General features: G+C 37.4%; 1 long non-coding RNA gene across 1 annotated transcript; it reads left to right on the top strand.

Annotated features, from left to right (window-relative positions):
• Positions 1 to 19,031: 19,031 nt before the first annotated feature.
• Positions 19,032 to 42,150, top strand: LOC119252702 (uncharacterized). Its single transcript, XR_005126893.2, has 3 exons — positions 19,032 to 19,123; positions 37,080 to 37,168; positions 41,149 to 42,150. It is a non-coding gene; the product is annotated as an uncharacterized LOC119252702 (long non-coding RNA).
• The last annotated feature ends 29,939 nt before the right edge of the window (positions 42,151 to 72,089 follow it).

The following is a 72,089-nucleotide window of genomic DNA, read 5'->3' as shown; positions in this document are numbered from 1 at the left end:
AAGTAACTCAAAATCTCAATAAATATATTTTCAAGGTCAACAAAGCTGTGATGAAAGCTTTATTTTTATTTGCCTTTACTATTATTCACTGCTTCATGCAAACCATAAAATCATTCCTATAACTAATGACTAAATCTATAAAAATGATCTTACCCTTGGAATTATATAAATACAACTTGCAAGTTGTTTTTCTATCAAATCAACTCCAGTTTGAAATGGTTCCTCCAGTTACTAAAAAGGCATGCTATGTTCACATAAAAGGATTGATAGCCCACAAACGTGCTGCCGTATGTTTTTTTCCTGGAAAAATCAGAATAGGATCTGTCAGGTATATCCGCTAGCGTAACAAACATGTCACCCAGATTTGCATTGGGAATTAAAACATTCTGTAGCCTGACAAAAGGCTGTGTGTTTTTAGCAACCGTGACGAGAGGAAGGCATTGCAATACCTAGACACTGTGAGTTAAAAGTCCATCATCAGACAGCTTGAAAAAGCACTATAATCCCATGATGGAGCTTCCCTGAGTGGCAAGCCAGACTACAGAGAACCGCAGCGGCATCCCCACCCCAGCCATCCAGGCAAGTCTAATTCTGTCTCCTACAAACACGATATGTCTTTTTTTGCCTTGCATTTAAATACTACTTATGTTAGAACCATGAATGCACGAAAATGCATGTTTCAAAAGTGAGAAATGTCATTGATATTAAAAATCCAACCCACATTTTGTGAAATATCAAACGTGAAACAATAATAGTTGTAAAATGAGACAATGATCACCGTACAATAAGCAAACAACGTTATCAGGTTTGCAAGACAACACAGTAAAACATGCCCCCATTATTTTCAGTAAAATGAATGTATTACTAGTTAAGTGAAGAGCAGATTAAAAATTTCTCCATTTATGAAAAACATTCTTCACAATCTGCCTTGGAGAATTTCACCAGACTAGTCCATTTCTTAGTTTCAAATGAGTTCCCTGTAAAGTATTTCTAACAATACTTTGTGCACTTTAAAATGGATCTACACATATTTTCCTCTTAGATATGTGATAACCGAAAGGAATTCTCTTCTGCATAAAAGATATACTGAAATCAACACAGTTTTGTTTGAAATGCCACAGGCTTTGCTTGTTTTTCAGGTATTAATGGAAAACAGGCATCAACTTATTAGCAGTTTCAAAAAGGCAGCTTTTTAGAAATGTTTCCTATCACTTAACTCTGAATGTAATTCAATCGTTTCATTAGCTCCACAAGTAAGGCTTTTCTGTAAGAAAGATGTGACAGACGCCAAATAAAGTGCTCATCACAAATGGAAAGAATTTAACTTGTACAAATAAAAAACAGATTGCCCAGCCAATGTTGTAATAACTTTACATTTAAAACACAATGCCCATTAAAGTTATTTATTAAAAGGGTCACTTTCATTGAGTAAGCATAACTGGCAAGCTAGCTTCAACTCTGATACATAAAATACAGTTTCCACCTAAATCTCTCTACTCCAAACATGATGAAGGGCAGTGAACCACATTCATCATAAAGAAATATTAGTACTCACATTCTTCAGTTTCTATGACAAAAAAAAAATAATACAAATCATGAAGTGACACAAGCTACCACTCTCAAACTGCAATTTAGCACTTTTTTAGTCATATTATGATAGAGCACTACTATTTTCATTTATTTATTCCTCAGTAGTGCTTAATAGTATGTTTAATTGTGCTTATTGATATGCTAAGAACATAAGCACATCCTCAAAAATCAGAAGCTGGATATATTTACATTCTATACCAACGAACAAAAACAGAATGCATTCTCCTCACCCAAAACTGATCTTTGTGAATTTAAGGATTTAAAATTTGCTTGTAATCCTGGTAACTGAACTTTATTCTCTTATTTCCATGGGCAAAATGAGACCAGAGAAGTTAAGTAGCATAGCCAAGTCACACATTTATAGCGTTAGAGACAGGATTGACCACAGACCTGTTTGATGTCAAAGTATATTGCTAATGCTTTTTAACAGTACTGTAAGTACTGTTAAATTATATTTATTATCTTTCTCTAAAATATAACATTAAAGGTGCTTTACAACTTAATATGACTATATTTCCTTCTGTATTTTTCTTATTTAATATGCAAAAGCTAACAGTGTACTCACAGACACCAAAGCCCTGGGAATGCCACCAAGGCATAAGAGAGTCAGGACAGCCCACTCTGTGGGGCCAGGGGTGTGGTTGACACACACCAGGGTTCCACCTTGCCGGAGGAAGCCCCACTTTGTAATTAGCCTGGATAGAGGAGGCACATTTTGGCAATCCACACTAAGTCTCCATTTGCATAAGCCAGGAACCCAAAATGCCATCAATGCATTTTGATTATTTCCTAAAACTGCATTTAGGAATTATCAAATATTTTCTTTCTGATTTCCAGTTTTCCTCCAGGCAGAACAGATAGACATCGATGGAGGAGATGGTGAAGTCAGTTGCTAGACTAGGGTCTGGAGCGATGTGATTCAGTTCAGTCAATTTAATGCAACACTCATTTTTTGATGGGAGTTACCAAGCTGATGGGTCTTTGAAGGAGAAGGAATTCTCAGGGTCTTTATAGAAAAACGTAGATGATGAGATAGGTGAATAGTGAATTTTCCTTCCAATGGAGAGAAAGAACTGAGAGGCTGTTAAGGGCTCTTAAACCTCGTCTTGGGATGTGATTCTTTTTCTCACAGGGAGACACCCTATTTAAGAGGTTTGTGCCACTGAAGAAGACAGAAGTGAAATTTTTAGTGGCATACACACTACTCTTTCTTGCCTTTTGTTTCCTTGTTTGTTAATTACTAAAATGCTGGTGTTCAAAAATATATATTTAATATTTAATGATACAAGTAGAAATTAATTACAAAAACACTTTCTTCCCTTTTAAAATTTCACCTTATAATCCTTTCATTCATAAATAACCAAGAGTTGTACCAGTATAATACCACCTCAATCTGAAGTTCATTTTTGTTTTTACTGTCTAAAAAGCTGTGTGAACTTGGTCCAGTAATTTACCTTCTGGGAATTTTGATATATGTTTTAATCTCTCATATAAAATGTACACCTATAATGGGTTTCCTGTTAGGATTTAACAGGGTAATATATGTAAAACTCTTAGCGCATTTTTGAGTCATTAATAACTAGTGGACTTGACTTTTTGTCGACTGTTTTGCTTACAGAACATAGTATGCCCAAAACGCCTGCAAGATATATGACTATATATTGCTTTAAATCAGCAATTTAGTTTGATTTCTAGTTTGTTTTCCTTAAATGAGCTTCCTTTCATTAAACAACAATCTTCTATTTAATAAATGCAATAGGAAGCTGCCATCCAAAAGCACCAATGACTGATGAATAAGACTAAAATGTACATTTTCCTAATGTTTGTACATAGTTGCACCTACTTAAAATCGATCTTTTCCATTTCAAATTTTATTTCAGAAGCACCAAAGGCTACGTGTACGGCCAGGTTTATGTACTAATCATATTGCCCATTTTTGAAAAAGCCCTACTATGAAAGAAACATCACTAGTACTTTTACAAAATGATCACAACATACTTCTTTCTGCCTTCTTCCTTCCCCAGTGGAAATGAGAAAACAATTATCATTACATAAAATAAAAGAAGCAGGATTTGCAGATAGAGGGTCTCTGAAGAACAAAAGACAGCTAACAGTTAAAGATAATTCAAATAGTGGGCTTTGATGCTCTTTTTCAGTTATCCTATTAAATACTTTTCCTTTTCTCATATTCCATTGTACCAAATATGAAAAGCCCATATACAAAAGAAACAATGAAATGCTTGTTAATCTAATAACAGAATGCCAAGAACAGAAAACCCAACCCACCACAAAGTGTAACTGAGATTGCCTACACCACAGACAGTTTATGATCAGAAACCTTGGGGAAAAAAGCCATCAATAGAAATGATGTTTCTACTGTGAGCTCATGGTCACAGCAAGGCTACAAGACCAGGGACATAAAGCCCTATTAATTGTACTTCCCAGGGGTCACCAAACATCTCTGTTTGCCTGTGAGTGTCCCGATTTATGCCTTTTATCCGGTATAATTATTAATAGAGTACCTTTAACTCCAAAAGTGTCCCAGTTTGGACAATAAATTACATAGTTGCCCTAGGCTTACCCCTACTCCCTTTCACTTCCTTTTCTCTCTCCTAATAAAATTAAAAAAACTAAGGGCTAACTATTTTAACTCTGCAGGGTATGTTGAGAGGGAAAAAAAAAAAAGTGATCTGTTTCTTAAGCTCAGTTATTCACTTGACTGTCTTTGATTTTCTTAAAACAGGGAAGATTTCTAGACTGAATTGACTTTAATGTGGCCCCTATTCACCCATGATATATTTGGGGCAGAATCACGCCTGTCTTTCTCCCACCACCCTCTGTCCCTTGTGAATTTCTGCCTAACACTATGGTACAATGTTGAGTCTGCTTATTGAATTCTATCTAAAATTTTCAGGGAATAATTCCTCACATGAGGACTTCTTAATATAATTGCTGTTTCTTTAAAAAAAAAATAAGATGTTCAACTTAGGTTATACCGCCAAAAATAGCAGTTCATATCAGCTGCAAGAAAGGCTGAGCACCTTACAGCAAGAGCCCCTTAATCAAAAAGCAATCTTTTGGGATGAGTTAGTAGTACTTTGCCTCCGGCACTAACCAGATCCCCTACTTTCATTGTATATTTCCACAGGAGTCTAATGATGAAATACATTAGCTCTTCTCACAGGTGAAGTAGAAACACACTTAAAGCACTGCCTTCTTAGGGTCACATGGTGATTCTAAAGACAAGGAGAGGAGGTCAGCAGCAACAACAGCATCCAAACTAACAATGTATTCTGCAAGTAAAAGCCTTGCCGAGGAAAGGGAGAAATTCCCCCCTTCATAGGTATAGTGACAGGAAATTTGCTATGTGCAATTTTGCAAAGAAATTTTATCATGGGTGGGTCTGGGGGTGCAAATCATCATTTAAAAATGAAGAGCTTACCTTTTAGTCCTGACAGTGTCCTTGACCTTTATCCAGAGATACTTCTAGCTTCAAGGGGGAAAAAAAAATTCTTTTGAGGAAAAAATATTCTAGTATTGGAGAATAAAGATTTACATTTATCCAGTGGGCTTTAACTGCTCTAAATCTATAAAGACTATACCTCATATTGTGAATAAGAATACAGGAGAATGTAGGTCTTCATCGCTTGTGTACAAAAGGCATGGACTGCATTTAAATGAGTTGGTTTATTTATTTGTGTTTTACTCATTTTCACATATGCATACAAACTTACATATAATGCACACACATATATGGACACAAGTTAGATATGTTTGTTTTCTTTTAATATACACGCTTATATACACACAAACACACAGAAGCACCCTCACACACACGATGTTTGTAGCAGATGAAGCAGGCACAGTATCTCTCCTCCCCAAATAATGGTCTCATGACCCCCCAAGTTGGTAGGGCCCCAAGAACAGGACAGGAAGTAATATATCAGATTTTCCATGTCTTCCAAACAGCTGTGGCTTCCTTTGTGTTCTGCAAGTAGCCTAGAGTCAAACAGGTAAAAACAAATCATGAATCAGGGTGAAAGGCTATAAATATGCCATATTTGTCTTTTTCTGTTGGTTCTGCTTTTTTGTTTTGTTTTGCTTTTAACCTTCACTGATTTGGGGGAAGTAATTAAGTGTTTTGGCATAAAAGATCTCCTGCTGGGTGATAGGCTACATGGGGAAGGGAAATTAGACAAAAGGTACTGAGTAATAACCACAAATGACTTTATAGCCCATTCTGTTTGAATGTCAATAGAACTCGAAAGCAAGATTTGCAGAAGATAATCAGCAATGACTCCCCCAAGTATAATCAGGAATTGTCTATAATTAGCCATTTGCAAACTCTTACCTGCCACTATTGATTTCTTATCACAGTGGGGAAAAAAAACAGCATAGTGACCTAAAAGCTCAAAATTAAGAATGACGGAAATTCCCAAATATAAAAGGCATTTACTATCTTTCCAAGATTTGTCAGCATTGAATTAATTTGGCAGCTTCTTAATGACTTTGCCAAGTGATGAAGTATGCATCCCACAGCATTGTATGTATTATTGTAAGTCCCTCAAAGATTTTGAGGAATGAGAGATGAGCGAAAAAAAATAAATAAGTACAACTATACATTGTTTAAATAATGGTTGTGTAAAGAAAAGTTATATTGAAAATAAATGAAGAATAAAAAATAACTTGACATACAAAAATATATAATTTGTCAAGCTGTATGCTGAACAAGAAGATGAAAACTGTTTGGAATTGTGTCTTGAATAGTGAAATATTCACTTAGGAGAATACATTAAAAGAGAAGCTGATAAGAAACAATCGTTGTTTTATACGATATTAATTCACTTACAATGCCTTTCGACCATATACCCAGGCTAACGAGCTTAATGAAACAAGACACTGCTGAAAATGGACTAATGGGTTTGAAATGACAAAACTCTCCCTTCCAAATTTAAATATGGATTTCTTTTAAGGGACTTAACTGTTTTTACTCCAAACTGTAATGCATAAGGAATTTTTTCTGTCTATCAGATATCAAATTTCCCAAAGGAGAGTGTGTCTATGTATTATCAGTGTGTTTAAGGAACAGGTAAAAAGTTATGTGATGGATTTTTTTAAAATGCACTTTGCCCACATATTTAGCACATTACAATTCCTGGGCACGCTGAGCATCAGGAAGCCCTGAGTAAGCCATCTATGTGGTTATTAAGATACTATGCTAAAGAAAACTATTTCCCAACAGGAGGTACTAATAAGATAGCCAGTCGCATAAGAAAAGCACCAAAATGAGAAATAATAAAAAGACAACAACTGTGTCCAGGCTGGATGCTCCCATTTAGGAGCTAAAACATTGCTGAGCCATAATGATCTGTTCCTCAAAGTCCAGGGTTTAAGCTAGTAACAGATATAATTCCAAATTCTACTCAACGTAATTTGACAAACACCTATTGTGCATCTAAAATATGCCTCATTATATTCAGAGGAATTTAAAAGACCACAATTCTAAAATGAGCAGAGTCACCCAAGCCAGGGCTTCTAGATATTCTAAAATAAAACACCATCAGGATACAAATGTATGTAAGTAAATATTTTATAGAAAAGCAACCACTGGTATTTAATTACAAGCCGCCTTTAGCACCAAATTAAGAGCTATTTATAAGTATCAGGATTTTGTAAAGGCCATACTGTGTTGAAGTTTTACCAGTGACTATACTCATGCTAGGAAAAAAAAAATTAAGCCTCCTAAGGTTCAATCCCCTTACTTAGCCCTCTCCTTCTTTCTTCTCACCCTGCAGGGTGTATGATTGACCAGATCCCACACACCCTTCCTTTTGTTCCTAAGATTAAAGGCAGCCTCACATCAGTTTTCACAGTGACCCAACGAGGAGGGGCAGCTGGGAGACCCAAAGCCAAAAGATTCCCTCCAGGTATTTCACCAAGTGTCTATTCCTGCTAGGCAAAAAAAAAAAAAAAAAAAAATGCTGAACTATGGAAACTGGAATGTTGGGGTGTGAAAGCTAAGTTAGGTAGGAATAATAAGTCCTCTCTGCAATCCCGGCCAGTTTTATGCCCTGTACCCTGTCCTTCTGCTCCTATGTGTTTTTCTTATATCTCCTTGATTTGAAACTGGTTTCTTGGTAGGATTCTTATGTCCCTGTGCAGATTTGCCCTGACTGGCTCACAAAGCCAAGCTGGCAGTTTGATTTGCATGAGAGACTTAAGATATTGTTGTGAGAATGACTTTCTTTTGGGGAAGGGAGCATCACACAAGTTATGTCCAAACACAACACTTCAGAATCAGAAGTAAACTTTTATTTCCTGATTTTACCAGACACTATGTCTCAAAGAAAGCAAACAGCTAACTGGAAAACTAACTGCAGTGGGAGCAGAAGTTAAAAGTCATCCCTCAGAATCAATGTTGCAGCAGGCTCAAGCATTTTTTCAGTAGGAGTCATAATCTGGGGTCTTTTCAGCAGCCTTTATTCAGGGGTGAGGACAGTACTAAGTCAATAGGAAGAAGACTTCAGACCAGAAATGGTGGCTTCAATCAGTCCAGGAGGCTGCAGTGCTTGCCCAAAAGTCAAGGTCATACTTAAGCCCCTTCTACAGATTTACAACGTGACAGCTCAGGGACCTGCTTCTCTGTGCTTAGGAGTGAGAGCTGACACACAGACCACAGACAGTGAGGGTGGAGCAAGAGAAAGAAAGACAGCACATATAAGCCACTCTGTGGAAAGCCCCAGGATGATGGAGACCGGCAGCCAGACTCCCTATCAAGAGTGTATGACTTTCCTGCCTCTAAGGAGGTATTCGACTCCCCTTTGTCTGCATTAGATTTCCCTCCCATATGGTTTAATAAAGCCAGACACCTCCCTCATCACCCTTTATCTTATTGTTTAACATGTGTATTGGTCTGTCGCCACTCTGCGTTCCGATTTGCTTGTTCAGTTTAGGGCCAGAAGGCAGAGGTAGACACACCTTCCACGTTCAGCACAACCACTACTATCAAATAATGTGGCAAGTGTTTGTTGAGTGAATAAGTGACTTAACAAGTCAAACCTCAACTTGCCTCAGAAAATATCAACAGTTACACAGGAAGGTAGTTGAACCAATTTCACTTCTTTAACAGCCTGATCTCTTGGGTTTCTTGGTGGGAAAAAGTGGGGTTCCATATGAAGAAACAGGGAAGGCTGGGGGGAAAACCCTAAATAGCATCCTCTAGGGACTTGACTTACCACATTTTCATTTTAATTAAAATTTTTATCTTGTTTGTCTAAGTTCACAAAGGGGAGGGAAGACAGTCTGGAGTTGGAGGGCACCGTTGTGGACAGTGTGAATAGATAGGAAAAGATGCAGGAAAGGGACCGCTCTCAAGAGTCAGGCCTCTGACAACCACCCCAACAGCCGTGGTTGTTCATGGTCTGATGTGCTTCTCTGGCTTATAATACAGCTGCCTTGAAGTTGGAGAATTCTCTCTAGGTAAATATTTATTCTAGATTTGGAAAGAAATTAAGCATTACCACATTCTCACAAACATGTTTTCCCTTTTTAAAATAAACAATTTCACATAAGGCCGCAGGATGCCCCATCCTGATGGGGCTATGATCAAATAGAATTTGGTTTCCCTCACAGACCACTAACCAAATAGATGATCCATATCATTTTTTAAACTGCACCATGTTAAATTATTTGGCAGAATTACATCAGACATGAAGTTTGTGTCTCATTAGGGATGATAATAATTATACATCTGTCCATCACGATAAATTATCACACTCATTAGAACAAGTAGGTCTGTCTTTTGCTATGTGAGACATTGGGCTTTGCTGAACATTTTGATAGCCAGAAGCTTTAAGCAACATGCCACAGCATTTAAGTTCTTGGGAGAGAGAAGTATCAAGCAGCAACTAGAAAGTCACACATTTTGGGGACACAAGTAGCAGCAAGCATGTGGGGTACAGAGGCAAGTTTCTCGTGTTAGAGAGGAACAGCAACAACCACTGCAAACAACAGTAATTCCTCAGACTATGATGTGCGCAGCTTAGTCTCTTTAACCACATTCCCATCCGTAGCTAAGGGCAGTCGTAAGTGCAACTTTGTCAAATAAAAGGATACTGCAACAGAACTGAAAGAACTTCACTTACCTGTACAGAAACTTCAGTGCCCACCTAGACTTCCTGCCAGTGGAGTGAGAACAGGTCCTCAGCCACCACACCTGTAAAATGGAATGGTATTACTACTGTCCTGGGTAGTTATGAATTTTTAGTAAAATAGAGTAAATATTAGAGTTAATACATTTTTATGTCACTACCTTTTTCTAGATAGATTTTCATGTAGGTTTTAAGGCAGCTAAATCAGTAAATATAACATGCCTGTCATTTAGAAGACAAAATATCTGGACAGTTGACTGCATTTTTCATGTTTCATGTTGCATATTTCATCCAGATGTTTTGACACTTTGGAGCCAGGATAATTTTTTTCTTCCCAATGCATTTCATTTCTGTTAGGACTGCCAGAATTCTGGATGACTATAATAAGTCACATTATCTCATCTTTTTCAGTTCAATTAATGTTCCCATTGAAAAACCATGGTGCAATTATACATTTGTGCTTTTGGAGAATTCTCCCCTTGTAGGAGGTGGAGGCAATGATGCTGTGGGGTGGTGACAGGGTGTTACTTCAGAGTAGCTGTCCTGGAAGTAATGAAGGAATGCATCAAGCATGGCGGAAAAAGCAACGAATCGACTACAGATGGAAAGACATACTTCTTAAAACTATGAAAATCTCAGGAGAAAAGAGAAAAAGCTTTGAGTCTATGTTCATCGACAAATATGCATATAAAGTATATCTGTCCTTCATCCAAGGAGATTGAGCTGCTAAGATCTCAGTTTCTGTGGCTAAAAGCCCCAGGTGTATACCCGAAAGCTACGTTTTGCTGGATGGCTTTGAGTTGCAGTTGATATTCTGCTGCCAGTTGGGGCTCCGCCTCTTCTCCTCCTAAGGTGCATGTCACATTTGCTCAGAGGACAAACCCAGAAGTCAGGTCATGTGTGGGTGACTGTTTCCCAACCTTCTCTGGTGGTTCTACTTTGCCTTTAGAATGCTTTGCTTCTGGGAATTTTTAGTATTTCCTACATGCCTCCATGATTTGTACTTTCTCCCATATCAAGCACCTCATGGATACACCACAAATGAGGAGCTTGATACATATTTGCTAAACCAATTACTGAATAAATGAGTGAAAGACTTTTGCTGACATCAAATAAGACTCAGCAGTTGTATTGCAGTTAGCATGATTCTGAATGGATAGATCTCGATTTGTGGGTGCTCCCTTGCATTTCAGTGATTATAGCTAGCATGGTTTACTACCTAAAAACAACTCAATATATAAAACTTAGTAACAATTAGGTTTTTGAAACACCACCTCTGTATTGTTTCCTTTGATAAAATCAATGTTTAATTTTTTTTTTTAGAAATAATAGGAGCCATTTTTTATTGAATTTTTTAATGTGGATTTTTAAAATTTTTTTAAATTTTCTTATGCATGGGTGAATTGGTGATGGGAATTTTGCAGGGACTACACTTAAAATAAACGTTTTAAAGTATGTCAGTGGGGTTACAATGCTCATTCAGTGGGAAAGGAAAGAGGCCTTACATGAAAGCTAGTCTTGAACAAAGTTCTAGAAATCGACAAACTATTGATACGAGCCATACATGAACAAAATCCTGTCCAAGGTGCTCCAGTGGGTGAACTGAGTCGACTGGATTTCCTTCTCCCCTCATCTGATGGCTTGGGGAGAGTATATAGGAGCACAACTATGAGCAATGCCCCCCCACCCCCCCGTCAGACAGTCTGATAAAACCATGCCATACAATTATAGCATTTCTGATGTGACTGCTTGCCACTATCAGGCAAACTTTTTTGTTACGTACTTTCTTAACAGGATTTTGATGCAGAAATTGCAAAGACAGCATGAATATGAAAGGAACTTATGAATCTAGGATCAAGGCAGTTTTGTGGATAGAATTCAAGAGAAAAATTTGTCACCCTCAACCATTTTGCCAGAAGTCAACCAATGCTGAGTGTCCAGATACACTGATTTCACCTTTAGGAACACATTAGATTGTATCTGTTTTATATTTTTGAGAACTAGGATCTTTGAGAAATCAACACTAAGGCAGGATGTTGTGAATAGACAATCTGATCTTTCAGCTCAGCCAAATGCTTACCAGGCAAATAACTGCTATCCAGACTTTTACAGCAGAACCTGGCGAGAATTGAGCAGAACCTGGTGAGAATTGTCATTTTAGTCTATTATTGAGGAGCAGAATTCGCCCTCCCACTATTGAATGAAAACAAGTTGGCAGGTCAAAAGATTATCATAATATAGAGCCTTTCAACTCACAGTGGAGATTACAGATCTGGCCACTTACTTTCCACCCAATCAATAACAAACCAGTTCTCATTTTCCAAAGTGGGATTGGTTTTCTGTGTTAACCTCAAAAACAAAAGCATGGTGCCTGGCAGGATGTGCAAGACAGCACCTCTCAGCTTGGTCAAGGGCAGCATGCACTCATCAGGTTTAGCAAGTTTTTATAAACTCATTTATTTCCTAAAACAAACAGCTTATTCAGTTAATGAAAAGAAAGCCTGATCCAGGCAAAATAAAAGCAATTCAGGTCTCTCACATGACTTCTGGTTGCTGGGCTGCTGTTCCTATCTTGTCTCTTTCCCCCTTAGAGCTACAAAAACCTCTGTTGGTTACAACTGGCAAAGCACAAAAAAAGTGGTTTTAATACACAAGTGGTCAATGAGGCAGCCTTTAAGGAAAAACACTGCTGATAAGATAAACAGCTTGTGATGTCCTTAATTATAATATTTCATACTCATTTAGCCATCTCCACATCACAGAGCTAACAAAATGGATTTCAAACAGGAAATAAGACTCCTTCCCACCAGCCCAGAGGCCTAATTATAAAATAGCAACCTACTTTTTCAGTAGTGAATACAGAGCTCTTTTCTTTTTTTTTTCTTCCTCCAACAGAATTTATTGAGCTCATTACCAGGCTGCTTATGAAGTGATTTGAAATGAGGCAACATTAAAGCATTCCACAAATCCCTTGTACTTAGTCATCCTGACACTTTATTTGAACTTGGAGCATTGATACGGAATAACTGCAGCACCCCACACTCCTGACTCTATTATCTGACAGGAGGTCTGGATTCCAAAAAATGATATATCATCAAACTTTCTTAATCATCACAATAATTTGTCGGAATGAAGCAGGTATAATTCGGGCAACACCAGAGGGGCTTGGCTGCTAGAACCAAGGCGAGTGCGGCATGTGTTAGCCTTAGAGGAACAGAGCCACATTAATCAGGCAGCAAAAGGACCCAAGGCAGGGTATGTACGTGTGTATTTTAAGAAAAAATTGACAGATAGGCTTCAAAGCAGCAAAATCACTGAACTCCCTGCATGCTATTAGTACAACGTGCACTTCTGTTCTCTTACAATCCAAGAGGCAGTTGTGGACTGACCCTTGCTGGGTTATCACTGACACTAATACAGCACAGTTAAAAACTAGATCTGCAAAAGTTTCAAAGAGGGGAGGAAAATCTCTGAAGGAGGACACAAACATCTATGGAAGTTGACTATCTGTTATGTGAGAATGTGGCTCATTTTTGCCTTTTATTACCTTTTCCCCTAACTCACTGAACCACTGGTGAATAGGAATCTAAAGAAATGTCTCCAGTTAAAGAGGAATTATGTTTTTATTTCTCACTGGGTTCTGCATGGATCCTGATGTGCCCTAGAAAATGTCAGTTTTTAAGGAGAAGAGTCATGTGGGAGAGGGTATGTGTGTGCAAGTGTGCGTATGGGCATGTCTGTGGGGGTGAAGGGGAAAATTCAGCCTGTTAAATAATGAATCCCAATGCAGTTCCCTCCTCAGCATGAAGCTCTGTCTCCAGCTATAGCTACTGCTAATTCCTGCTATGTCTCTTACCACAGTCTGCAATCAAATGACTATACTATAAATTAAATGTGGCTGTTTCATCTAGGAAACATTGAAAGAAATGTCAGAACAACAGGAAGGCCTTCTGGGTTTTCTAGGTTAGGACTTGAAGCAGGTTGCAGCATGATGACATGGTCACAGGGCGTCCCTTTTGAATACAACGCTGGGACATACAGTGTCTCCAGCCACCCAGAGATTGTCAGACTTGACAGGGAAAATTCCAGACCAAATCCTTTACATCTGAACTGAATACATGTCTCTTAAAGGATTTCCTTTACGAAAATTATTCATCAACACCCAGTAAGAAAGTATGAATGAATAAATATTATTCACATAATATGGTATTTTTAGTAGTTTCCTCCAAAGTGAGAGAAGCTATCTTTCCAGATACAACAGCTACTATGCATACATTTACTGAGAGTTTACTGTATGCAAAGCTTGGGGTGCAGTTCTGTAGAAGATTTTTTATTTATTTATTTTTTACAAAGATTTGTTTATTTAGGCATACAAGAACAGCGGTACAGGCCAGAGGTGCAGAGGGTGAGAGGATTCACCAGAGACAGAGTGGGGAACAGAAAAGGCAGACTGACTGAAATACATTGCTGAGGGGAGCAGTTGTCAAGATAGGAGAGGTCTGCTGTCAGCTCCCTAGCCAGCTGGGGTTTGAACTTGTGCTGCAGAGGCTACAGATAGCTTCACAGTGCTGTGCTTAACCCCTTGCACCACCAGGTAGGCCCTGTAGAAGATTTTTAAAAGCAAATCCCATGAATTCACACTTAGAACTTCCTTTGCCTCTCAGCTCTTGCCTTGAAAGAAGCCAATAGGATTTTACAACTTCCATAGATGGTTGGGTCTCACTGTGTAAGGTGCCTATAAGATACGCCATGTGAGTATCACCAATAATTCTGAGATACTGTGCATGGAACAGAGTAGATTCCTTCATCTAGGTTGGTTTTCCAAAGCTCTTAACATTCAGCCTTCTTAGTCTCACATAACCTAAAATACTCAACATGAACGACCTCCACTCATCCTCACTGGGCCACTAGCACACACATCCCAGATCTCAGCATCAGCCAGACCTAGCTCCTCCAAGAATTTGTATTATCCACCATTTCTCCCCACTCTGCTCCCCCTACCAGACTTACTATTTATCATCAAATGCTTTGATTCTTTGTTTACTTTACTCTCAATTTACTGGTCCATATTCTGTTTTTTGTTAATGCCCTATGTAGGATCATGTAGAAATCCACATCAAACATGAAGTAATTTAAGGCAGTGCTCTATAGTGAGGAAGAACAGGGTTCAGGAATCAAGAGTGCATGGTTTTATTTATTTTTCTTTTCTGACCAGAGTATTTTTATTTATTTATTTTTTAAAATTATTTTTTACATCATTGTTCATTTTTAAACAATATTTGCTTTCCCCAACCCCCTCAGGTGTAATCCCAATAGAGTTTCCTTCCCCAACGCACCCGTGCCCCATCACCTCAGTCCCCTGTGCTCCTCCCTCCCTCCCTCTGATCCCTCTCCCTCCTCCTCCCCTGCAGGATGTCTCTGATTTATAATTGTCTGTTTTCACTTTGTTGTGTTTTGTACAGTTGTTATTTTTTTTACACTGAGGTCTTATTTGGTTCCCCTATATTCCTGCTATAGGTGAAACCATCCAATATTTTTCTTTTTCCTTCTGGCTTATTTTGCTGAGCATAATTCCTTCTAGCTCCATCCACATTGCTGTGAATGGCATGAGTTTATCCTTTTTGATTGATGAATAATATTCCATTGTGTAGATATGCGACATCTTCCTGATCCAGTCATTTATTTTTGGGCATTTGGGTTGTTTCCAGGTTTTACCTATTGTAAATAGTGTTGCAATAAATGTAGGGGTACAGGTGTTCTTTTGAATCAATGTTATTGTGTCCTTTCTGTAGATCCCTAGGAGTGGAATTGCCAGGTCATATGGTAGCTCCACTTTTAGTAGACCTAGGAACCTCCAGACAGCTTTCCATAGTGGCTGGACCAGTTTGCACTCCCACCAGCAATGTAGGAGAGTTCCTTTTCACCACATTCTCACCAACATTTGTTGTTTGTGTTTTTTTTGTTTGTTTTTTAATATGTGCTGTTCTTACTGGTGTAAGGTGGTATCTCAATTTGGTTTTGATTTGCATTTCCCTGATGATAAGGGGTGTTGAACATTTTTTCATATGCCTGTTGAACATTTGCATTTCCTCTTTGGAGAAATGTCTTTTAAGTTCTGCCCATTTCTTGACTGGATTGTTTATTTTGAGTCATGCAGAGTACGTGGTTTTAAACCCTCTCTCTATCATTAATTAACTGTGAGATTGGGCAAATGACTTAATTTCTGTGTTTTGTTCTCTGCATCAGCAGGAAAATAATAAATACTTCAGTGTGCTGGACACTGTAATTGACACAAAGAATGCAATATAAAAGCTACAGAAGAATTTTTTAAGTATAGCCATGATTGCATCAGACGAATCCTAGTTTCTTTCATGGTCAGCTGTGTGAACTTCAGTTATACTAACCTCTCAACACCCACTCTCCTCAACTTTATTTATTTATTTTTTTAAAAGAATTATTTATTTATGCATACAAGAGCTGGGGTACAGAAAAGAGATGCGGGGGAAGGGGAGAGTTGAGAGATTCACCAGAGACAGAGCCAGGAATAGAACAGGCAGACTGACAAAATACACTGCTGAGGGGAGCAGTGTGCGAGGCAGGAGAGGTCTGCCTCATGTGGGTTTCTCCCTGCCTGGCTGGGGATCAAACTCATGCTGCAGAGGCTGCAGTGCTTCATAGAGCGGTGCTTAACCCCTTGCACCACCAGGAAGGCCCTCTCCTCAACTTTAAAATGAAACTGATAACAATACTTCCCTCATAGAATTGTAAAAACTTTAAATGAGATAATAGTAAGATATAAATAAATCTCAGCTATTAGTTGTAATATGCCCATGATATAACTGTACCACTGCAAATATATTAAAAAGCCAGTCTGTATTCTCTATTTTAAAATCCGTTACCAATTCACTTATTGAACTCTTAAAATCTGATTTTCATCATTCATTCATTCACAGAAATATTTACAAAATAGCTTATAAGTGTGAGGCATTTTCCAGGTGATAGAGATACTGTGAAGGAGACAAACACAAATTCCACCCACCCATTGGCAATGCCAATTCACAGCTCCTTCCTTATTGACTTCTAATAAGATAGCTTAAGATGTTGAGCACACCCTTTTTCATGGGACATATCAAAGTCTCCCATTCCTTGCAATCCATGATCCTGTTGTCTTTTGGATCTTTTATTTTTCTAGCCCAGTCTTACAGCTTCTTTCTAGAACTTCAGTTTCTTACAGCCTTGTAACATGAGAACATAGACCTCTCTGTCTCTATAACAACTTTCTCATGATCCCCATTGTCACGACTCCTATCATTCCTTCTCTGCAAATGACTCTTTATCCTGTGACTACTTTATCCTCTGACCCCTTTCATGATTTCAATAAATGCTTTTTAGGGTCTGGCTGTCATCGCAATGGAGTCCCTTGACAACTCATCAAAGTCAGCACATCCTAGAGTTAGTTTTCCATCTTTACAGAACCCAACACTATCTCCTAAATTTCCTGATTTTTCTCTCATATACCTAAAACTGAACACTCAAAGTCATGTTTTACTCTTTCTTTAATTAACCCACCTTCCTAATTCTTTGAATGGGTCCATCTCTAGAGCAGCTTTTGTATCCTCCTCTGTCTTTTTAAAAATATCATAGTTATTATCCTTATTCAGACTCACTATCGCTTGAACTATTGTTCTAATTTTCTAACTATCCCCATATCTCTCCTCAATTTTTTTTATCTCTTGGTCCATTACTCAGGCTACTTCAAGATGCACCTTTTTTAATCTCTCCTTGGCCTTTTTATTCCCTTTCCTGGAATCCTTTAAGGTTCTCCATTGCACAACAAATTAAGTCAACACTTGTAAGCCTAATATTTCATGCCCTGTGTATTCCACCCACACACTACCTTCAAAAATAAGGTCTTACATTTATATAACCCATTAGAGTTTGAGAAACATTTACGCCTATTATCATTTGATCTAATACTCATAAAACATCTTATGATGTAGGTATTATTACAATATAAAAGCTCTGTTATTAATAAATCCATAAAAGCCCTACAGATAGGGAAACTAAGGATCAAAGATATATTTGAGTTTTCTTAGGTTGTATAAGCATTTCTGAACATAGGCAGATTTGAAAAGAGAATTTTAATCAACATACCTTATTTTTGCAAATAATAATATCTCCCATTATGCTCCTTTGTGAATCATAGAAAAAGAAATATCAGAAACCATGGAAAAGAATTGATAAAAGGAATTAAAAGTCAGTAAACCGAGGTTTAAGTTCGGACTCCTTATTAATTTCCTACCTAAATCCATTAACAAATCTATGCTCTATTATATTTGCTCATAAGACAGTCTCATAATTCCTCAAACACGCTTGCTTCACAAAGAAATAATGAAGAATAATGGAATTATATCCATTTTAAGTATTTAATGCTAAAGCGTATAGTTCTTTCTTTTGAGGCATAAAGCTTTTTAAAATATTTTATTTTTTATTTTATTTTATTTTAATATTTATTTATTTATTTATACAAGCACTGGGTACAGTCAGAAGTGCAGGAAGGTGAGAGAATTCACCAGAGCCAGAGCAGGGAACAGAACATGCAGAAGGACCAAAGTACACTGCTGAGGGGAGCAGCGGGCGGCAGGAGAGGTCTGCGCGCCATGTGGGACCCTCTTCCGGTGGCCGGGGAGCAGCCAGGGATTGAACCGGCGCTGCAGAGGCTGCGGGCAGATTCGCAACCCAGTGCTCAACCGCTGCGCCACCGAGGAGGTCCCAAAAAGTTTTTTTTATGATCATTAGGCATCTGTGGAATCCTTACTTCTACAGATGGACAAGCATAAAATCAAGAATCTCCTTTAAGGCCATATACGCTGCCATTCAAAGTCATGAAAACTCAGAGCCCTCAGCCCACAAGTGCTAGTAACATCGTCACTTCAGAGTAATCTACAGAAAATCTTTGGTTGAGAACAAAGGAAAGTTTTATAATATCAACTCACAGTATATGTTCCTAAATATAGCAATGCTATATGGGTAAAAAAGATACCGACTCAAGAGTTCAGAACATCAGACTATAATTGAAGAGTATTGATGACAAATCTTTGGACTTTCTATTTTAAATTAGATCTTTTACTACCAAATCTGTATTTATCACAATTTCAGAAAGTGAGGAAGGACGAAAAGAAGAAAGGAAGGAGACAAGGGAGAGAGGGAGGGATGGAGGGAGGGATGGAGTAGGGCAGGCTCTAAGAACTGGATGTGGAACAATTGCCATGGCAACAGAATGTGCCATAATCACCTGCTCATCACTGGAATGGGGAAGGCGTTGTTCTTTCAGCTTTGTGGTCAACAGAGCCAGTAAAGGATTTTTGAAGAAGCAATGAAAGGTACTATGACTACTCTGTTCAGCATCAACTTATCTTGTGTTAGTTATACACTATATAAAACCTTTTTCGGTGAGAAAAAGAGCTCAGAAAGTAACTCCCCAGCTGTTTTCTGCTGATAACTTAGGAGCAGGAGAAGAAAACTATTCCTGTGTCCTCCAGGAATTCCTGACTACTAACCCATGCAACATTGACTATGGAACTTAAAAAATCATTTTAGGTTCGAAAGTATTTTGAACACTTTAAGTTCTTTGTGCAAAAAGACATATCCTTTACAAAGACGCAAATTGTCATGTTCTTAGTCACAATTTGTAAAGAACAAAACCAACACAGAACTGCAAGGGAAAACAGACTTAAAGTGAATTAATGATGCATTTCCCACAAAATTAATATAACAATGAAAATCTTTAACAAGGGATACAAATTTGCTGAGATACGTGCTTGTATACATCCAGCTTATCACCAAGTAGTACTAACTATACTCAGTAAGGATGTACCTGTGTGATGACACCACAGAGTGCAATCCCATTACTATACTTAATGTTAAGAGAGAAAACTTGGGCCTGCCCTGGAGGCACAGGCAGTTGAGCGCAGCGCTGTGAAGGTGTCCTCAGCCTCTGCAAGTGCTGGTTCGATCCCAGCTGGCTGGCGAGGGTCCCACATGGCGAGCAGAACTCTCCTGTCATGCCCACTGCTTCTCTCAGCAGTGTATTTCAGTCAGTCTGCCTGATCTGTTCCCCATTCTGTCTCTGGTAAATCCTCTCACCCTTCCGCACATCTGGCCTGTACCCCGGTACTTGTATAAATAAATAAATAAATCCTTAAAAAAAGAGAGAGAGAGAGAAAATATGCTCATGACTTAAAGAACAGCTTGTGATATTTAGAAAATAACATGTCTCGGGTTTCACCTCATTTTTCATCTCCTTTCGAAACTTAAAATACATAGAAGGCCACTGTTCCAATTTTTGCAATTAGATCAAAGTTTAATAAATTTCTAGTCACCACATATAAAGCTGGTGGCAGGACAATTACTTCTTATTTCCCACCATATCTCTCACACTTTGCTTATCTGTTAGGCTGTCCATGTTCACCATCATTTTGAGGCCTATATATGTCCAAGTGTTTACCTGTTATTCTGGTTAATTGAAAAATAAGAATATTAATTAGACATTAATTATTTAATTTCATGAAGGAGCTCATGGAAACAAGCCCCCATAGTGTTATCTCTGCTTTATAGTTGCTTGTTGATTTTGATTATTACTTTGCATTGATTAGTCTTTTTCCTGGTCTTTTATTTAGGTTTTCTAAATTCCTGCTATGTGTGAGACCATCTGGTATTTTTCTTTTTCTTTCTGACTTATTTCACTAAGCATGATCCCTTCTAGCTCCATCCATGTTGCTGCAAACTGCATGTGTTTATCTTTTTTGATTGCTGAGTAATATTCTATGGTATATATGAACCACATCTTCTTGATCCAGTCATCTATTTTTGGGCATTTGGGTTGTTTCATGGAAACTTTTTTATTTGATCTAGTTTAGAGGAAATAAATTTGACTTCTAAAGAATCTACAAATATTCAGTTATGAAAACTAGTCCATTGCCCTATATGAGATATGGGTCTGCCAACATTTATAGTTAAAATGTATATTTTAAAAAATGAGACACGTTCTGATAGAAACATTATTCCAGTTTGACACAATAGCTAACAAGACTTCAGTCGAACTGTGACATTTTTTTCACAGCTGAAAGAAAATATGTTTGCATTCAAAATAGTCTCTTTGTTGTTCACAGTTGCGGCATAGACTCAGAATGCATTTTGTATTACTAGTTTTTATTCCCCAAAGTTTTTTTCCGAAGAGAAGCCAGAGTCCAGTATATAGATTTCAACTTTTGCTCATGGGTTTCTTTTGTCTGGTAATACAGAATCATAATTAAGACATAAGCAACATCCATCAAATAGACATAGCTAGAATAGGTGTTTCTTAAAGTCAAACAGTTACTGCATACAGATAAAATCGTATTTGATAAAGCATAACCTTGCCTCAGCAGTTAATCTGAGCTTTTCAAGGGTCCAAATACTTACTATAAGTTGTTTTCTATGGGAAAATATATTTATTGTTTAATTGATGTGTGTAAATATTGAAAGTTGCTAATACAGATCTGTTTTCTTAATTTATAAAATTATTGGGCCTCCCCAGTGGTGCAGCGGTTGAGCACTGGGTTGCGAAGGTGCTCGCAGCCTCTGCAGCGCCGGTTCAATCCCCGGCTGCTCCCCAGCCACTGGAAGAGGGTCCCACATGGCGCGCAGACCTCTCCTGCTGCCCGCTGCTCCCCTCAGCAGTGTACTTCGGTCCTTCTGCATGTTCTGCTCCCTGCTCTGGCTCTGGTGAATTCTCTCACCCTCCTGCGCTTCTGACTGCACCCAGTGCTTGTATAAATAAATAAATAAATCTTTAAAAAAATTTATAAAATTATTACTGGGAAATTAAATATATTAGATAATGTTTAAAATAATTTTCCTCTATTTGTAGTACATTTTAAAGAGTGTGAATTGTTATTAAGAGCCAAGAAATAAGGAATTATATAATGGTTATCAATGGAATTATTAGCAGTTTTTAAAAAAAATCAATGGATTAAAAATCCATCTACATAGACAGGCCATCAGTGGGATTAATGTGGTGGAATGTCCTGGCAAGGAATCAACAACTGGGTGAACAAAGACAGGTCCTTGGGTAGCTCAATGTCACTGCAAAGATGCTGAGATACGCAGATGTTGCTAGAATTTTGGAATTGTATGTGTTTCTATTCCAACTGGCATATAGTCTCAACTTACTGGGGGTCAGCAGAGAGGAAAATGCTTACCCACTATGGATTTTATAAAGCATAGAAGTGGGAAGACTAAAAAAGGGATTTCAAGTTTAGCTGATGTAATAGAATAAGGCGGTAGAATGATAAATGCAAAGGCAATTTTTATTTCTGACATTGATAAATCACACACATGGAAGGTTCTGTCCAGAATTACCACCATGCCTGAACCAGTGACCCATTCACTGTCTACCTATAAGAATAAAGATCACTTTCTATTCCTTTGTCTTCTTTTCCCAGCTTATCTTTCTGAAAGTTTTAAACTCTATAGAACCACTCATGTTCTACTGAATTCCCTTAATCTTTCCCAAGTCTAATTTACTCCACAAGTGGTCTAGGAAGTGCTTGGGAGCATTGGTGAAACTAATTCAGACAGTTTTCTCATTGCAGTGGGGCCAGGTCTCTGAAGGGCAAGCTCAGCTCAGTCTGGGGAGGGGCCATGAGAAACTGGTTCTCTATCTGCAGCAAGACCCCACCACAACTTCTCTTTCTATCCACCATGGTCTCCCCATGCCCTCTAGTAAGAGAAGAAGAAGATGAGAAGCAGGTAAGGGAAAGGAAAGACAGCTCTTCTCATAAGTTAGTATGTGATCCATGCCATCTATGATATCAAGTTCTTGAATAGAAGTCAAAAACCTCAGTTCTGAAGTGGAAACTTCAATTCTGCAGTAATAATGTTGCCTAGGACACTGAAGCATCTACCTTCCATTCTTTTCCATCACCCTCCCCCACTTCACCAAGAACTATTTAGCCAAACTCACTTTTCCAGCTTGTAAATCCAGTAGTAAAAACAAATGACCTTATTTTGTGAGAGAGGGAAATTAAGGAGCAGGATTCATGTTGTACCCAGCTGGTAGGGGTCACGTTTATTAGCACACTTAGGGTAGAGGGGTATTTCTCAAGGGGCATGTATAATGCTGGTCTTTTGTTCACTTACAACATGGAAACTTCAACATAACTTTAAACGTGGTGGAGAAAAGATTCAGTGGCATTTCAGAAGAGAAGCACTATTTCAGAGCGGTTAAAAGCAGGGGTTTTGAGGTTGGCTAATATAGGTTCTAATTATACTTTCTGCATTTACTGACTGTGTGTGCTTTTGAGTATGTTACCTAAATTAATCTGTTAAAGGAAAAAATGGAATCATACTCTACTGAAGGATTTCATTAAATCAACATAAAATGCTTAAACTTATTTTTGTTTACTATTGTCAATTAATGGAGATCAGGGGAAAAATAGTTCTACAGCAGGGGTTCAATAACAGTATTTTCATTGGAAATGAATGTTAAGAGAGTTATCACTAATTAGCTAGGCATTTTCTCCCAGAAATGTGTATATCCTAGCTGAGTGTATGGAGTATGGGCTTAGTCAAATCAGATCAGACCATGTAATTCAGGTCATCTGAATTTCATTGCCTGTCATGTCCAATCATGCTTCATAGTAGGGGCTGAGAGAATAGCCTGCTCCTATTGGGCAACCATGACACAGAGAACCCTGAGCTGCCAAACCTGTGCACTTGCTCTCAGAGCCTCATTCTACCTTAGACACAGATTACTTAACACACAGGGAGCTAATGCCCTGGATTTAACGTTAATACAAGATGCCGGAGTCTTTACTCCTCCACCAACTAAATGTTATATGTCCTGCCCCTTGCTCCACAATGTTTTAAAAATTTGAGTATACAGCTAAGAAAAGGAGATCAGATGAAATTTAAACCATAACCATGATCTCCAGGTGTCTATATCCACTATTAGCTTTTACATTTGCTCTTTGATGCAAGGATATAATTCCTCTCCTTTCTCTCCATCTTTGAAAGAATTATGGAGACAAAGACTAGTTCACTTCTGTCTACACCCAATTCCCTTTCCATGTGGTCTGCACAGTTCCTGGGCTGCTGACAGCCTCTGTGTACAGGCCCTGGAGTGTTTATTTGGACATCCTCTCAGGGGCCAAGAGAAAGAGCAGGGTGAACATTATATTTCTCTTGCCTGACACTCCACACCCAAATAGCAGATCTAAACTTTTCACGATAAGACTCTTTTTCCTTCAACAAGATTTTTTTTCCTACTTTTTTCCTGGAAATATTCCTATTTTGAGATGTGGAATTTGTAGGACCTTTCTCCTACCTGATCACTCTTCAAGAGTAGGAAACGCCTTCCACAAACACGCCTCCCCTCAGCTTGGAACAGAAACCCAATGACTCTGCTATACTTATTACTAGTCCTTAATGTGGTTTAAATGTTAATGAAATGAGAAATGCCATCAGCTATCTCTAAATCTAGTATTTCAGACTAGTTTTCTCAGGATTGGCAGAATTTGCCAGCTTTGTAAGACAACATAGCCAAATTTGGAAAGACCTAAGAACTCAAATTTCGAATTGTATAATGGCTAATGTATGCGAGTCCCATTGCTTGTAAATAAGCTTTAAATGAGACATATCAAGGGGTTTAGAAAGTGGAAACCATAAAATACATGTGACAAAGATTGAGGACCAGAATAGACAAAATTAAATCCCTTGTCCAGAGTTTAGCTCACTGACTGGGGAGTTCTGATATTTTAATGCCCTGGGTTCACTGAGGGTTTTTAAAAAATTTATTTGTTTATTTGTTTTGGCCAAGACAATGTTTCACTGAGAAGCTCAGCAATTAAAAGCAAAAGCTTAATTTTTCCCCATTGTAAAGGAAACATTATAATTTCTCCTCACATTTTATTTCTTTATTCTTTAATCAACCTGTTTTATATATCTCAGGCAATAAAACTACCATTGCTTTGGGAACAGTATTTTGCATTTTAATAAGCTTTCTTTTAATATATTGGTTGGGCAGTGTTATAAATAAACTCTTATTCCTAGGGGAAGGGGATCAACTACGATTGCCTGTAAAAAAGAGAAAGTAGTACACAGATAACATTTTAAAGGAGTTTATATTCGTTACTGCAAAAAGTCTACATTTGCAAATAAGAGTAATAAGCAAGACCAAAGTAAAACTAACAAACACAAGATTTCTGATTGAGATTTGTCTTGATTACATATCTCAAAACTGAAATAGCCCAGAGAGAATCCTCCCTCTAATTATCTTTAAAGGTATGAGATTCCTATTGAATTGCATAGTTCTATGGCCCTCCTATCAGATACCTTGATGGTAATGAAAAAATGGTTTTTCTATAAGTACATGAGCATTCAAAAAACCTTCTTGTAGATAATTCAAAGAAACTTGATACCTCATGTAATGTAGTTTAATGACCACTGACTTTTTCCCTTCTCTCAGAAAGTACAAAACATAGGACCCAAGTCAGGTAAAGACAACTGAGAGACTATAAATGGCCACTGTGGGCTTAGTTATTCAAAGAAGGGGAAAATAGGAGGGAATGATTATTTAGACATTCCATGGCACCAGGAGAGTCAAGTCAAGTGCAATTACTAACTGTAATAGAAATACAAGAGAGCATTCTGCTAAAACAATTCAAAGTTCGGTGAAGAACAATATGAACAACTTTCTTTGAATTTTGCTATGTTAATATGGGGCAAAGTCACCAGCTAGTGTAGAAAAATTGATTTTCACAGGACAGAGTAGGTTGTGTGCTAAAAGAACTGAATTCCTAGACTGCAGAGACAGCCAAGCCAAGCTTCTCTTTGATTGTGAGTGCAAACATGGTGGGCATGGCAGTGAACACAAAAGTGATGATTGGTACAAAACAAGAAAGAAAAGCATAGGTATTGGCTAAATTTTGGAGCATAGAAATATGAAATTATTAAAATAATAAATTAAAGGCCATACACCATATAGACAAATTTGGGTGGACAAACTACATCCCAAAAGCCAAACGCAGTCACTGCCTCTTTTATAAATAAAGTTGCATTGGAGCACAGCCATGCCTGTGTTTGTCTGTGTTGTCTATGGCTCCATTTACATTACGACAGCAGAGTCGGAGGGTTGTATGAAACCACACGGCCCCTAAAAGCTAAAATGTTTGCTATGGCACTTTTTACAGAAAAATTTGCTGACACCCCTGGACTAAATAAAAGAGAGATAAATGGCTAACATTGTCAAAAGAAGTGATGAGTTACTCCACCAAGAGCTACAAAATAAAAGAGGAAGAGATTGTTTTGTCTAACCTACAAAATATACAGACAGGAACATGTAATACATGGTAAGAAAGATCCATCCCATCAGTCTTTCCCAGATTATCAGACTGCACTCCCAGAAGTCTGAATAAGGATAATTCAGGAAGGAAAAGTAAAATTTGTTCCCAGAAAGTAAGAAGCACAAACATGTAGTTCAGCCCCTATAGTTGGCCATGCCATAGGGGGAGTAGGCACTAGACATCTGCATGAATGTAACAGATTTCTAATCCCACAGCATAATTGCAGAGTGGATTAAAATGGAACATGAGTCTGGCCTCACCCTTCTCCAATCATTTAGACACTAATACAAAAAGAAATCCTTCCCCACAAAAGTCTCAGTTCTTGCCAGTGTTAGAAGCGTAGTACTGACTCAGTTAAGCTTTCACAAAGAGGAACATCTTTCACAAACAGGAACTCCAGATTTTTCTTTCTAGAAATTTAGAACCAGAAAGTGCTAAGAGATGATCCTGCACAGAAGAGGTTTTCAATGGATACTTTTTTAATCAATAGACTTTTCAAATAAACTCATCAATTTTACTCTTATCTTTATATAGCTCTCTGGATGATCTTTGACTCTACGAGAAACGTATGTTGCCTTGTGTTTTCTTAGCCCTCTAATACAGAGGACAATGATGAGAGGCTGGCAGAGATAGGATGGAGGTAGGAAGAATAATAAGGCTTCATGATATTTGTAAACTCGTTGAGCTAAAAAATTGTTTTTGAAACAGCAGATGACCTTTAATATTCCATTTGCTAGAGCTGTATTATCATTATATTTTGACTGCAATTGTACTGGAATAACTAGAGGTTCTTTGCTATTCTCTCACCCACATTGGACGTACCAACTCATATTGCTGCTATAACAATTTCTCCTGAAATCCTACTTTTTTTTCACTACCTCCCTGAAAATATACAACAAAAAACTATGATGCCAATTAAACTAAATGTCAAAATCTCAGCTTAACATATTACAACTTGTTCTAATTGGCTCCCTCTCTTCTGCCAATTCCACATCAAGCCGTAGGCCTCTGTGCTTTGCTCAAGTCAATGAACGGCCACATCCTGAATGGAGAGGTTCATCTCTGCCTCTTATTTGTGCAAGATCTTACACACTGTCCAGTTTCTCTTCTCAGGGTCATTTTATACTCCTTCAGAACCAGTCTTAATATCAGCTTGTTTTAAGAACTTTGCCAAACTTGACAATTATCCCCTTGAAATTACCTGCTTCTTCTTTTTCCTACTTGAGTATTTACAAAACATATATTCTCATTATCTTACTCTACCAAAATAAATTACAATGTCTGAGAAGCAAGAAGCCCCTTGCAATGAACATTTATAACCCTCCACCTGTCACTGGGGCTCCAGGTAGTCTAATCACAGCCAGACCAACAGACAGGACAGCCTGCACTAGAGGTATCAATTCACCATCCTCACCTCCACTTATTATATTTTCTCTCTGTTTCTCATAGTTTTATCTATTTAGAGTTTTGTTGTGCTCTCTTGAGGTCCTAACACATTGCTGAAAATGAGACGTGGATATGAAATCATTATAATAGGGGCACTTAGGCATTTTTCTGCAGGATTTTTGATTTTAACAACTTTTTTGTGCTAGTATATGCTATTTTGTGTCATCATCCATCATGTTTGATAGTAAGGCATTGCCTCTGCCTTTTACTGATTTGCACAAGAGTCCAGTAAGATATTCTCAGTCTGATAGAGATATTCAGGGCCTTGAAATAAATAGGTTCCATCAATATTGGTGATTGCAGACTAATTCAGATGTGTTTTCCTACAATATATAACAGGCTTTGTTTGAACCGCATGTCAGATTATCCACGTTAGCGTTGATCCGCAGCAGAGACGGGCACTGGCTTCTCAAAATATCTCTTAGCTATTACCTATAAATGCTTGAAAGAATTCACAAATGCAGATACCTTGTTATGCATGCTGCTTCCCAAAACCGCCTCTGAGACACCAGATGGCACAGCGAGAGCTGTACAAGTGACAGATGATAAAGTGTATCAAGCCACATAAATTAACCTCATCATGGCCATAGTATCAGATGCCACAGGGAAAAGCAGGAGGACGGAGGAGAAACTGCACTATATTACCCACAGGGATGAATTTACAATCCATCTGGGGTCTCTCATGTGAGGATACAGGAACCCCAGATGGCCTGTGAATTTGGAACATTTGTGTATGCAGGGGTTGTTTAATCTTTCTGGAAATTAACTGACACCTTGGTCAGGAAGGATGCTTTAGCCAGCACCAAAATCATGTTTCACTCAGCTCTGAACACCTTTGAATATCATTAGAGGAAATACCTCTAGGCTTACCCCACCAGCGCACCAGGACGGCTTCCTGGCCAAAGAGTGCGTAAAGGGCCTGTTTCCTGGATGCACTTCAACCCAGAGCTAATGAGGCCACACTGTTATGGTGTTACTGCTTTACAAAGCCACCAAGGGACATCGTAGGGGGATAGTGCAACTATCCACTACTGAGTTTATAAGGGTATTAAAGTACTTATAGCAAACTGTAGAATATACAGAAATAAGCTGAAGGATCATATTTCTCAGGCTTATGAACTGGGATTTGGGCTTGTACCAGCACCACTGCTTCTAGAAGGTAAATTGCTTTCCACTGAGCAGTTCTAAAGAGAAGCAACTCCTACAAAACTGTGCTTACAGCAGGAGTATAGAATGGTTCTTAAAAATGAACTATCTGGAATGGTAAGAAAGGAGAAGTAGACAAATTAAGAAAGCATGCAGGTAAAATGATAATAAGGGCCAATTGGAGATGAGACAGAAGGAAAAGAAAGCCCACAATGTTGAATGGATGGAATCCAGAGAGCCTACATCCCAAGGTCTATTCAGAGGAAAGCAACAATTTAGTCCCTGGCAACTAGGGCCTGAGGTACTTAAGAAACTAAGTACCAGAATAATCCCTGGAATCAGAGAGGCCAGACCCAGCAGATTGCATTATCAGAGTGATAAGGGAAGAGGGATTAAATCAAACCATTGATGCCAGAAAGAGAGATGGAAATTTAGAGTACATTCCCATGACTCAAGCACACAGTAGGGCTACAATCTAGACTGAAGTGAGAGCCCAGTAGCCAGAGACTAGGTCTTCAGAGGAGGCTATTATTTCAGGTCAGAGTTGACCCTGGAGCCTTTGGCCAGGGCTGAGTTTCCAAATGTGGATTCAAGTCAACTCTGGAAAGGCTCCTTTTTCTACCAGCATTGGCTTTGATTTCCCTTCTCCTCCAAAAAACTGGTTCTTACCTTATCCTGCCATTATTAATTATCTTTGTCAAAGTAACTATGACTCCTTGAAGGTCTGAGCTAGTAAATGTAGCGTAAGTGTCTGGCATAAAGTAAACATTCAAGAAATAAATGGACGACCAAGAATTAATGTAAATATCCCAAATCAGGATCAAAACAGCAAGGCTACCTGTAGCCTAGAGAACCAGTGGAGCCATCACAGGACGCAGCACATACAGTCACATTACTGTGTCCATTGTCTGGTTTTATAAATAAAAGTTATGGAAACATAACCCTCACTTATTTACCTGAGCAATAACCACAGAGTTGATTAGCTGGGGCAGAGACCACATGGCCGACAAAGCTCAAAATATTTACTGTGTATCCCTTTCAGGGAAAAAATTTGCTGATTACTAACCTAAGGAATTTGTGAAAATACATCCACCTATCCCTCCCCCTAACCCAGATATTCTGATTTAAGAGTGGGGACCAGGCTAGAGTGTGTGTGTTTTCAAGTGAACATAATTTTTAAACTATATTAAAAAATTCTGATATGCAGAATTCACACATGAAAAATATCCAAGGCCGGGCTGGAGCCACTTTGAGTAATGTCAGAAGTTGAAATAAAGTAGGATCTGTCTGGGGACATAGAGGCTCTTCCCTACTGACCTCACCACCATGCTAACCTTCGAACAAGAGTTATTCCATGTGAAAATGCAGATTTATTTTCCTTGGGGGCAATGTACATGAAATCATTCATATTTAGTTGAAAATACCTTTTACAAAAATAAACTTCATCATTCCAGAGGGCTAAGGGAGACTTTAAGATATCAGAAGTGATTATAGGAAGTGGATTCAGATGGAAGCTGAATGTGAGGAGCTGCTGGAGGGCTGCTTAGTCAGTAATAAGTATGGCGAGGCCCTGGTGGCAAGTAGGTAGAGGAAGCCAGTGGGAAGTCAGAATTTTCCAACAGCATGGATTGCCCAGAGGCACCCTGCAGTGTTAAGCAGTTGCTACATGACTGCTGTTAATCTAATCCATGAGAAAGTCTCTTTGGCCTTGCCCCCAAAATGTAGCTCAAGTCTATCTTCTCTCCACCTACATTGAGGCATCTCCATCTGCAGCTGTGCCTAGGTTCCAGGTCATCATCATCTCTCTGAAAAGTTTGAGGTGTCATTTTCCCCTGATTTTTCCTAGATGCACTAAACTCCTTAGAGGTCTCCCTGCATGTTCCCTTTCTACCATCAATTCATTGCCCACCCTGCAGCCTGGGTGATTTTTCTAAACATAATTCATGTTGTGTTACTATTTGTTAATATCTCCATGTGATATCCCAATATGTTTAGAATAAAATTCAAATGCCTCATCCTGGCTGCTGAAGTCTAGTATCGCCAGAGGCCCTCCAGCTAATTTGATATGGAGTTCTATTTAGATGTTAAAAAAAAAAAAAAAAAAAAAACAACTGATACAGGGCCGACAGAAACTTTTCTCTGCTTGCTGACATGTGACTCATTTCTGGCACCTGCACCCACATCCCTTCCCTCCTCTCTGTGCCTGTCCCTGACCCAATACTGGCTGCAGCCCCAGATCCTCTCCAATCTGCTCAGCTACTAGTGTGAAATAGGCCATACACGACCACGGTGTCAGAGATGAGACAGAAAGAGAGAGAATGAGAAACACAGAAAAAAAAAAACATGTCTTTGCGTGAGTAAGAGCAGAAGTTGTTAGTGAAGCAGGGCCCCCAGATGGAGATTTTAATTGCTGTGCAAAGGACAGATCTCAGTGTGTGTATACCGCCATGCTTTTCTTCTGTCTACATGGATATGTCCCCTTAACAGCAAAGTTTATATATCCACCCATCAATTTGATGGCTATAGTATCAAGGAGAGAGCCTTGCGAGACTGGCCACATGAATCAGCCTGTCCCAAAGCTTGACTTGAGGGAGGCCAGTGACTATCATGTGTCCCCTCGCAAGCTCTCTACCCTGCAGGAGAGGTGCACAGTGGGCAAATCCTCCTAACCAGATTCCTTCTTGGGATATTAGGCTATACAGCTCAGAGGGGCATTCACAAGGAAGTAGAAGATGAAAGCAGAAAGACCATAGAGAAGGAGCCTGTGTCATGGGAAAGCAAAGCCAGAGAAGCAAAGGGAGGTATCAGACATCCAATTAACAGATGCACAAAGCTGCTGAGGGATTCTGCACAAGACTACAGGTCTCCAGAAGGCCTGTTGTTAGAAGGCTTTGCACATTTCCTTACTTCCCTGCAATACTCAAACATCTCCTGGGTGACTGAGGTCATACAATGGTGTCTCTGTTCCTTGAAAGATCCCATCCAAGGTAGCATTTCCCAAATTCACCTCTGATTTCTTAAACATTTCACATGAATTTTCTGCAAGAGGTCTAGCTTACGTCATAGGTATTTCTTTTTCCTATTTCCTTGATGAGAAAAATAGGTCAGAAAATAACTATGTAAATTTTTCATCATAAATAAATTATAAGCAAACAAAGACATCCAAGTCCACATCGATTATGCTTTGCAGTTTCACTGATGTTTACCATAATATTTTCATCTATTTTAAGTCAATAAATCCTGTGTAGATACTACTATTAATAGACACATATCCCAAAAATGAAATGGGACAGATTAAGACTTTCAACTTAAAGTTAGCTTCTAGTTTCCGTTATACTTTTTTGTTTCACAATCTAGGGATCAAATTAGGTCACTCCTTGTCTTAGTCTGTTTAGGCTATTATAACGAAATGCCATGACTAGGTGAATTAAGTAGCAAAACTTTTTTTCCAAAGTGCTGGAAGCTGGAATTTCAAGATCAAGGTGTCAATAGGATGGCTGACTGGGAGAGCTCTTCTCTGCTGTCACAATTGGACACCTTCTTGTCATGAGTACACATGAGGGAGGGAGGAGGAGAGAGCATGCGTGAGAGAATGATCTGGTGTCCCCTCTTTTAAGGATACCCACTCTATTTGATCAGGGTTCCGACCTTATGACTTCATTTAAACTTACTTCCTTGGAGGGCCCATCTCCAAATATAGCCAAACTGAGGGTCAGGATTTTAACACATGGATGTGGTAGGGACACACACATTCAGTCCATAACACCCACTGTGAAAATGGAAGGACAGTACCTTTTATAAATGCACTTTCTATCTTAACAGTTTTGTGAAAACAATAACTATAAAAGGACAGATTAGAGTGAATTTTCAGTGAGTGCTCCATCGTTAGTACTTTATAAGGCACTAATTTATATAAATCAGAGCTCCACCAAAATCAAAATAGATTTCCATCCTGAGATCGCCGTAGCATCAGCATAATGAAGCTGCTTCTTGGGGTAACCTGGACTAGGATGTCTGTTCTAAGAAAAAAAGAATCACAGCCAGTGCTTTCCTTCCTTTTCTCCTGAGAGCTCCCAAACTTGCTGCCTTTACTCAGCTGGACATTTTGTTAAATGCCAAGATTATGTTAGGAGATTTTATGTAAATTCTAGAAATTTCATCACAGATTTTATGTACTAAGTCCTATTTTGGCTGGTGCCTAGAGTTCTGTGTCTTCATGCTCACAGAGAAAATCTTGGATGCCTATTTACTCAAACAGAGAAAGACAAAATGCTTTTTATTTCTTTCAGAATAGAACAGGATTGTACCATTCATTTCCAAATGCTTCTTTCCTTTCCAGTTCGAATAAGGTACATTTATCTTATTTCCTTTATGTTTCTTATTCTCTTTTCAAGTTCAAAATATAGGCAAATAAGAACCATGGGAACTTAGGTGCTTTGTTTGATGTAAATTCATAACTAAACTCCAACTCTCTCACAGAGACAACTGGCAATATCCATTATCTGAGACTCTGGTAAAATAACCTTAAGCCTGTCATCTGTACACAGCCCTTCCCCATCTGCCTGTCCCATATATAGTTTTCTGGCAAATGATCACATACTCTAAATTAAATTTGAACTTTGCCATTTATGGCTGCTTCTCATTTTCTCTCCTATTCTGATTCCTAAGTTGCTCTGTTGATAAACCTTAATTCTTTTGCAAAACTGCGCTATCCTGATACAATCTCTTATTCGTTATTTATCAGAATAACCTATGACATTATGGGGGATCTTGCTATACTTTGAGGTTATAAGAAATCCATTAGATTCCTATGTCAGTCACAATACAGAGAAGTAGCTCTTTGTGGTTCAAAGAACTTTCATGTTCAACAACATGTACTTTCCCAACAACTTGGTAGCGTAATCCCCATTACAGGGAAATCAAGAAAACAAATCTGGGCCAGTTGACTTGCGAGTGTCATAGCTATTAAGGATCAAAGTCTCATTTAAGGCAAATTTTCTTTGCTATAGCCAGAGCTCATTTCATTAAACTATAGCTGTTGCTATTTAAAATTCAAAAGGAAAAAAAATCACCAATTTTCTTAGAGAATTGTAAAATAATTATACAATATATGCCTAGACAATTAGCAGGCATTTCTGCTCTGCCACCCACTTTTACGGGAAAGAATCATAGATAGGCCTCTTCCTCTACCAGGTCCTTTTAATTACAAGCATCAGAGACAACTCAAGTTCCTCCAGCAGCAGCAATTTATTTTCTGGATAACCACACATAGATAAAGCTGACTTTCAGGTTACAGAAAAAGCACACACTGGAGTGTGTTTCTGGATATGGGTACTGTAGCTACAGGAAACCTTGAGCCTTCCCTCTAACCTTACCCTGCTTGCCTTCTCATTGATAAAACTGACATCTCTTCTCTGTACTTCATGTATGTTTTATATCTCATATGTTTTCATGACTCATATTTTTTACTCTTTTTGGGCTTGGCTGTTCTAATACCCCCAAGATGCCAACGTCCTAATCCCCAGAACCTTAATTGTTACTTTACCTGGCAAATAACACTTTGCATGTGTAATTAGGTTAAGGATCTTGAGATAGGGAGATTACCCTGGGTTATCCAGGTGGGTCCCATATAATCACAGAGAACTTTATAAGGGGGAGGCAGGAGACCAGGAAAATAGGTAGTGACCTGACAACAGAAGCAGAGAGAGACTGAAAGACATGACCGTGCTGGCTTTAAAGATGGAGAAAAAGGCAATGAACCAAGGATGTGGAATATAGAGCTCTGGATCCTGGAAAAGTCAAGGAAACAGGTTCTCCCCTAAAGACTTCCAAGGGGTGCAGTTCTGCAGTCACCCTAGTTTGGCCCCAGCGAAGTCCATTTTGGACTTCTTCAAACCACATGAGAGTGAATTTGTGTTGTTTTAAGCCACCAAATTTGTTATAATTTGTTATTGCAACAACAGAACACTAATACACTCAGCAGTTTCACTTGTCCGTACAAAGACAGTTTAGCCTCAACTGTCACCACTCATGGGCTCCTTGCCTTGGCATTCCTTGGTTTAAATTGGCAGGAATCTTGTACCCAATTTAGCTTATTGTGTATGTAACGGGTGTGTGACAGGTAACAGCAGAGGTGGCTGGTCAGCGTGAGAATTCAGCTGAGTATCAGCTGCTGCTGACATGAGGCCATGTGATATAACACATGACTGCTGGAATAACTCCCTGTCAGGGGCTGGGGCTAGAGAATGGTCCTGCAGAAGGGGAGAGACAGGGCAGTGCATTTCTATCCCGTGAGCCCACAGTTTCAGAATAAGCTTCCAGTCCAGAGTTGGAGTCCTTGGCAGTGTCAGCTCTGAGGGCAAGCTAAGGGTGTCAGCGCTCAGAGGACTGGCCTGATGGGGCTTCTGAAATGAAGCTGCCACAGGAGACCCTCCTCCAGTCTGAATATTCACCCAGATGGATACAAGAAAGCTGGAGGTGTTCAAAATGCAGCCCCTGCCAGGGAGCAAAACTGCCTCACTGATTCATTTCTCTAGAGAGAGATCTGACTTATTTCACAAAAAAGTAATTACTGTCTTATTTTTATTATCAAAATATTTAGAGCAAAAGAAAATGTTTGAAAGGTCACAGGAGAGCCATTTTCTAAACTGAAAAGAAGAGACAGGTTTTTTCCCTGCTTCTCTTTTGTCATTCATGATTATACTAAAAATATTTCCTTTTGTGGTAATATTTACAACACACAATTGGTCAATCTGCATGATGGGAAAGCAGAATGTGTTGATTATAGAAGTCTTTATTTCTAGTCCTTTAACAGTTATTCTATTATTTCCATTTGAGTAACTAATAAAGTTAGTACAAACAAATGATCACCATTTGCTCATTTATTAGTATTATATTCTTTAGGAAGACAACTCCCTAAAGGATAGGATAGCAAATAATTTAACTTAATGGAAGATATGTATTCCCAATAAACTCTTTTTTCTATGATTTTAAGGAAATGTATTTTAAAATTACATCTGAGTAAAATTCCAATGGGACAATCAAGTAAACATAAAATCAGACAATTTAAAAACAAACATATTTCTGGAAAAATGCCTAATCAGAACAAAATATCAAGAATATATTTACATATATTGTGTTTAAAACATATCTAATATTACACATTCAGATATTTATTGTTATGTTGTAATAGTTCTACATAAGTGTATATTTCTGTATATCTGTAAAATAATCTTACATTTTGATTTAAATCATAGTATCCACAAATAAATATTAAGTGTAATAAATCTGACATTTGTCTAATGTTTGAGCTTAAACTATAAATTTAAAAATGCATACTTTTACATTTTAGAAATCGAGGTGTTGAATTTCTTACATGTGTTAGGGTAATACAGTAGGGTGATGAACAGAAATCAAAACTTATTCACAAATTGCAACCTTTGAGACCTTTTCAAATTTTTTTCTCGTTTTTTTTTTTCTATAGCTTCTTACTAATAACCATTTAAGTTTCAACTCTCATCACTATTCCCTATGACCTTAGATCTGTGATGGCTAATGATCCTTAGAAGTGTAAAAACCCTAAATGAGGGCTCTTGGAAAGAAAAGATGCAATGGGCTGTAATAGTCAATTCCTGGATAAAAGGAAAAATAAAAGAAAGAGTCAATGTAACTTGATTACAGATTCTGTAATATTTTGGAAGTGTGGGGTGAGACATAGATTTAAATAATGTTTTCTTTATTACTTTTGAGTGATCAGGTTTTTTTTCTGACTTCTTAAAGATTTATCTTCTCACTGTGTTCTTTTTAGTAACCTTGATTTACATTCTCTGAATACACAGAAGCTAGTTAGAGATGACCCAGGAATATAATGTCAGCCAAGAGAAACCAAAAATCTGCATATTGAGAATTAATTGTTCCCATAGTCACAGAATAGATATGACAGCCTAACTCATTTGTACCATATTTCAGTTTCCCCAATGACATTCCTATGGATACATATTTATAAATACATTCTATTTATGGCAGTTGTGAAGATAACAACTTAATGTCAAATATAACAATATGCAGCTCACATAAACATTACTTCCATTTCAACTAATAATCGACTTCTTGCCCCAAAGCAAGCTGTTTATTCATTTTTAGTTATATCCCCTCCAGTGATTTTTACCCAGTTTTTTTTTAATGTCCCTAACTGCTAAGATTTTATTTAACATCATTTTTTGGTAATTTATATAATGAAAAAAATAGAGTATATGTACTGAATGTGGTTTTTCAAAAGACATAACTCACCCCTTCTCTCTCTCTCTCTCTCTCTCTCTCTCTCTCTCTTTCTCTTTCTCTCTCCTTTCCCCCCCTCTCCTAGCTCCAGGGATCAAAGTCCCTCCATGTTGTGCATCATCATTTAAAGGGAGGTTGCTATTAATGAACAAAAATTGCTGACATCTGAAAAAGGTATTGCATTATGCACAATCTTGAAGAAAGAACACTGCAGTGCCTTTGAGATACATAAAATACTTTTCCATGATTTCAAAATTAAGAAAAAGTATTCAGTAAAAAGAAGAAAGATGACCTATTCATAAAAGTCATTGCATAAAATATGAAGAATGATTACAATGGTGATGAATTTGAAATAAGCATCCTGAAGAAGAAGGTTTATAAACCATTTGCAGAAAGGCTACCCAGGAGTGGTCACTTGGTTAAGATAAAAAGACAGAAAATCTATTCATCAAATATTTTTATTTAGAAACACAGTACCTAGATTACTAATGTTTAGAAGCTGTTATATAGGAAAAAAGATGTTAAGCCAGATCATTAAAAATAAAAAAAAAAATCAAATGAATATACCTCTATATTGACTTTGTGGTGAGAGGGAAAAGACAAAAAAAAGGTAAGTGGTATCTCTAATAGCAAAGGAAAATAAATAATTTGATTTTCTATAAAGTATTCTAAAGTTTATAAATTACTAGAATGGAAAAGAAAATATGTCCCTTACAAGTGTTTTGGGGCATTATCCTTCTGATCTCTAAACATTCAAAGGCTGTCACCCCAAGTTCATTCAAAAAGTCATATTAGTATGAAATTCTATTGTTCTGAGTCTGTGAAACATCATTACTATGAATGTTTATTACAATAAATACTTTAGCATAAGAATTCTCACAGAAAAAATCATTCCCATATGTGAAGAAAGGATCCTTAGTAATTGTCTTAGGGAATAAGTTTTCAATAATTCCTCTAGAAATGTAGAAAATGTCTTTCAGCTTCCATCTTTATAAATGTCAATCTTTAAAGAAAAATATATAATTGTATAATATTTATATTATAGTTCAAGAGGAATGATTTAATTTAACTCTGGAATCTTTAAAATTTCTAACAATTTGACAACATTTCACTTACCTATCCTTCATCCTCCCTCAGTTCAAGGGCTGCCCTAACTATTAAAACCATTGACTTTCCACCACACACAAGATAATCTCCATGAGAAAAAAAGGTGGGAAGTGTCTGTGCAAGACACTCCATTTTATCTCCTACAAAGTAAAAATTGTTTTCACACAGTAAATGACCAAAGAAAGCACATTTGCACACTGAAAATGTGGTCATCATTAGAAAATGTTGCTATAACAAGACAAATGACAGTCCTAGAAATACATTAGATTCTCATCTGTACACCACTTAGAGCAAAATTTAAATCTCACTCTTTTTTTTTTTTTTTTAACCATGAAGTAAGACCAGAGCTTTTATTTCAGTCCCACAATTTACAATACTCAACAGTATGTCTTCAGCTTGGAGAGCCACAGATCCTTGAAAGAAGAATTAGTCTAAGGAAAATCTTAAATTTGGAGAAAATTATAAAGGGGTCTTACACAGGGGACTCTGAAGAATAGAGAACAGACTTCAGGAGCCCCTAAGGAAGAATACAGTCTAGTGGCTGTTTTACCTCCTTAGTATGCTAAATAACAACCAGGATCTGGGTCCTCCCTGGTAGCGCAAGGGGTTAAGTCTCAGCATATAAAAGGTTAAGTCTCAGCACTATGAAGCTATAGTCAGCCACTGCAGTATGAGTTCAATCTCAGGTCAGGGAGCTAACCCACATGGTGCAGCAGACCTCTCCTGTCTCACCCACTGCTCCCCTCAGCAGTGTATTTCAGTAGATCTGCCGGTTCGGTTCTGTACCCCACTCTGTCTCTGGTGAATCCTCTCATCCCCTGCACCTCTGGCCCCCACCCCAGTTCTGTATTCATAAATAAATAAAAAGAAATCTTAAAAAAATAACCAGGATAAGATTTTGGAATATCAGATATTTGGGGTGTCAGGTATTTTCCCCCTCAGGGCCAGAGAACTTCCTGCCTCAGAAGTGTTCTGAGGGACTAGCACTATGCTCAGACTCCGGGTGGAACAGAAGAAGGTCCGAAGGTGAGCCGTCTGCTCAGATGGGAATAAATGGTACCTGTGCAAATGATGCTGAAACCAGGATAAGACAAAAACAAGTAACAACTGCAAATTCAAACTGGAGAAGGTGGAAGGTTCTGTGCAAATCTCATTTAACCCATTGTTTGGTTGTGACTCTCCCATCTGATCCAATGGTTCACAGATGGGCTCCAGAGAGAATATCATCAAGCTTTTGGATGTGTGAGGGCCATCACCATGACACCTTGGAGACACTGAGAATATAAACCAGCTCAAGGGCACAGTGTCACCAGTCATCAATTGTGCATGCATATATTGTGAAAAAAAAAAAAACCCTTAAAGTTCTAAATATTTTAAATCATTGTGACTTCAAAGTTCATTCTTCTTTCATGTAATAATAAGAATCAGACACTTAAAGTTTCACAAGTGTAACATTAGTTTGTTCTTTCTGAATGGTTACCAGGCCATTTGAGTTTTAGTTTCCTAAATCTCTTCTTTCCCAATTATTTTCAGCTTGAAAAATCCTTCACTAATGATCTGGCTACATGTTTTTGTCTGCCGTCATCAATTAGTATTGGAAACTTAGAATTAAAAAAATACATATCAAGAAATCCCTAGATGTTTATCATATGTAAAGGAAAGAGATAAATAAGTGCCAGACAGCAATTCTTCAACAGTTGGAATAAGTTTTAATTGTGAGGTAGTTGGATAATTAAATACTAACAGACCGTAGGAGTAAATTGGCAGGCTTATAAAAAGAGCCAAATAGCACATAGTACACAATAAAGGAAGACCCTGTAGCATTCAGAAAATAAAGGGGGTAAATCCCATGGGAAAGACTTTATCCAAGTAGACTAAAAGAGAAAAGAAGGAATATGAATTATCTTTTGCTTGTCATCTTCCATTTCCCTATGAAATACTCTCTCTATATAAAGAATACAAAAAAGATCCTGTGAGGGACATTGTTGGCATATTTCATTCTGTAGCAACAAAGAAAGGAGAAATTTTCACTCTTTTTAATTATCTTTATCTACATTTATATATTCCTATTATTATGGACTAGAAACCTCGATGGTGGCCCTCTACCAGCTTTTTCTCTTGGTTGATATAAATCAGTTCTACTTCATTAATATTCTTTTACTTTAGATTTAGCTCAATTGTGTGAGCATATTTGAAACAGAAGAGGGAAAAATTCTACTTTCTTCCATAATGAATTTAATAAACTTATAGCTATGGGTGGGCCTCTTAAGTCTAGTCAAACTATGATGAAACCATTTAAGTACAACATTTCAAAGGGTCTTCCCAGCATAGCTCCTAATGCTGCTGAAACAGACTCTTTTTGTCTACTACAGTAAGTATGCCTGAAGCAGGTTACCTGAATGAAGCACAGGGCAATCATCAGTTATTGCTCTTTCATTGACTCCTCCTAAACCCACCTCCTGGGCCTCCCCGGTGGCGCAGCGGTTGAGCGCTGGGTTGCGAAGCTGCCCGCAGCCTCTGCAGCGCTGGTTCAATCCCCGGCTGCTCCCCGGCCACTGGAGGCGGGTCCCACATGGCGCGCAGACCTCTCCTGCCGCCCGCTGCTCCCCTCAGCAGTGTCCTTCGGTCCTTCTGCCTGCTCTGCTCCCCGCTCTGGCTCTGGTGAATTCTCTCACCCTCCCGCGCTTCTGACTGTACCCAGTGCATGTATAAACAAAACAAACAAACAAATAAATAAATAAAAAACATGCCTCTATAAAAAAAAAAAAATAAACCCACCTCCTTTCCCAAACAGGTGCACGCTCACTCTCCCCCCCACACACACACACGTGCACACACACACACAATCTTCACCCCCTGGATTCTAGCTAAAATTCAAATATGTTGGCTAATATAGATACCCCAATCAGTCTCATAAATAATAGCTTCTACTAGGTATAGAAACAAATTGCCCAATGTCTCTTTTCCCACAGTTCCATAACATTAAGGATAATTTCTAGTGCTTCTCAGGAGATCAATAACCACAAACTTACTCTTTTGCCTTACAGGACATTTTGAAAATATGTTGACCAGATAAACAGCAAAGGATTTAGGGGGAGCAATAGACTGGGATCACCAAATGGAGAAATAAAATGGAGCGTTCTCATTTAACCAGAGGACATCTGAAATAATGAGAGGAAAGTGTCCATGATAAGCAGAGGAACATGTTGGAATATTTAACAGAAATAGACATTTTAGAAAGAGACAGTATAAAAGAAACCAGGAAGAAGGAGCATATGGAAACCACAATATTGCTTGGGATTGAATTCAGGAAAAAACAAATGCCAAAGAGAATGAGTCTATTCTCCATATATACTCAGCTCTGTTCAGTTTTCTGTTTGGGACTTAATGTTGACAACTCACAGGCAAAATGCTTTCTCTAGAGGAATTTTTCTCTACCAGTTAGAAAGTGATGTGAGAGTTGCAATTGTGAGAGCAAATAATCCCCAGATCTGTGGACCCACATTCCTATGCCTCCTGCAGAATTTGAAAAGAATTCCAAAAGAATACATAAGTATAAAACCTCCCCCCTTCCAATAAAAACAAACTTAAGGCTTTTGTGATTAGCCTTTCCTTTATTACTCCTGAAGAAAAATAATAAGTCAATAAGTAAGAGGAAATATTCATAACAGATACTCAGTTCTTCCTAAGCAATGGAACAATTAATAAGTAAAACCAGCAGTTAGCACTTACTGAGTTCTTTCAATGTACCAGTACTTTCCGTGGACAATTAGTTTAATGCTCACAACAACCCTATGTGGAAGACATCAGTTAGGAGTTAGCACACAGAACCCACGTTGTGCATCTAAACAGAAAGCTTTTAATAAGAGGAATTGCTAACTATTATTAATGAACTATTATTGAAGAACTAAAAACATAGACAGGGAAGTAATAACTGCCAGAAGCAGCTACCACCACTAAGGTTAGGGCAATAGATAAAGAACTGGTAAGTATCAAAATTTAGAGACTGGAAGGAGGATCCTCGATGAGATAAAACTGAGACTTCTTAGGAGGACATGCTTGGCTAGTGCTTGTGTTTCTGATAAAGCTCAATGAGATTGTTTCTGCCTTACTGGAAAAACATTATAGATACAGATGTTATAGATATAATCAAATATAAATATATATAAGCATATGCTTATATAAATATTTGTAAGTACAATATGAATATTGTGCTAGATGATAAAGACAGAAAGACACGGCTTCTTCTTCCAATGACCTTATAACCTGACAGAAAAGACAGCTTGTAGCAAGAGTTTATGAAATAGGGCCTCCCCTGGTGGCGCAGCGGTTGAGTGCTGGGCTGCGAGGCTGCCCACAGCCTCTGCAGCGCCGGTTCGTTCCCAGGCCGCCGGCGAGGGTCCCTCAAAAAACAAAACAAACAAACAAACAAACAAAAAAAGAGATTATGAAATAAAGAGATGAGAAGAAGAGGCTGTGGACCTGCCTATTGTTTGTTAGGAGGGCTACCAGTTGCCAGGCCAGAATTGGGTGGTACAGTTTTGTGTGAGGGAAATTTTTGTAGGGGACTTGTGAGTTGAGTTTTGAAGAAAAATTAAATGAAGAATGAAATGAATGAAGAAAGAAATGAATAGCACAGAATATGATTTGGGCTGGGAAAATGCGGCATAAGGGTGTTACAAGTGATTAGAGTTTTAATATATTACTTGCATCCCTATTATTGTCAGAAAAGACACATTGAAAAAGGGAACATAGTACCCTGGAACCTACAGGTAGTCCAGGATTGCCAGAGTAAAATGACAGGCTGGGGAAGGAGGAAGCATGGCAGCAGAAGGGGATAGGTATAAAAGTTCATGGAGCTAAAGAGTGGAGCTAAAGAGTTCAAGCTCTCTTCTCGAAGTGCATTGACACAATGGATTGCTGGTTAGTAATGAGGAGAGGTAAGCTACTAAAACATAATGCAATATGAATGAACCTGAAAAAAAATCACACTAATTAAAAGAGCCCAGTATATATTATGATTCTGTTTATATAAAGTTTCAAGGAAATATAAATTTCTAGAGACTGATCAGTGGTTGCCTGGGATTGTGGTTCAGAGCAAGACTAATTCCAAGTAGGATTTGAGACTGAAGGTTGATTTTTGAGCTGGGTCTAAGTTCAGATTAATTAGGATGCATCACATAAGCCAAAAGGGTGGCTGGAATGAAGTAAGTCCAGACTCTGATTTGTCTTTATTCAAACCCAAGTTGGTTTCCAAATGACTCCAGACCTCAGAGGATCTTGTGGACGACATTGCTTCCAAAGCCAGCTTTCCACTCTCTGGGGCTTTTGAACATCAGCCAATGTTGAGAAACAACTATATATAAGGAAAAAATACTCTTTGAAGTCAAACAGCAAAACATGACCACTTCCTAAATGCTCTTTAAAAAAATATTTAACCTCTCTGAGCCCCAGTTATTAATTTTTAAAAATGGCAATGATTTCCCTGTCCCACTCAGGAAGATGAGGTAAGTAAATAATATCATAGCAAAGTGCATACTATTTTAAGTTGTCCATTGAGTTTCTGTGTCAGCATTATAATCTTAACCTCATGGACCTCAGTGTTCTCATCAGTAAGATGGTCCTGGTGTCACAGAAGTTTCTTTTCAGCTCTAATAGTCTATATCACTTTGTCAGGACATCAGCAAAATGTTAGGTTCCTCACAAAAGTGATGACCTCTAGAAAGACAATAGAATTGCCCTTTCATCCAACACAGGCTTACCTAGAGCACATGCTCAGGCTTAGTGGTATTTGTGAAGAAGGTGTCATGTCACTCCAGTTTAAAAAAGGGACACTTCAGGGGCAGCATGGATGCTCCAGGAGTTCTGAGAAGGCAGGAGGTGGAGGTGGGGCGGGTCCTGCAGTTTGAGTCTGAACAACATGCTCCTTGAATCAGAGTCAGGGACAATCATGCCTTACCATAATCTACTCCGGTGAGGGGTGTATCACCCTCAAATAACTCAGGAACTGCCCTACTTAATGATTCTCTGACTCTTCAGACTGATATTGCCTTTGTTAACTAGCTCGATCAACATGAGTCACTTCACAGTCTACACCAGAAAGTGGAGGGGAGAGTTTGAATAGCACTGATTAATTCTTTACTTAATCATGCACTATCTCTCTAACTGACCTTTTCCTATTCTCATTACTCCAATTTCTTTTAAGAATGAACAAGGCCTATAGAACAATTAGTCTTCTCCTCTGTCTTTTTACATTTAAGTGATTCTGTTTTATAACAAGTCTGTAAGAAATATTCTCCTCCTCAGTCCTTGATAAACTGAAGATGAGAAAGCAGATTTAAGCCTCCGAATACCGAAAAATCCTAGCACATATTACAGCTGCCCAAATTATGTTCTATTCTCTGACATACATGCAGAGCTTCTGCTGCATTTCTTGGGTCTTCGAGGGGATACCAGGCCGATCTGAGGCAACTATTATTCTCTGATGAAAAGCTCCTGTGACCTCTACCTCAGACATTAGAAAACTTATCTATTTCTCACCTCATTCTTCAAAGGAGTGAGCTAGCTTTGCAACCTAGCAGGTAAGAAGTTAAAATGCATTCCATTTAAAAACTAGTTTTTGTGGCAGAAATTGCCTCTTTCCCTTCTGAACTGACCCACCTTGTTGGAATGAGAACACATCAGAGACCAGCCATTTAAATCCAGGAGAAAATTAAGAAATGTGGGACGTGTGGCCTTGGAGGTGTAAGTCTAAGGCAAATCTGCATAAGTGCTGCATAATTGATAATGAACCACTTACTGGTCTTGCAAAAAGCACTAATGAAATGGCTGCTTTCTGCTGCATTGACTATTCAGCTATTGTTAAAACGTGAGCAATTTAACTTTTAAACTTTACTCACCAATAGCACCTAATTATTTTTTGGAATTGGTAAAAGCACCCTTACAGTGCCAGGGGCTAGCTTATGCAAAATGATGAGCTTGGCACTTCCAGTACAGATTTCTTATAGGTGTTGTTTTTCTTTTTCAAATCACTCCTCCTCCTTGTACTAAAATCCTTGTATTCTTTCCCTCCATCTTCATCAAAATCTACCTTCAGGAATAGACCTGAAAAAGTCAACATTACTAAGATGCTTATAATTGGTAACAGCTTCAAGGTTTTACCCTTCCAAAGGTATTTGTGTTTTAACAAGAATTTGAATCTCAGGCCACAGCAGCAGTTGATGAAGAGTGAATGTGAGAATCATATGTGGAGCTATGTTCATGCACATTTGCTGCCTCTTGCTCAAATAATGATTCCAGACCTGACTGTGGCATGGGGACCCCCGTGAGTGTGAGTGTGTGTGTTTGTGTGTGATTGGCCTGTGTGATTAGCCTTTCCCTTATTGTTCCTAAAGAAAAAATAAATGCATACAATTACAAATCTCCAAAAGTGATTCTGATAGTAATCCCTTGGTGTTAAATCACAGGTTAAAGGAATAAATATCCAATCAATGATAAACTTTGAATCATAATCAGTGGTTGGGATACAGGCTGGGCAGCTGATGGTGCTTTAACATTCCACTACTTATAGAACCACCTCTTCTATCTGCATGTTAGACCAACTTGCTAGAATAAAACAACGTACAAATAGATTAAAAACGGGCATACTCCCAGTTAGAGTTTTTCCAAGTAGTTCATGGCACATACATTAGAATCTTCTGAGGTATTGTTTGAATTGCAGTTTCCAGAGCCTCACTTCGATCTTAATTCAGAATATTTGAAGGCAGAACCAGGAAATCTGACTGAGAAAACATGAGCTCTAGGCAACTAATGTTCAAGAACAACTGATCTGTTAATGGTTTTCTCAGCAATCATTTTCTTATGCAGATTATAAATAAAGTATAAAATACACACTGACCATCTAAACATAACCTATTTTTAACATTTTTCATATATTTCCTCCCAGTGTTTTTGTCTCCATTGGAGTAGATGTAATTTCATATCTATTATCATATTAATACTATATTAAAAGACTTTTCCTATGTCATTGGATAGTTTGCTAAAAAAAAATCATTTTAATGACTGTGTATTTTTCCATTAGATGAAGAGAATATATTCCACTAAATTAATCCCCATTGTGGACATTTAAATTGTTTTCCAATTTTTGCTATTATAAATAAATGTGGAGGTAATGTATACATTTCTTTGTTTTTCTTCTAAATCCTGGGAGAATAATTGCTGTATGAGGAGTTTTGCTAAGTGTTGAATGCTTATCCTTGGGCTAAAGAAGGCTTTGTGACCTGCACTTTGCAGTTATAAAATCAACAAGGTTAACTATAGGTGATTGGAATGGAATGAAGATCTTCTGGAAAGATAAGCTACAATATTTTTAATTCTAACAGCTCTCCATGATAGTCCTGCTAACACAGGAATCCAGGAAACTGCTTTAGGGTGGCCTTTTGCCTGAGACCGAGAGGTTTCCTGAGATGCAGAACTTTTTTGCTAAACCCAGGAAAACCCCAGGCAAACCAGGATGATTGGCCACTTAGTAGAAATCTAAACTGAGGGTATAAAATATCATCTGGAATTTTTGCTGAGTTTGCTATGAATATAAAGTATAATATAAACTTTTTCTCTACTGGAAAACTAAAGAGAATCAGGTATAAATGTTCATGTTTTAAAAATGATAGATCTGCACAGGACAGTTAAAAGATTAAATTGAAAGAACTGAATTAGGATCCTAGTCTTAATGGTAGAGGCAGCTACCCTATCTCCAAGCCTACCCAGAATCTTGACTGTGGTAACAATGGGTGTTGAAAAGCCAACCTTCCTTTTGCTTGGCTGCATCTTGTTAAGTATAACTACAGGAAGAGCTTGCAAACTCACCTCTTCTCCTTAGTGGCCTGCTGGCTTTTCAACTCATTTAAAAGCTAGTTCTTCACTTCTCATCTGCTCTTTATATTACTAAAAATTCATTAATGCCAGGCAATGAGGTAGAGATCTAGCTTAAAAAAAAAAAAAAAAAAAAAGAAGAGAATTAACTAGCAGGGGATGGAATTACTTCCGAGACTCCATCTACTTCCCCTAATGCACAGTGCAATACTTTCATTTCAATTAAGTGTGATGGTCAGGATAGGGGTAAGTGTTCACTTACATTCTGCCTAACACTTCAATGCATTAAAGAGAACATTACCTCTTTCAGAGTCACTAGTATCCAGAAAGTCAAAATTCAAATAGCATAACAACAATCTCTATCCCTTCCTTTACTTTCATGTTTTATGACTATAAGATCACACAGTTGGGACAGTGTATTTGATCATTAAAATAATAGGAATTCACAATTATGGAGGGAATGGAAAGTATATATTCTACTCTAATTATCTTGAATTTCTTCAGAAATGGATCTGTCTATAAATGATGAGTAAATATCTTGTGTTTAATTTTTTGAAGCAAATACACATACTCAAGAATTTTCAGTATAGAAAGAAATCTGGTTTAGATTATTATTTGATTATATCATTCTTTTCTTGGAGAAACCTAAGTATTTACTATGAAATTGACTTTATTCCTTTTTTAAATATTAACTATTTGCTAAATGTATGGGTTTGGTGATGGAATAGTAACTAAAACAGAAAATGAAAACATCTCCCCCTCAGGGACCTGATAAGGATAGGGGGTAGAGAACGTTAAGATGAATAAATAATGGTAAGAGCATCAAAGAGAAATAAACAGGATAAGAGTTACTGAGATAGCGCAAGGGACACTTTTTTTTTTAAGGTTTTATTTATCTATCTATCTATCTATCTATCTGTCTATTTATTTATTTATTTGTTTGTTTGTTTATTTATTTATTTATACCAGCACTGGGTACAGTCAGAAGCGCGGGAGGGTGAGAGAATTCACCAGAGCCAGAGGGGAGAGCAGAGCAGGCAGACTGACGAAGTACACTGCTGAGGGGAGCAGCAGGCAGCAGGAGAGGTCTGCGCACCATGTGGGACCCTCGTCCAGCGGCTGGGGATTGAACAGGTGATGCAGAGGCTGTGGGCAGCTTCCCAACCCTGTGCTCAACCGCTGTGCCACCAGGGAGGCCCAAGGGACACTTTTTTTGAGGTGGTAACATAGAAGCAAAACTGAGTGATGAGAGGAAATGGGCCTGAGGTTCACATAAATGGATGAGTAAGAGAATTAGTGGAATAGACTATGAGACTATGAAATCAAACAGAAACTGCATTTGTTGCCAGATTTGGACATACAGCCAATGAGATCAAAAACAGATGTACCTTGGGCCTCTCTGGTGGCACAAGGAGTTAAGTCTAAGCACTATGAAGCTATCCGCAGCCACTGCAGCATGAGTTTGATCCCTGGCCAGAGAGCTGACCCACATGGCACAGAACATCTCTCCTGGCTCACCAGCTGCTCCCCTCAGCAGTGTATTTCAGTAGATCTGCCTGTTCTGTTCCCCACTCTCTCTCTGGTGAATCCTCTGACCCCCGCATCTCTAGTCTGTAGCCAGGTTCTTGCACGCATAAATAAATAAATCTTTAAAAAAGAAAGGTTCAGCTTCAGGTAGCTTCAGCTACAAAGAAGTCTATGTGGGTATCTATAGAAATTCCATTTGCCCCACCCGCCCTGATTCCCAGAAAGCAGAGATGCTTCTTTGACTGACATGGATTAGATCTTAGCATTCCTCTATTCTCAAATTTCCCAGTGGCTTCAACACTCACTTCATTCTTCTTGCAGACTGCTCCCTTCTAAGGGCCCTCACTCTCGCTGTGCCTTTTGCCTTGTCCAGGGCTCTTCACCTGGCTTTTCACCCTCACCGCTCTCTACAGTCACTTAAATTTAAATCTTTTGCAAAGTCACTTGCCCTCCTCCATTCATTTTTCATCTTCTAAAATTGTGTTTTCACTTATTACTCCTTGTGTGTTGGCATCTTTTTTTTAGTCTCTTACTGTCATTTTAGGCATGGAGCAGAGATAAAGGAACATATTCAAATAGCCATGTTTGCAGTTAATTGTCACCTCAGACAACACAAATAATCCAGTGACACATGAAGGTAGTGCGATCCCCATTACTTGATAGATGCTGTCAGAGAACAGGGGTGGTTTTCAGGAAAGTGATCGAAGGGACTTACTTCCTCACTTGGAAAATCGTAGTGGAGAATTCTATAGCCACTTCAAATTCTCACTATGATATGTATTCCTGATTGTGAACTAGAATATACATATTTTTGTTTCTTGCAAACAACCAGCATAGAAAGTATTTACCGAGAAGTTATCTATGACATCTAATTTGGCACTAAGATCTGAATGTGCTATTATTCTAGCACTTTGTGGTTCTGAATAACAGAGTATCATGTAACATGCTCAAATTGGGGACATTTCAGAGCCACATAAGGTAGAAATGCCCCACTAGTCTTCTCTTACTTTAAGACCCCTTCCTTAAAATTCCACATTCTGTTTTTGCTAAAGAGGTAACTATTAGCCACCCATGCCACAGGGCCTTAAGCCTCATTGCTAAGTATCAGTGGTAGATGGTTGTAAGAAAACAGTATTTGCATTTAATTTTTGCAACTTAATATTTGCATAATAGGAAAACTTGTATTATAGTTAGTGTCGTAGATATAATAATGACCTCCAAAGATGTCCACATCCTAATCCCTGAGACCTGTGAGTATATTATGTTACATAGCAAAAGGGGAAGGGAATTATAATTACAGATGCAGTCAAGTTTGCTAATCTTCTGACTTTAAAATGAGAGGATGGCAGAATCACACAGTTCAAAGCATGGTCCCCTGAAGTTCCATTTATATATATATATATATTTATGCCATTTAAATCATAAAGGTGCTACTCTTTATCTTAGTGTTAAAAATTATTTTGGAAAAGGAAATTTTCTATTTCCTCTATATTCTAATTCAGGCTTCTGCAATTCTTGGTGTAAAAAAAAGTGTGTTTGATGGTGTTTTCTAAAGTAAGTCACAAGAACTATAAGGTCACTTCTTACTGAAGTATGAGTTAACATTCTCCTTATAATCTATTATATACTTAACAAAGAATTAATGACATGTCCCTTTCTTTTCTCTCCACAGTAAAGAGTCCAAGCATTCTGACCTCCTGTCATGCTTATCTGAGGCAGTTAGTGTTTGAGACTAGAGACGCTCTGGGTTTATATCCTGGTTTCAAGTCTTAATAACAGTTTAATCTTGTGAAAGTCACCTAATCTGTGCCTTAACACCCTTATCTATGAAATGAGAATGTTAATAATATACTTTCCTATAGGGTGCCTATAAGGTTTAAATAATAAATTTACATATAAACTACTTAAAACCTTGCATAAATGTAATAAACAGCTACATTTTTTAATTCATTTATTTATTTTGGTTTTCATCTCCTGTATTTCCTCCCCTTTTATTTCCTAAGATATAGCTAGTTTGTGTCAATAAAATTGAGGTATTCTAACTTCTTAAATGTAAAATTAAATGAGACTAATGTTCTGGGAATAGGATCAGTTACCCTAGTCCTGAAAGTATATGTTCTGCGACCAAAGAATAAACAATAAGTATACTTTGATCAGCTACCTTTAAACTGTATTTTGAAGATCACAAGGACAAAAAATGTCAATGTTTCAATACTAATCACCATACTGTTAGAAAAATTTATTAACTTAGTGGTGAAAAACATGTGCTTGAGTCACACAGACCATGTCTAAAAATTATCTCCACCATCTACCAGTTGTGTGTCGTATCAGTCAAGGTAATGCTAACTGCTGTAACAAATGGGCCTCAGAATGCATAATTGAGGTTTATTTTTGACTCACATAACTCAAGTCAAGTGTTTCTGCTTGTTATGTGGGTGGCTTTCCTCATTGTGATGATCCATCTCCTCCATTTTGAGGTCTAATTTACTCAAGGCTTTGTTGTTGTTTGTACGTGGTTGTTCAAAAGGGAAAGCGTATATAGAGGGGGCAAATGTAGCTGATAGTAGTTCTCACTTCATTGGCACAAATTCTTACTTCATGAAGCACAAATGTGCCCAGTGCAGGGTAAGCTGCCTTAAAAAGGGGGCCATCGTTTTTCATATTATTTCTAGGTGAATAATCACATTACATAGGACAATAGCTGAATTATTTACATATGTGTGATATGTATATATATATATATATATATGTGTGTGTGTGTACACAAATATATACATAAAATATATGTAGCAGATTTTTTAAATGTCTCCATAGGTACTGCTGTGGCTATATAATCTGGGTTTTTTCATGGCTCTCTTTACTCAGTTACTAATAAATCATTTATCAAAATAAAAGCCATTTGTTTATTTTGGTTTTCATCTTTTGTTTCTACTTTTCAAAGGAGTGAATTGCTCACTTAGAGATTTCGTTCTCTGAGTTATCTGCAAAAATACAGTCTTCTGTATTTTTGTGAATAACTTATAGAATAGAATCTCACAAATACATGAACATACACAGAGATTCTGTAAGTATTTTGTAAATAACTTGGAGAATAGAATCTCAAAGTAAATGGTTCTAAAGAAATCCAAATGATTTCAAATGACTCAAATGAAATAATGCCTTGTTTTCACTAAACTGAAATAAGAATGGTAAGAATTGAGGCACAGAAAATTTCTGTGTTACATAGATTCTCATTTTAAAAAATATTTTATTAAAGTAACACTGGTTTATAACATTACATAGTGTTCTGGTATACATAGATTCTCATTTTAATGTGAAAATGTAGTAGAATTCATAAAATCTCCAGGATTAAAGGAACTTGTCAATTACCCTATAATTTTTAACTAAGGCTCTATATCCCTGTGCAATGTTTCTGCTGAGTGGTTTCTCAGCTCAAGTCTGAACACCACCAGCAACAAAGGGCACACAGCCCTTGGACAATCCTGACTACACTTCTGACTGCCATGGTGAGTCAAAAACTCCACAGCCTGTATTTCTATATTTGATCAAGCTTCACTGTTATGGCACATATGTAATTACTCTTCTAAATGTCATCTTTTCAAATGTTTAAAGATAGTCAGTTTTAAGAAATCATGTATTCCAGTTGTTTTTAATTCCTTCCATATTTGTTATATCAGAAAGCTTTGAATGCCTCTTCTTTGTCTTTGCGATGTAGTTACTTCTATTTGACACAAACCTCTTAAAATGCAATCCTTGCGACAGATAAGTTCTCTGTATTGACTGACTAGCATAGAGTAGTGTATTTCTATAGTTCCCTCTGAGTACTGCTATGCTTCAAAAACTGCTGGGTGAGTCCACATTAATATTTTACTCAATCAGCCATATGAAGTGTTGCTAGCAGATGCTATGTGACTCCATTCTGTTCTTTTATCAAGGACAAAATTTTTAAGGCCAACCACTTTGAATAAAGGAAGAAATTGCAATAAGTCAGTGATTTGAGAATTTTGTCTTAATGTTATGTCTCAAAGTAGCATATTCCTGGCGGGAGAAGGGTGGTTAAGATATAGAAAGTTTACACATGCAATTCCATTAACAAATTTAAAAAACAAAACAACATAATTACTTCTTGGAAATTCACAAGGATCACTAAATATTAAGTGCATCAAGCAAACCTGATTAAACTCATTTGATAGTGAGACCCTTTAGCAGTATTTAATATCAATTAATATCTCAGAGATACTGGTTCACAGTAATCTCTACTCAATACTGGTGTATTCAATACTTGAATAATATAGAGTGAGAGGGAATTCTAAACTTTCTACCTACCCATTTGTCATCTCTACTATTAACATCAAACCACTTAGATAGATGGGAGATATATAGAAATCAGTCTCTGAAAATAGACTAATTCAGGTTTTACTTCTCAGGAGGGTATCTTATACAGAATAGTTATGAAAAAGTACCAAAGATTTTTTATCTGCCTTATTTAATACTTTATTCTTTATTCATTCTCAGAAGAAAATCAACATTATTTTTTACCTAAATTGCCTTTATATATTTATTTTGGATTATCACTGTACGTTGTATTGTGTGTGCTGTTCAATGAATCTGTACAAATTATGATTTTATAAACTCATTTTAAAGGCTAACTTTAAATACTTTCTGAGAGAGAAAAGAAAAACAGATAGTGAAGACAACTTTTGCTTCAAATAGATGAATTTGAATTCCTTTAAATCAAACATGGCACAATAAGAAGGAAAGACTAATTCACAGAATCCTGGAGGATTATACATAAACAGTGAATGGAAGCCTTCTTCTTATACCCCTGAAATATGAAAGTTTATTATATTTCCCTCCCAATCCTTTTATATGCAGAAATTATGTGTTTCCTTATGTCCCAAATTTGGAGAGCCACAAACAATCCATACACACAATATCCCTGTTTATTTATGATAGAGAACAGCCTAAGATGAAAAGCACTACACCCTTTATGCTGTGGATGGCTGATCTTTGATCTTTACCCCCTAAGAGAGTCCTTCTGCAAATTCCTCTGAAAGCATTTCCATGACCTGCTGAGCTCCCATATCATTCTATTTTTAAATGCTTTGCTAAACTCCTTCATTTTTAATAAAATCTAACTGTTTCCACTTTGGACCATTGAAGGGCCAAAAGTTCTTCCCAGGTTCTTCCTGTTCTCACATCTGATTTCACATAAAAGTAAGACAAGTTAAATGGATGAGAACAGTAAAATTCCATGGTACTCAGAGGAATAATGCCTCAGGCAAATTGAACTTAGAGGACAGTGGTGGACATATGGTGTTTGCTAATCAGAATTGTTTGGGTCAAGTGATCAGGCTTGAATCTATGGATGAGAATCTACATTTGTCAAGGGGTATGGGGGGTGCTTCTTGCTCTCTTTCTTGTATCTCCACCACCTAGTCTCTAGTCTCGAGCAGAACAGGCACTTGGTAAATGTTTGTGAGACTGAATTGCCTGTGTTGTAAAAGTAATTACAGTGCTGAATGACAGAAACGTGCCAAGGATATGACTGAGGAATGTCAGGGATGCCTTTAGGAAATCACAAAAGACATTGGATCTTTCTTTGAAATAATAGTCACATCATCATACTAAAAATAGAATTACCACTTACTCAACAGTGTTTTTAAAGTGTTTTATATAGAGTTCTAAAAATGTTTTACACATAGTTTACATTTAATTCTCATAAGAACCCTGGAAGGTAAGTAGTACCATTCCCATCATGAGTGCAAGACAATGAAACTCAGTTTGTATATCTTGCTTGTAGGTACAGTTTGGGGCCATGGAGTCAGGACTAAGAAAACCCCTGAATGACTACCAAGCAGAACCTTCCCACAACCTGGTACCAATTCATTGTCTTCTGGAAGCATCACATGGCATTTCTTATACCTGGAATTGAAGCTATTTCCTAAAGGGCAGCATTTTCCAAACCATGCTCCAAATTTCTCCATCCTGATGTATAAATGAATAAATTGAAATACTAGGTTTTTCTGAATCACTGTCATGTAGAACATCAGTTATTTGGTAGAACTAAATACTCAGAAATTATTCAACAGCCACCAAGTGAAAACAATGCGTGTGTGTGTGAGATAGAGAGAGAGAGAGAGAGTCTCAGAAGAGAAAGTACAATTTCTGACTTTTATCCTGCGTAAACAGATTCCCTTTGCTCTCTTCCCTGGATAGGTGGATAGGTGTTAGTTGGGGGATAAGGATTCCTTCTTTCTATCTATTCATTTCTATTAAGATACTGAGATACTTTTATTTTTCCCTAAGTAAACTGTCTATTTTATTTCAGATACCAACTCCATAATCAGTTCCATTTAATGCCTCTATGATTCTGTAAAAACAACAACAAAAAAGCAAGCTATTTATTTGTAAACATATATGTATTTTGTTCTAAAAGTAATCACCATATTTACATATTCATTAAAATTGCCACTCTACGTGAAATGGGGACAGTAGCTAATGGCATAATTTTAACTTTGTGGATGATCAGTTTTGCATAAACAAAATGAGTTTATTAACATTGAGTTGGTGTAGTAAATCTAAGGAAGAAAAATAAAACACATATTTCCTTAAAATTTTTCTAAAAGAAAACAAACTAATGAGTAATGTCAAAAAGCAAATATTTAAAAAATGTAAATCATAGCAAATATTCTAATTTAAAGCCTTAAAAAATAAGAGCTAGTTCTTAGGGAAAAATGAAAGAAAATAGGCCAATCTCTAAAATATGTAATTAATGAAAGAAGAACACAAATAAAATTAAAGTACTAAAGGGTTACAACATACAGAGAGAATTATAAATCATAAGAAACTACCACGTACAAGAGTTTAAAGATTGGATTAAATTTAAATTTTCAGAAAAATAGATACAACCAATAATTCAGGAAGTAGGAGAAACTGAAAAGACAAAAAAAATTATTTTAGTCTATGTTTTTAAAGAGTTTTTAAGTTTCCAAAATTGAAAGGAAGGTTCAGAGATTTTGCAGATAGCCTCTGTCCACCTCACCCATAACCTCCTTCCTTATCGACATTGTTCAACATTTTTTACCAAGGATGATATTACATTAACACATCATAATCACCCTACAACTCTGTTGCTGCAAATATCTGTTTCCAGCTTGTTAATAGCTGTCACAAATTTTGATACTTCTTCATTTGGGGTATATACACATTGAGGGTTATGTCTTCCTAATGTATCATTACTTTAATTATTATATAATGAGGGGTCTCTCTGGTGGCATAGGAGTTAAAGTCTTAGCACTTTCTCTTTATTTATCCTTTTTTATTTTTTACATCATTGTTCATTTTTAAACAATATTTGCTTTCTCTCACCCCTCAGGTGTAGTCCCCATAGAGTTTCCTTCACCAATGCACCCGTGCATCATCCCCTCAGTCCCCTGTGCTCCTCCCTCGCTCCCTCTGATCCCTCTCCCTCCTCCTCCCCTGCAGTATGTCTCTGATTTATGATTGTCTGTCTTTGTAAAGTCTTAGCACTTTCAATCTGCCACCAGCCACTGCAGCATGAGTTTGGTCCTTGCCCAGGGAGCTACCCACGTGCTGCAGCAGACCTCTCCTGTCTCGCCTGCTGCTCCCCTCAGCAGTGTATTTCAGGTAAATCCACCTGTTCTGCTCCCCATTCTGTCTCTGGTGAATCTTCTCAAACCCTGCATCTCTGGCCTATACCCCAATTCTTGTACACATAAATAAATAAATCTTTAAAAAAATTATTATACCATGACTGTCTCTCTCTTACCTCTTTTAGCTGTAAGTCTATTTTATCTGATATAACTCCGGTTGTCCCTGCCTTCTTTCATTTGTTTGTAGGATTACTTTCAAACCTTTTTTTTTTTTCCATATTAGCCTATGTTCATCTTTAGAGCTTATATGGTTTTCTTCTGGGGACAGTAGAAAGTTAGGTTTTGTTTTCTGATCCAACTGGCCTCTCTCCTTTATGATTGGTGAGAGAAATCCATTTACATTTAAGTGATTGTTGTTATATGGGTATCTGCTACTGCTATTTTGTCTTAAGTTTTCTGGCTCTACGCCTCCCTGGTGGTGCAAGGGATTAAGCACCGCACTATGAAGCAATCTGCAGCCTCTGCAACACGAGTTCGATCCCCAGCTAGGCAGGGAGAACCCACATGGCGAGGCAGACCTCTCCTGTCTTACCCGCTGCTCCCCTCAGCAGTGTATTTTGGTCAGTCTGTCTGTTCAGTTCCCCACTCTATCTCTGATGGATCCTCTCACCCACCCCACACCCCGCAACTCTGACCTGTACCCAACTCTAGTATGCATAAATAAAGAAATCTTTTTTAAAAAAAGTTTTCTGGCTCTATCTACCTCCTTGTTCAGTTTTTTGTGGATTTTTTTTTCTCTGAATTTAATATTAGAGTCCCTGTCAACACTTCTTGGAGGGGAGGTCTGGTGTGTGCAAACTCTTTCAGCTTCTGTTTGCCTGAGAGAGTCTTTATTTCTCCCTCCTATCTGAAGAAGAGTTTTGCAAGATACAGTATTCCTGGCTGGTAGTTTTTATTGTTAAGTAGTTTGACTATGTCATTCCATTCCTTCCTTGCTTATCAGGATTCCTCAGCATCCCAGCTCTTCAGTGATAGTTTGTGTCTCCCTGGTGCTGAGCTTTTCCCTCCCCAGGACTGCAGGCCAGGAAGCAGAGCCTTAGTTTGCAAGGCTGCCTCCTACCCAGGCCCACAATCTCCTGGCATTTCTCTCCATCTACCTCTTGCTTAATGACCATGATTTTCTTTAGTGTCCTTTCCGGTATGATCCATGCTGGTCTCTTTTGTCCATGAGATATTCCAGTTTCACCCCAAGTCACAAAACCCTCTGGATATAGCACCAGTGTGGGTTAACTTTCAGATTATTTTCTTAAGGGCAAAGTAAGTTACCTCCTTGATCAGGTGGCACCCTGACATTATTTCAGGATAATTCTCAGTCATTAATTGTTTCAAATATAGCTTCTGTTTCTTTTTTCTCCTTTTGTATTCCATTACATGTACACTACACCTTTTATAGTTATCACAGAGTCCTTGGACATTCTGTTTTGTTTTTTTCAGTCTGCTCTCTTTGCCTTTTTTTTTTTTTTTTTGATGATTTTATTGCTATAGCTTCTTGCTCAGATATTCTTTCCTCAAAAATGTTCACTTTATTAACAAGTCCATCAAATGCATTCTTCATTTCTGTTACAGTATATTTGACCTCTGATATTTTTGGGGGGTGGGGGATCTTTTATAGGATTTCTATTTCTCTACTTAAGTTGTCCTTCTGTTCTTCATAGTATAGATTTTCATCATTAGAGCCTTTAGGATATTAATCATAATTGTTTTAAATTCCTGATCTGATCATTCCAGCACCCCTTCCATGTCTCATCACAATGCTTGTTCTCTCTTCAAAGTGTGATGTTTGCTTTTTGGCATGCCTTGAGTTATTATATTGATAGCTGGGCATGATGTACCTGGTAAAAGAAACTGCTATAAATAGGCCTTTGGTAATGTGTTGATGAGTTGTGGGATGATGGGAAGCATCCTATGCTTAGTTATGGTTAGTTCTTAGTCTTTAAGTGAGCCTATGTCTCTGGACACTGAATATCACAGGTGATTTTGTGAAATCGTGAGTGATTTCTCCACACTAGGTGGGAGAGAATAAATAGAATGACTGGATTAAGTATTTCCCTTCTCCCTCATGGAAGGCTGGAAGCAACTGGAGTCAAATGCTTTCCTTCCCTATATCAGTTAGGTTCTTTGCATCCAGAAGGTTAATCTCCAGTTAAATAGTTTCCAACGAGGGTCATTCTTACAAAGTATAGAGTACACTGATTCCTTTTCTTCCCCCTGATGGAAGCCCAAGGGGATTTTTTTCCAGTAATTATTGTGGATAGTTAAATCTCACAATATAGTGGGGCCCAACTAAGACAGTGCCCTCTGGAATTAACTTTCTGAGTTTACTGCACTGAACCTCTGGCAACTTTTCAATTACATCTCAGGTCTTCCTATCCCACCACTGACTCCCTTCACAATTTCTGCTCATCAATGTCTGCTCTGGTAGCCATGACTCCCCATATCTGCCTTTGTGTCTCAACAGTCTTGGGGCCAGTGGTTTCTCTCCTATAGATCCAATAAATGCTATATGTTTTTTATTTTGTTTAGTTTTTCACTTTCTGTTAGGAGAGCGTGGTTACTTCCAACCTCCTCACATGTGGAATGGGAAACTATAAGTCTGAAAAATTCTATTTAATAAAGGCATTATAAAAATTAATTTTACTGGGGCCTCCCCGGTGGCGCAGCGGTTGAGCGCTGGGTTGCGAAGCTGCGCGCGGCCTCTGCGGCGCCGGTTCGATCCCCGGCTGCTCCCCGGCCACCGGAGGAGGGTCCCACATGGCGCGCAGACCTCTCCTGCCGCCCGCTGCTCCCCTCAGCAGTGTACTTCGGTCCTTCTGCCTGCTCTGCTCCCCGCTCTGGCTCTGGTGAATTCTCTCGCCCTCCCGCGCTTCTGACTGTACCCAGTGCATGTATAAACAAAACAAACAAAGAAACCAGCAAACAAATAAATAAAGCATGCCTCTATAAAAAAAAAAAAAAAAATTAATTTTACTGATAAGTTCCCTCAAACTTTTAAGTACCAGTTAATTTCACCATCACATGAATTTTGGCAGAGTGTATGAATAAAATGAAAAGTTGCCAAGTTTACTTTATAAAGCCAGCATAATGCAACAACAACCTAACAAAAATAACACAAAAAAAGATAATTATAGTCCCATATTATATGTGAAAATACATCTGAAAATTCTAAATGAATACTAACCACAAAATTAAGGCATATATTAATGGAACATTGAGCTCTGGAAAAAAATAGATTTTATCTTATGAATGTGAGAATCATTTGATATTAGGAAATCTATTAATATGACATTTCAAATCAATCACCTGAATAAGAAAAATCATATCATCTCAATAATGAGGAAGAAACAATGGATAATATGCAAAATTCATTCCTCAACTTTAAAAAATGTCTCTTTAAAAACTATTAGCAGGAGAGTTCTTTTTAATTATATTTTAATCATTACAAGCTCACTATAAAAATTTAACAATGCAGAAAACTATGTGTTAAAAAGTGAAAGTTCCCATCCCTACCTATCCACACCATACATATCCCATCTATCACCTCCCAAGAGATGAGCAGTAACAGTAGATTGGTATGTCCCTCTAGAACTCTTTAATGAAATAAACGGAAAAATGTGTAGGTTTGCATATGTAAGATTATTTTTTCAATAAAACTTTATATACACAGTACAAAAAGAGAAAAACAGGATATTTTCTAATTACACATCAAATACATAACAAACGTTGTCACAGTGTAGAAATACCCTTGTATACTAATTAGAACAAAGGGAATTAGTGATTCAAAGGTAAACATATTAGGTGTTAAATGTTTCTAGTTATTGCCAAATTGCCTTTCAAAAAGTTTGTGTCAATTTAAATTCTCACATACAGTATATGGGATTTTTTTTTTTTTTGCCTAAATTCACCAGTACTGGTTAGTGTCAGTCTTGATAGCAGAAAAATCATATTTCAGAGTTCAGTTAGAAAGAAACAGGCTGAATTGAAATCCAGTCTCCACTGCCTTTGAGCTGTGTGAACTTGAGCAACATATTTTCCCTCTTTGTGACTCACTTTTTCACCTTTATGATGATCAAGAGATTATTCATAAAACATCCTTGTAAGCATGCTTTAAATTTAGTTACTCTGTGGGAGAGCTTCATTTTCTTAAGATGTCAACCCTTTTCCCACTACATATGCTCCCTTTTTTATCTTTGCCTATATTTTGCCATTATCTTAATTTTTAGAACCTTTTCCTAGCACCAATTTTTAACATTTTATAAATAAAACGCTGTAGTTTTTCCTAGATTGCTCTGGATTTCACATCTTTCTTATAAAACCTTAACATATTTTAAATTACATATAAACTCTCATGTTTTACTCTGATTCTTTCATAATTTTGTTTGTTATGGTGAGGCCTTAAATTCATTTGGTATTTTGGTGTGGTATGATATAAGGTAGAAGTGTATATTTTAGGTTATCAAGGTAAAAAATTATTTCAACATTGCTTAAGCACTACCTCGTAGTTCATATTCTCTCATTGATTTGAAAAGATAACTTTAAGACAGAGAGAGAGAGAGAGTGAGAGAGAGAAAGAGAGAGAACTAATTTTGACTATTATAAACATATAAAAGCTAACAATGATATTTATATGAATTTTTATAAACACACATATATTTCTAGCTTCTCTTTTCAGTAACATGATATATTTCCTTTCTTGTACCAGTGCTCCACATTCAAAACCATTCATTTATATACACCAAATCTTCACAAAGCAAGTACCCCCCTTTGAAGTGTCTCAATATAAGTTATACTTGAGCACTCTGTCAGATGAACTTCAGAATAAAAAGTCCTCCTGGGATTTTTATTTGTAATGCACTGAATTTATATATTGATTTATGAAGAACTGATTATCTTTGCAACTTTGAGTCCTTTCAACTAGAAATCATATGCTTTACCACTAATTAAAATTGTTCGAAGATGCCCTGCACTGAAATTTTGTGATTTTATTCATATATATCATTTCTTGTTAAGTTTATTTCTAGCTAATGTTTGTTTATTTTTGCTGTCATTAATAAAATCTATTTTCCATTTTCTCATTGGTCACCATTGGAAAATAAAAAATAAGTGATTTATTTTGTAAGTAAATACTAATACATATCCATCTCAAATAACAAATATATAAGTCAGCATACTAAATAGTAAAATACTAGATGCAGTCTCAATAATATTAAAGAAAAAAAGGAGCTAACCAGCTGCTATCATCATTGCTATTTAACTTTGTGCTACAAATTCTGACCACAGCAATAAAACATGAAATAGGAAGAGAAAAGTAAAAGCAAAATGAAGTGATCTAGGTGGAACCACCTCCCACACGTAAGCGGGTTGTTCTCAGTCTAGGGCTCCAAGCCAAAGGTGAGGCAGGCGGGCAACGCCATTGTTCTGCTCACCACAATGTCCTCTGGGGTGAGGCTGTGTCTGCTCTAAAAGAGAATCACTTTATTTTACTTTTCATAAAGGTTCTGCCACACACCAAGTCAGCCACCATGTGGAGACTTCTGCCTAAATAAGGCACTTTTTTATTCTATCTTTGTACAAAGGTAACTTACAGGCTAGTATAATTCTGGAAATGAGAAAACAAATTATCATTATTTTCAGATATGAGTTTACTTAGAAAATCCAAGAGAATTAACTGAAAAAGTATTTCCATTAATAAAATAAGTCTAAAAGTTATTGGAAACAAGATATATAGCTATTTACATTTATATAGAGAGATAGAGATATTATAGTCAGCAAAAAGTTCAAATATATCATTTTTTTAAAAAAGTCATTTGCAATAGCAACCCAAAGCACAAAATTCCCAGGAATACATTTAATAAAGAACATGGGGGACTTAAGTAAATTAAATTGTATAAAGCCTACTGAAACTATGAAAGAGGATTTGAATCAATAAAATATAGCAGCTATCCTATATATATGAAAATATTAGAAAATTTTAATAGGAAATATATATTCTCATCCATGGTGCTGAAAATAAAACAAACACAAAGGGCCTATTTGAAAAGCCAAGGCCAAATGCTGCTGTCAGACAGTAATCCCTCTCCTGGTCTCCCAACATCCACTGTCATAAATGTAAGCTGGGGAGGGGACAGGAGCTCTGGGTTTGTGTGGTGCCAGGGGAAAAAAAAGTTGATGAAAATAATGGCTTTTCATCTGGCCCCTTGAACTCAATTTGAACTATTGCATATAGAGAAATGAGAATCAAAACTATTTTTCATGACCAATTTTGTGAAAATCTGAGCAGTAAATGATGATCAGAAGTCAAATGCTTTGAGTCCCTGGAATAAGAGCAGCTGGTGACCATGGGCAGAGCACAGAAGGGTGAGGGGCACTTCCCATTGCCTCAGATGGGTGTTCACCCTGTACAAGTCACGCGGAAATGATGAGAAGAAATGGAAATGGCCCCCACAGGAAAGGCTGCTCTTTCTATACTGAGTAGGACCAACCAGTAATGGAGGCGACTTCTCTGAGTACTGTTGCCAACTGTGGGTAGTGACCAGTTGAAGGATGTGGAGATGCACTCTTGGCAAGGGCATCATCAGTCTTGTCATAAGTAGAGAAAGAACAGAAGAAGACTTGACTGCAGGGCTTCGAAGACTTAAGAACATAAGCAGAGGAAGTCAGAGCAGGAAAGGAAAAAGTCTAGATCAGGCCTTCTTACCTGTGCATCATTTGGGGTTGGATAATTCTTTCTTGGAGAAAAGGGGAGACTGCAGGAGCTGTCTTGTGTACTGTCAGAAATTTAGCAACATCCCTGGACTTCTACCCATTAGTTGCCATCAGTGCCCTTAGCCTCTAGCCCAATGGTGACAACCAAAAATGCTTCAAGACATTGCCAAGTATCCCCATGGGGGTGAGGATAGAGGGGCAAGCAGAATCAATGCAGCTAAAAAGCACAGACATAAGTTGATTGATTAGGAGTCAGACTGAAAATGAGATGGATGTGCGTCCCTTTGGGAATTCTCAAGCGTGAATGAAGGAGAGGCTTTGATAAATACTAATTCTAATGTATACACCTTTTTGCCTAAATTCATGTAATAACTGTGAGTGTTTATACCTTCCCACTATGTTAATAATAGTGTTCAGTAAGTTAGGGCATCTGGGGAATTTTATTATCTCATTCACTTATATTTTTATACATATCTTCATTTTCCAGTTTTCAAAAATAGCATTCACTGCCTATATCCGCTTAGTCATTTTGTGTGAGTGCCTCCTGGGTGCCAGGGAGGTTAATGAGGGTAGAGATGGGGGGCGGGGGTAGGGGTGGATTCTGAACAGAGGGTGAGTTGGTTGACAGACCACCCACAATTAGCATAATATATAATTACTTATATAGGTTAGAGTCCAGTTTAAAAAATGGTTAATTCCATTTAAAAAGTGTAGAAATGTGGTGTCCTTAAATAAAAGTGTTGTGAAAAATACACAGAGTGCAGAGTTTATGTGGAAGCATTCTGTCCTCCTTCACAACTGCTCTGCCATCTATTCTCCATTCTGGAGTGCCACTGACCTTTCATACAAAATGACCTTTCTGTGGATTAAGGCAGTTGCCATTTTTGTCGAGCCCCTGAAAGCCTCATGAGTCGAATGGAGGCTCTCACTCTATGATAATAATCGGCTTCAAACAGCTTTATCAATAGCCCTTCCAGTCATTAGAATAGACACTGACATCTATTTTCTGAAACCCTTATAGTTCTCATGGCCATTTCATTACCTAAGGCACAGATTTGCTTGTAACTCCTGGCATGATAGCTGGAGCAAAGCTGCATAATGCCCTTCAGGAGGACTCGTGCTCAGGGTCTCATCCTGGTTGGAACAGTTAACAACCCTGTGAGTTGTGGCTGCCAGCTGGTTGCAACTTAACTTGCTGTGAACAGGGGTTATTAAATGACTCATTTAAACCTGAGCCAAACACCAGATAAATGGATAATGTATTCAAATGGTCTGGAGGAAAGGAATGGATGATATGTTTGTTTTCTGTCTCAGTAATTAGGTAGTCAGGTCTTAGGTAAATAAGACAGCTGTGGTGTGTGCAGGCTTCAGGAAAAACAACAATACACGTTTGTAACATGTAGAAGAGAAGGAGTTGTAATGCTTCACTTAACCAAATCCTATCACCCAGAATTAGATAGTCTTTTCTATGACAGCAGCAAAATACATAGTTCACTGGGAACTTGGGTTAAACAAGTTGTTTTGTGATCATGCTTTTATAGAGGATGACATGAAATCCTCTTCAGGATCTGCCCAAATAACATAACAATTGAAAATATTTTTAAACATTTCCTATTGGTGCCAGATGAAAAACTGAAAAGATAAAATGGAGGCTTAACTTCATTGTTGCCCTTGCTGAAACCATTTTTGTAAAAATGGTTTTAAGTACGTTTGCAAACCTTAGAGAGACCAAGTCCAGGCTGTCAGTCTTTGAAAGTTTTGCAGTAGACAGCAAGGTCCTCATAAGCATGAAGATGTCTTGTTTCTGGTAAACTCCATTTTTAAAAAAACCCACAACTTTACTTTGAAGACTTTGCATCAGTCTCTGGAGGCAAACAGGGCAGCAGTCCAGAATTTTCTTGGCCGTCAGCACAAAGGAGGCTGCACATCAGTAACAAGGAGAAACGGCAAACTTCAGCAAAAACAAAGACCTGTCCCGGTTTTAAAAGAAAGACAGAAAGAAAGGAAAACAGGACATATGATCACCTCAGTCTGCTGCCAAGTATATGAAGTAGCTCCAAAAAGAGTGTAATGTTCCATTGTAAATGAGAAACTGTAATTGCAGCAAAATCTGGAGAGATAAATTCCATAGAGCTGCCTAGCGCTAATTGTGGATGAGCAGTGGAGTAGAGGTCTTTGAGGGAAGACAGGCCTAGAGAACAGCCAACAGGCATTCTGTCAGCATCGTTCTCAACACGAAGCCATCTATTTGTGAGCTTTCTAAGATGGGATGCCATAAGTACAGAAAGCCAGGGCTTCCCAGGGGCAAGAAAGCCAGAATAAAAGCTTTTGTGACTGTCAGTTGTCTCAGAACCAGTTCATTCAATTTGATTCTCCACTAATGGTTCATGTGGACTTTAAAAGAAGACCAAATGGCTGTTCCCCATTTGCACAGGCACATATCACAAAGAGAAAGTAGGTCTGTCTAGAGAGAGATCTGGGTAAGGATGGCCCTTAAACTTCCTCCTAAAAGGCAGACAATGCAAAAGTTTTGGACAAGAATCAGATTATAAACTTCCCAAACATATCCAGTTACCAGGCAATAAAAAAATCACTCCATATTTCACATTTTGTTGCATTTCACATTTGTTGCTTCTATCTCATTGCTCTTATTCTCAGCAATGAAATTAATTTTATTGGGGGGTAAAACTGGGAACTGATGACTTACCCAGTTGGCTCTGTTGTAAAGAAACAGGTTGCCAAGAAAGTTGGGAGGGATGCCATTATCATCTCAAAACCTTGTGTAAGATGATACTTCTGAGAGTCATTTTTACAGTCTCTGTTTTTTTAAGGTCCAAATATTGGATGTAAGTCTAAGGAACGTTTTCCTCTTTGTTCACAAAAGTCCATTCATCTCACTAGATATTACAGATCCCCTTTAGCTCTTGATTTATTCCATGGGAAAAACTTAAAAGAGAGCAACTCTACGAGAAGACCTATTTTAATTTGTAGTTATGCTACAAAAAACCCTCTATGGTGGTGTGGTTATTATTCACATTACATATTATGGGAATATTATAGAAGTTCGTCTCAATGACTATTCCTTATGGAATCAACCTTCTTATATTTCTTTATGCTGCAGTGTCCCCATCTTATCCTATATAAAAGTAATGATGGAGGGGAATTTGGCAATCACTGAGAACTTAAACAAAAGTATTAACACAATGCAGCCTTGATTTAGAAAAGAAAACAGGTCACCTCATCCTTTGAAACATACAAGTTTGAGAAGTCTTGGAAATAGCTGAGTCTCTATTCTTTGACTTAAAGCATCACTGATAGAATTGTTGATAAAATTGAGAAAGAGCATGATTAAACTGCAGGAGCTGGTTCAATATGTCACTGATACGTCTGTGGGGAACCTCAAGAGAATCCACTGTCACTTGTACCCTCAAGAACTTGGCTTATTTTACATGGTTAAATTCAGTCAGGATATAAGGGACTGTCACAAATCCTGCCATTCCACAACTCATAAAATTGCGTTGTTAACTAAGGTGGTAAAACAAAGAATGAAAATTAGTAAAAAATCAACATCATTTACTATTGCTTCTTGTCTCTTTAATTGCCCAATATAAGGCACAATTTTTCATTAGGGAAAAAAATGACTATTTTCATCCTATAGATACGTTGTAAACACCATTTGCATTTCTGTCAAGAGGATCCATGTTCAAATCAATACCTATGAGCTGAACTGACTGTGTTTGGGGGGGCAATGTTGGAAACCAATGTTCTCCCTGGCTCCCACATCTTACAGAGAGGCATGGCAAGGCCCTTTTAGGGTGAGGGGCACAGATTACATCTGTTTTCACTTAAGTTTTTTTTTTTTTTTAAAGATTTTTTTATTTATTTATACAAGAACCAGGGTACTGGCCAGATGTGTGGGAGGGTGAGAGGATTCACCGGAGACAGAGCGGGGAACAGAACAGGCAGACTGATGAAATACTCTGCTGAGGGGAGCAGTGGGCACTACAGGAAAGGTCTGCTGCACCATGTGGGATTCTTGCCAGCCCGTAGGGATCGAACCAGCACGGCAGAGGCTGCAGACAGCTTCAGAGTGTGGCGCTCAACCGCCTGTGCTACCAGGGGAGGCCCTTCACCTAAGTTTTTAGTTGGTCACTTTGTAGGTAGTATTACTATTATTCTACATCAGGCACCCAAAGAGAAGCAGTACATTTGAAAGAGGAGAGAACTGATTTTGAGTTGCCATTGAGACATCTCTGGAGAGGTGTTCAACAGGCAGTCAGAACTATAAGTGGGCTTAGCCACCTGACACTCCTCTTCCTCCTGTAATTCTCCTTCTGAATCCCTCTCTCTAACCTCCTTGTTCATGACTCACCCCAACAATGCACACATTTCATAGCATTAATTTTGAGTACTTCATGTAACCATCCAAAACACAGTCTCCAGTTGCTAAAAATCTTTCTTACATTTTTTTTATATTGCACTTAAAAATGAAAGACTTATTTTGTATTTAGATTCTGTAACTGGTGGAGGAAATTCTATGGGGACTATACCTGAGGGGAGGGGGAAGAAAACATTGTTTAAAAATGAACAATGATGTAAATATATATATAAATAAATAAATTTTAAAAAGGAAAGGGAAAAATTTTAAAAAAAATTATATAACTTCAAAATCAGTCTTACTTTTTTAAAAAAAAGTAGGTGTAATTATTTGGTAGATTTGGGGAATTGAAATACTTTCTGGTAAAGAAATACAAAGTGGATTTAGAACTTGTTTCAAACTTTTCTTCCAATAAATTCTCAAAATAACAAAATATGATGACAAAAGCAATTTACAATGAATGACTTAAAATGAATGTGGATCCTATATTTTGAAATATAGTTTTGTAAACTAATGTTACATCAATTTTAAAAAATAAGAAAATAAAATGAACACCTACTTCATTTTCTATTTTAAAATACTTTCTTTTATCAATGACTCATCATTGATTTAAAAATTAAAAACAAATTGTGAATGCAAGAAATAATATCTTTATTAAATTTAAAATATATTTATAATTTATTTATCATGTTAACATTATTTGGTAAGGTAACAATTAAGCACAAAATGGTTTCAAATGTTTTCCTTTACCTATTCTCATAATTTATTTCTTAATTAAAGCACAGTCATAGGTAATTTTAAAGCAATAAAAAAATCTCCAAACTATCATAGGATTGATATTTATATTTAAACCTATAGGGAGGTACTTAGGGGATAATATGCTCAAAAGCTAGCAAGGTTTAATATGCAATATATAAATACAAACAGAGTATGGTGGGAAGATAAGTGAAATAAAACACTCAAACTATCCAAAACAAAATCATTTGATTATAGTCTCCAAATGATAGTCTTCTTTAGGGTTCTCTCTTCTCCCCTCCTCTCTCTCTTTTTCTCTCTCTCCCTTTTCTCTCTCTCTCTTCAATCTACCTACATATGTATCTATATCTACGTATTTTTCTATAAAACTGATGGCATCCAAATTGATTTTCACAAATACTATTACTCTATGAAATCAATCAGATGCTTTAAGTCCTTACAAAATTTTTAAACTACTAAGTTGGGAAGAGAGACATATTTTCCTTTGAAATGAAACTTCTTAAGATGACAAGTGAATTTAGGCAGTAGCGCTTGGAAGTTGAAGACAGCAGATTTGTATTGGGGTTGAGTTGAACTTTTTTAAGTTAAAGCCATTTTCATTTTATAACAAAATTCCTTATTGGGCTCTAAGAAGTGACCTGTAATTTCACTTTCTGGATGAGAATAGCTCAACTTTTTAAATTAACATACAAAATATGCAGCACAAAGCACTCTCTCTATATAATATAAGCAAATTTGAGCTATAACAAAGGCTTCATTATGTAGGCTGATTTTAGAGGATTTTTAGCTCCAGGGGACATTAGAGATTTTGAGTACTTTTAAGCTGTGTGGCATCAATGTCCTCAAATTTAATTTTCTAAGAATCATAGACCTGAATGGAATTCACTAATTTGATTTTTGTAATTAGAGTGGACTCTGTCCCTTTGTTATAGACATTTATATTTAATCATATGAATAGTTGATAAATACACCATTTCAAAGCACTACAGAATGAATTATCTGCATTTTGCATGCTCTCCCAGATTCTTACCTGATCAGAGCATCATTTTTTAAATACACAAGCTCTTGTTGGTATCATTGTATCACTGTAATATTCTCCAAGTTGCTAAGGTATCTCTGCCAAGCCAAACATAATCATATTTTTCTTTTTTTAGGAGACTCCAGTGCAGATGTACTTAGCAGAAAACAAGATAAAAACTTGAGAACTCAAGTTTCAATACCCTGTTTGAGCTGCATGATTCCCCGACAATTTCTCTAGAATGTATTCGAGTCTTCTTGTAAATTGTCCTGCCATTGAGACTTCCATCTATTCCCTTGGGTTTCTACCTCTGGCTCTGTTATGTAGTTTAACACACTTTACTCTTCAAAAACTTCCTCTGACATTCAGCCCAAATGTTCTTTAGTCTCACTCACAATTAATACTCCCCAGGACTGACCTTTGTTGGAAGTACAATAAACCATCCCTTTCTCTCCTGAGTGCTAACACTCTTTACACCCTGTGATCCCTCCCCTAACTCTTAGATGTCAGTGAAAATATTAAAGTGCACTTAGGATACACATTTCATTGCAGCTCAGCTCTTTGATGATAACAGCTCTTAACCTTCAGAAACCAATTCGATCATTGATCCATTTGTTCAACAAATATTTTTTAGGCACCTACTGTGTACTCAGCATTGTGATAAGCACTGACCCTAAGGGACAAGGGTGTGTCATCTATCCTCATTTATACTATTCAAAAGCCACTATTGTTGTCTGCCACATCACGCGTAGTATAGACTCAGCATGAATATAAATTTTCCCTTTGCTTAAAACTTGATAATGTCTTTATGCAACAAATACTATATATCAAAATTATGGAGGAAAACTAGGCAATTTAATGTATTTGGTACAAGGCTCAGGCATTTTGAATATTTTATTCTAGAGGTCAGAGATGCCTTTTGTTCTCTTGTCTGACTATAAACTGCTGCATTCTTTACTCTAACCTTTGAAGACTAATTGTTTGGTGTAGCTTTCGTTTTTGAGGGAACAGAAAGTCAGAAGGAATTCTTTTCAAATCATTGTCCTAATTTCTCTGACTGCCTTTATAAAATTGATGTAATTAAAGCCCATAAAATGTATTCTTTAAGCTAAATTTCTCAAAATGAATTTAAAAAGGCTTCTAAAACAAAAAAAGGACTCAGAATAAGAAGACAAAGCAGTTATCTTTGTCAATGTAACCTACAATCTGCTACTTCCAGATCTTTCTTGTCACTTGTAAATTCACCTCAGTAAAGGAGAGGTGTAACGCACATCTGAGCCTGATGACCCTTCCACGTTTTTCCAAGATTAACCACTTCAGTTTTCCTCTTGATCCCAATGTACCTTATGTTATATGACCCTGCAAATAATTACCCCTTCTCTGTAATTCTAATATCACTAAAAAGGTGTCTTGTCAATGCAACCGAAGCAATCCTCATTTCCTGCTCTCCCAAACTGTTGTCCCTTTGACTTGGTGACAGCCCCCCAACTGCCAGGTACCAGGTTAAAGCTTTTTGCAATATCTTGACCTCTTTCCTTTGCAAATTTCACCATCATCAAGTTGTATAATTTTCACTGCCACATTTCTCCTAGTTTGGGACAACTGTTCAAGTGGAGGACTTCATGATACAAGTGTGGTCAGATATCAGGTAGGCTTGTGTACAAGCAAGGGGTTTTAACTATTATGTAAAGAAGGATGAGCACAGACAGGATTCAGTATGGAAGTAAAATTATTACAGCTCACATTTATTGAATTAAATGTTGAATGTATAGATCAGATATTTCTTAACTGGGTTCCAATTATTTCTCCAAATGTTAATAAATGTTCTTTAAAAAATATTAAATGATCAAGTAAACTAGGAAATGCTAGGTTAAAAATTGTTTTTTTTTTAATTGTGGCAAAAAAGACATTACATAAAATTTACTATATTAACCATGGAAGTATTCAATTCAGTGGCATTAAGAACAATCATATTGTTGTAAAACATCACTAGTAACCATCTCCAGCACATTCTTATCTTCCCTAAGTAAACTTGGTACTCATTAAATAACTCCAAATTAACTTCTTACCCCGGACCCTGGCAACTTCCCATTTTATTTTCTGTCTCTATCAATTTGAGTCCTATAGTTAATTCATATAAATGGAATTGTACAGCATTTTTCTTTTTGTGATTGACTTGTTTGATTGAGTATAAAAAGTCATCAAGTTTCATCCACAGTGTAGCATGTATCAGGATTTAACACCTTTATAATGCTGAATAATATTCCCTTGTATACTACATTTTGTTTATCTTACATCTGTCTATAGACATTTGCATTTCTTCTACCTTTTGGCTGTTGTGAATAATGTGTATTCATATTATTGAAAATCACTATGCAAGTATCTATTTCAGTCCTGATTTTCAGTTCTTTTAAGAATGTACCCAGAAGTGGAACTGCTGAATCATGTGGTAATTTTATGTTTAGTCTTTTGAGAGAATGCCATACTACAAACAGGTTTCTTGATTGTAGGTCTTTTAACATGCAAGCATGCATTGTGGTTTTCTGGGAGGGATGCTTACTAGAGGCAACATTTCTCCAATTTTACTTGACCATGAAATATTTTCAACTTGCAGATAAAACTGCATGAAGGGATGCAGTTGAGAAAAAAGTATTTTAATTTAAAAAATTAAATTAAATTAAAAAAAAAAAAAACATCTTACCAAGATATGAAGAGTGCCCCAGGGTCAACTGGTTTTTGCTACCAAGAAATCTCAAACTTGGCTCACCAGTCTTACATACTCTTCATTATTTGAAAGGTAGCCATATATGCCTCCTATGAGGAATCTATGTACTATCTGAATTTACCAATTTTGTTCAGAAGTTGGTAAGACATAAATAGAACTGAAACAGAGAGATACAAAGGGACAAAAGGACAAAAAGAGAAAGGAAAGGGTAAATATTCATAAAGTACTTAAAATTCTTCTGGTTTTGTAGTACACACTGTACTCAAGCTCATTAAATAAGTAAAAGAAAGAAAAGCTGTTCAAGCAAAAATACTTTTTAAACAACATAAATGGAA

This window comes from Talpa occidentalis, unplaced genomic scaffold (genome assembly GCF_014898055.3).
Source record: "Talpa occidentalis isolate TD23 unplaced genomic scaffold, MPIMG_talOcc4v2.1 talOcc4.2, whole genome shotgun sequence".
Lineage (NCBI taxonomy): Eukaryota > Metazoa > Chordata > Mammalia > Eulipotyphla > Talpidae > Talpa > Talpa occidentalis.
The sequence above is the reverse complement of the archived record's forward strand: the minus strand, read 5'-3'. Positions and strand labels throughout refer to the sequence as shown.